This window comes from Triticum aestivum, chromosome 7B (assembly GCF_018294505.1).
Source record: "Triticum aestivum cultivar Chinese Spring chromosome 7B, IWGSC CS RefSeq v2.1, whole genome shotgun sequence".
In the NCBI taxonomy this organism is placed as follows: Eukaryota; Viridiplantae; Streptophyta; class Magnoliopsida; order Poales; family Poaceae; genus Triticum; species Triticum aestivum.
This window is the reverse complement of record NC_057813.1, coordinates 357,306,760-357,378,848: the sequence shown is the minus strand read 5'-3', so window position 1 is coordinate 357,378,848 and position 72,089 is coordinate 357,306,760.

Sequence of the window (72,089 nt, the reverse complement as noted above, 5' to 3'; positions counted from 1 at the left end):
GAGTTACAGAATAAAAGTTATGAATTTTTAAAGTTTAAATTATATTCTGGAATTTCCTATATTAGAATAATTCCAGAAAATCAATTATTGCGTCAGCCTGACGTCAGTGTGACGTCAGCAGGTCAACGGAACACGTCCGGGTCAAACCTGACAGTGGGTCCCGCATGTCAGGGTGATTAGATTAATTAAAGTTTAATTAAAACTAAACCTGTTTAATTAACAGGGCTGGGCCCCACCTGTCATTGACTCAGGGGAGTCAACCAGGGCCCACCCGTGGTCAAACCCGGGTCGGCTGCACCGGCGTTTAGCCGCCGGCGAGCCCGACGCGGCGGCGGAAGTGGTTTTGGCCGTTTCGGCCACCAAATGGGTCGCGGAGACCACCGGAGTGGAGCTGAGGACGGGCCGCAGCTCTTGGTGGAGTCCGTTGGGGTCGGGGTGGCCGGAGTTGGCGCCGGCGACGACTTTGGCGGCCACCGGGGTTCGGCCGAAGACGAACTTGACGCTAGAGGGGTCGGTGAGGCTCGGGGAGTGGCTAGCTAGGTGCTAAGTGACACGGTGAGCATGAAGGACACCGTGGAGTGGTCGGAGGGTAACCGGGAGCACGTCGGCGACGAGCTCCACGGCGGTGAGTGCGGTTGAGCTCCGGGAGGTCGCTACACAGCTCGGGAGCAAGAACGGAAGGGAGGGGAAGATGGCTAAGCTCACAGTGAGTGCGACGAAGCCCTTGGTGTGGCCGGAGATGGACCGGAGCGACGACGGCGTTGAAGGGGATCTCCGGCGACGGCGGTTCGGGCGAGGTCGTTGCGGTGGACTCGGGCGTTGCGAGCGCTCGGGGCTCGGCTTGCTCGATGGAGTGGACGGCGGCGGAGCTCCTGGACACGATGAGAGGACGCACGGGCGGCGGGGAGCACGGCTACGACGAAGGCACGGCGATGGTGGCGTCGGTCACGGCGGGGGAGCGCGAGGGGGAGGAGCTGGAGAGGAGAGGGGTGTCTGGGGGGTTCGGGGGAGCGAGGGAGGCTGATCCACGACGTCACCGGGCGAGGGGAGCGGCGAGGCGGCGAGCAGGTGCGTGGCGCGCGCTGCGGTCGCCGTCGGGCACCTGCCTGCCTGCCTGGCCGGCAAGCAGCTCGCTGGAGCGGCGCTGGGCTGGGCCGGCAGGTGGGCCGGGAGCAGGCGCCAGGTAAGCTTTTTCCATTTCTTTCTGTTTTCTGTTTTTTTAATACTTCTGCAACTTTGTTGAATTAAATAAAATACTTAGGCTACTCCTAAAATCACCAAACTACTCCTGGTCCATAGTTGGATTATTTCCAACATGAAACATTTTAGTTTGGAGATATTTGAGCATTTAAATATTTTATATAATTTTAAATGCCCAAATTCAAATATTTATGATTTAATTCAAAAACCCTAAGCTGGCCTAGGAAAATGTGCACCACTTTTGGCAGAGGTTCTGAACCAAGACAAAAATGATGGGCATTTTAGAAGGGCATTTCAGGTTCATTGAAAAAGTTTTTAGTAAACCCTAATTGGATTCAGAGGGGACTGGGGGTTCTGTCATCCCCATTTCAGGTTTCTGATGAAAGAGTAAACATGATGCAACACTCTAATGCATGGCTAACTAGGATGTGACAACTCACCCCCACTCAAAAGAATCTCGTCCCGAGATTTGGGTTCCTCCGGAAAGAAGGCGGGATACTCAAGTCGAAGACGATCCTCCCTTTCCCAAGTTGCTTCATCCTCAGAATGGTGCGACCATTGTACTTTGAGAAACTTGATATTATGACGTCGAGTGGTACGCTCGGCCTGATCGAGGATACGAATGGGGTACTCTCGATATGTAAGATTATCTTGGAGATCAAGCGTTTCGTAGTCCACTCCACGGATAGGATCCGAGAAGCAACGCCTGAGTTGAGAAACGTGGAAGACATCGTGGACTCTGGAGAGGTGCGGAGGTAGTTCCAACTGGTAGGCAACTTCTCCTCGTTTAGCGAGAATGCGAAAAGGTCCAATGTAACGAGGAGCCAATTTGCCTTTGATACCGAAACGATGGGTTCCCTTCAGAGGGGTAACCCGAAGATAAGCCTTCTCGTCAACCTCGAAAGTCATAGCCTTATGTTTTCGGTCATATTGACTCCTTTGACGAGATTGGGCTGTTTTCAACTTTTCACGAACGATGCGAACTTGTTCTTCTGCTTCCTGAATCATATCCGGGCCAAAGAATTGTCTTTCCCCGGTCTCTGACCAGTTAAGGGGTGTTCGACACCGTCGTCCATAGAGAACTTCAAAAGGGGCTTTACCCAAGCTAGATTGATAGCTGTTGTTGTAAGCGAATTCGGCAAATGGAAGGCACTTCTCCCAATCCATTCCGAATGAGATAACAGAGGCTCGAAGCATGTCTTCTAGAATCTGGTTGACGCGTTCCACTTGACCACTCGACTGAGGGTGGAAAGCGGTGCTAAAGGAGAGACGGGTTCCCATAGCATTTTGGAAACTTTCCCAAAATCGAGAGGTGAAAATACTTCCTCGATCCGAGTTAATTTCCAAAGGAACACCATGGAGAGACACTATTCGGGAGATGTATAAGTCTGCCAGCTGACTAGCGGTTATACTCTCACGAACAGGTAGGAAATGGGCTACTTTGGAAAGACGATCGACAACGACGAAAATAGCATTATTCCCTCTCTTGGTCCTGGGAAAACCGGTAATGAAATCCATACCAATTTTATCCCATTTCCATTCAGGAATAGCTAGGGCTGAAGGGTGCCAGCAGGCCGTTGATGCTCTGCTTTTACACGACGGCAGACGTCGCAATTAGCAATATACTGAGCAATTTCTCTCTTCATCCTAGTCCACCAGAACCTCTGGCGTAGGTCCTGATACATCTTGGTACTACCGGGATGAATGGTGAGAGGAGATTCATGAGCCTCCTTAAGGATCAACTGCCGTAGATGCTGGTTCTTGGGAACCACTAAACGGTTCTCAAAGTACACAACACCATGATCATTTATGGAGAAACAACTAGCACCTCCGCTAGCAATGTTCTCCTTGATCTTAGCTATTCCCTTATCTCGCTTCTGGGCAGCGATGATTTGATCCGTAAGAGTAGGTTTCGCCACCAAGGTGGAAAGAAATCCTTGAGGAACAATGTGAAGGTTAAGCTTCCGAAATTCCTCATGGAGAAGCGGTTGACTTTGTTGTAACATCAGGTTGTTACAATAAGATTTACGACTTAGTGCATCAGCCATGACGTTGGCTTTCCCTGGGGTGTAAGTTATTCCTAAGTCGAAATCTGTGATCAACTCAACCCAACGTCTTTGCCTGAGATTCAAATCCGGTTGGGTGAAAATGTACTTCAGACTTTGGTGATCAGTGAATATTTCGCAACGGTTACCGAGGAGGTAATGTCGCCAGGTCTTAAGTGCATAGACTACGGCTGCAAGCTCTAGATCATGAGTAGGATAATTCTCCTCATGTGGGTGCAATTGCCGTGAAGCGTAAGCAATTACGTGTCGATCTTGCATGAGGATGCAACCTAGTCCTTGTCGCGAGGCGTCGCAGTAGATAACAAAGTCCTTAGAGAAGTCTGGCGGTACCAGTACGGGAGCAGAAGTCAGGCGTCTTTTCAGTTCCTGAAAGCTGTGCTCACATTGTGAAGTCCATTCGAACTTCTTATCTTTCTTGAGGAGTTCGGTTAGAGGTTTCGCGACTTTGGAGAAGTTTTCGACAAAGCGACGGCAATAGCTCGCTAAGCCCAGAAAACTCCGAACTTGCTTGACCGATTCAGGTGGAGTCCAATTAAGGACGGCTTGAACTCGCTCAGGGTTAACAGCAATACCTTTACCAGATATTACATGACCCAGATAGGTCACTTCTGACAACCAAAATTCACATTTGGAAAACTTGGCATAAAGGCGGTGCTCTCGAAGTTTCTTCAACACTAGCCTTAGATGTTCGGCATGTTCTTCCTCGTTCTTGGAGTAGATGAGTATATCATCGAGGTAAACTACGACGAATTTATCCAAATACTCCATGAAGATTGAGTTCATTAACCGAGAAAAGGTGGCTGGAGCGTTGGTTAAACCGAAGGACATGACGGTGTACTCGTATTGGCCATAACGAGTAACAAAGGCCGTTTTAGGAATGTCCCCGTTTCTGATTTTGATTTGATGGTAGCCCAACCTCAAATCCATCTTGGAGAAGACTGAGGATCCAGCGAGCTGATCATACAGGTCGTTGATCCTAGGGAGCGGATATTTGTTCTTGATTGTGACCAAATTGACCGGTCGGTAATCTACAACCATCCGGTCCGTACCATCCTTCTTCTTGACGAAGAGGACGGGGCAAGCCCACGGAGATGAACTAGGTCGGATGAAACCCTTTTTCAAGGACTCATCGAGTTGTTTCTTAAGCTCGGCTAGTTCTAGTGGTGCCATCTTATAGGGTCTTCTAGCAATCGGAACGGTTCCTGGAATGAGGTCTATTACGAACTCAACATCCCTGTCAGGTGGAACACCTGGCAATTCCTCTGGGAAGACATCCGGGAAGTCACGGACTACCGGAACGTCCTCAAGGTCTGGCAAAGGGCTGGCGTTAAGAGAATATAATTGTCGCTCGGCTAATCGGGTCAAGACATTGACTATCTTCCCCGAAGGATGAGTGAGTTGAACAGTCCTAGAGAAGCAATCAATTTTGGCATGATGAGCTGACATCCAGTCCATACCCAAAATGATATTAATATCTGAAAATTTGAGAGCTATCAAAGATGCAAGGAAAACAAGTCTGTCGACTTGGATTTCATTTCCATAACTTACTCTGGAGGTCTGCCATCTAGAACCAGGAGTAGAAATTTCCATAGTGGATGGCATGTCACAGAATGCGGTGTTATGCAGACGAGCATAGTTCTCGGATATAAATGAATGAGAGGCTCCTGTATCGAAAAGAACAGATGCCGGGTGGCAATTAACAAGGAGCGTACCGAGAACGACGTTGGGATCCTCTTGAGCTTCTTCGGCAGAGATACAGTTGACATGGCCACGTGTAGCGGTGGCCGGCTTGGCGTGGAACACTTTCCCTGTCGGCTTGCCACGGCCAACAGCTTTAGCAGATTGGTTGGGGTTGGTCTGGGGACACTCACGCATATAGTGGCCAGATTCCCCACACTTGAAACAAGTCACGGAACTGGTACGTGGAGGAGCATTGTTGGTTGGACCCCCATAGGGCTTGGCTGGTGCAGACTGTTGAACGGGGCGAGGCGCCTGGAAAGATGGCCTCGGTGTGAACCTGGGTGGCAGGGCGGTGTTGGGCACCCACACGCGGCGCTTCTGAGGACCAGCACCGGATGAGGAACCCATGTCACGGCCATGCTTGCGTGTTGCATCATAATCAGTCTGACCAGTTTCAGCACTGATGGCCTTGTTAACAAGTTTCTGAAAAGATGTGCACTCATGCAGACGGAGGTCGCGGCGAAGCTCAGGACTAAGCCCCTTACGGAACCTTGCTTGCTTCTTGGCATCAGTAGAAACTTCCTCAGTTGCATATCGTGCGAGGTTACCGAACTCCCTGCTGTAAGCATCCACAGAGAGTCGGCCCTGAGTGAAACTGCAAAATTCCTCACGTTTACGGTCCATGAGACCCTCCGGAATGTGATGTTCACGGAAAGCCTCGCTGAATTCAGCCCAAGTAGTGACATGGCCCGCTGGGCGCATAGCTCCATAATTCTCCCACCATAGACTGGCGGGGCCTTCAAGATGATATGCAGCAAAGGTGACCTTGTCAGCCTCCGCTACCAGCGCGGAATGCAGTTTGTGAGAAATACTGCGAAGCCAATCATCAGCATCGAGAGGCTCGACGGAGTGGTGGAACGTGGGTGGATGTAACTTGATAAAATCACTGAGTGACACCACGTTAGTCCTCTGATGGCGTGCCGTGTTCTGTTCAATACGCTCTAACAAACGGTTGGTCTCCCGCTTGTTTCTTTCGGCTTCCATCATAACCTCGGCTAGGGAAGGAGGATGAGGCAGATTTGCATTCCTGACTTCACTGCCTTCGGCCTGCTCTTGAGGAGCAGGGTTAGTGCGCGTGTTGACCATCCTAGGTAAACAAGACAATGATTTAGTCAGGATGATAAAATTCCGACATAGGATACAGAATGTAAGGAATAACTCGGAATGCAAGATGATCATCCGTATGACATGGTAGATACAGAAACTGCTTCTTTATTCCATCGTCATACACACCATACAGGGTTTAGTACAAGACCAAACAAGGTACTATTATGGTGAAAAGAGGATTACATCTCATCGGAGGCATTCCAAGCTCCTATACATTATTTTTCTACACCTCCGGAAGGCGATACAAACTAGGTCATATCCCACGAGTCACGCAGGACGATAGACGACACAGCTAACACGAACTAGTGATACTACCACTAACTCAGACCGATCCGTAGTAGTCCTCGTAGAAGTCACCTCCATAGCCTGGAAGCTCAACATGATCATCCGGAAACAGACGATCTCGCGGAGCTTGTGGACCATAGGGGCTAGGATGAGGTCTTGGACCAACAGACGGTGGCCTGCGGGGACCGCGAGGTGGGGTGATGCCTCCTACATCACGCCAACCCATCACGTCTGGCAAAGCAGATCTCACAGGATAGAGATCGCGCATATCCGAATATCCAGCTTGCACCGCCGGTGCAAACCGAGTCAATGTGGCCCAGTGGTCAGCACGGGTATTGAAGAGCTCTAACCTCAAGGCCCGATTTTCACGGTCCTTATCCTCGAGCATCTCAGCAGTGGTGCGAGTCCGTGAATCCTCCTGGGTGGGGTCAGCATAGATAGCCTGGAGATACCCTTGTGCTCCCGGAAGTGATCCTGGCATATACCGGAAATCAGAGTCCCGAAATAGACCAGATCTGACTCGCATGATGGTCATCATAGAGTAGGCGGCGTCCTGCACAGCCATCTCAATAGTAACCCCGAGTCCATAGGAGCAGTGAAGGGGCTCGGTGGACCCAGGATAAGATGGAAATATCCTGACAGTGCAGAGATACTGGCTTTGATTAAAGTCTCGGAATTGCTCTTCGACCGTGTACTCAGGATACCAACGGTATCCAGCCTCAGTCATTACCCTGACCAACATGGCAGTATGGCCGGGTACATCTAGGCATCGAGTCAGGCGAACCACTTGATTAAGGTCGCGAGTGGCCATCTGAAAGCACAATCATAATGCAAGGGCATTAGAATTTCTAGCAAAATTTCGGCAGCATAACAGCTGTAAATGCTCAAGAAGGATTTTGAGACATTTGACAAAGGATTTCATACACACTCAACATCATCATATCAAAGTTCTGAATCCATCCTAACAACATAACGTGGTAGAAGAACTGAACTAGGCTTGTATCCATCAACCCTATAAGGTACTACTGATTAGTAACGCGTGATCCTGATAGAGAGAATAGATCCTAATTCCTTAACCCCCGGTGGAAGAATAGACTGACTCAGATCAGAATGTCATAAGATAAAGGAGTAAAAAGAGCCTTACGTTCCAACCCACAAACAATTCCCCTACATATAACTAAAGAATTTCTAGACTCAACATCGACCGGTTTGGCTTGGAGAACCTACAGGCAGTCCGGCTCTGATGCCAACGCTGTCAGGACCCCGACTCGATGTCACATCGATCTAGCTCGTAACACCTCATATCACTTTGCGGCCTCACGCACGGTATACCCACGGGTGTCGCCTTACCTTTGCCCGGGACCGTTTGCGCCTTTTGGCTCACGTATATGATAGTGTCGCTAGCATCCATATGATAAGGAGCCCGGGCTGACATGACTAGTCGTAAACCCAAAGTGGCACAGACTTACAGGGACAGGCATCCATGACCCAGCTTCGAACGTGTCGGTCATCAGCAAGTGGGTCCGGGCTGTAGCACTGGGCTAGCAGGACTCCGGTAAACCGGGCTGTAGCGGGCTAACAGGACTCCGGTACTCAATGCGTGACATTTCCCCGAAGGGACAGACACCGGAACGAAGAAGGACACATGCCGGCCAGCCTAAGTGTTCCAGAGCAGTAGCAAGCTACCATGGCTCAGCGGTAACACTAGGAGACATTTCCCGGTAAGAGAGGCTACCAAGGATAAACAACTAGATAGTCAGATCCCACACATACCAAGCATTTCAAACATACACACAATATGCTCGATATGTGCAAATACAACAAGGCATCACAACATGACTCTATGACACAAGTACTTTATTCAAGGCTCAGAGAGCCATACATAACATACACAAAGGTACGGGTCACACGACCCAGCATTCAAGTCATACAGTCATACAAACCAGCAGCGGAAGTAACTTGTCTGAGTACAGACAACTAGTAAAATAAAAGAGGCTTGGAAAGCCTAGCTATACTACGAGGTCCTTCACAAGCTCAGGATCACCACCTGGGCCTTAGCCTACTCATTGATGTCAACGTCTACGTAGAACCCATCAGAAGGGGTTGCAGCGTCTTCTGTAAAAAATGTAAATTATAGCAACATGAGTACAAAGGTACTCAGCAAGACTTACATCAGATCCTACATACATGCATATTATCAAGAAGGGTTGGTGGAGTTATTGCAGCAAGCCAGCTTTGACTCTTGGCTAGGCTAACCTACGAGACTCCAACTTGAAATGGTTTTGCGCACACGAGTCCACTACTCACCAATTCAATACACTACCGAGAATCCACCTCCGTCTTCCTACGGAAGAGCCATCCTCGGCACTCACACTTATCTTGAGGCTTTTAGTAGTTTCCATTTACTTGTCTATGAACTGTATAGGCAACCAAGTAGTCCTTTACCGCGGACGCGGCTATTCGAATAGATCATGATAACCCTGCAGGGGTGTACTTCTTCATACATGTTTCCACCACTTAGCGTCTGCACACGACATGTGCTCGGCAGACTTCAAGCGAAAGCCGACGTGGGTGTAGACCACGACCTACCTAAACACTTAAGCCTCTAGTCCAGGTTTATCGCCTATCCAGGTTCCATCCGCAGGGAGTCCGGCCGAGGTTTCCCATACGGCCCCGAACGATGTGAACAGGGTTCCCGAGATACCTAACGGGTATTCGGTACACCCGGCCACGTACCTACCGCATCACAGCCCACCCCTACGGTCAGCGCTGTCCACGGCCTCCAGTAGGCTACAAACACCAGAAACTACTTGCAACTCCTGGACAGAGAGCTAGGGTGAATAAGAAGTCGAGCGGGGTCATATTTCAGGGCCCAATGCATGGTAGTAGCTGTATCTTAAATCACACATACAGATCTCAGTGCTTACGGTCGGCTTCAATGAAACAACCCACCATGTACTCCTACATGGCCTCTCATCGATACCTTTACCAAATCGTGTTCACCACACCACTCTCATTACCGACATAATCATTTCACTCTAGCCCATCACCCAGATGAACCAGACCTGACACGACTCTAAGCATAGCAGGCATAGCAAGGTAGGAACAACACATACATATGGCTCAATCAACTCCTACACATGCTAGTGGGTTTCATCTAGTTACTGTGGCAATGACAGGTCATGCAGAGGAAGTGGGTTCAACTACCGTAGCACACAGCAGTTTGAAACGCGTTGTCTTAATGCAGTAAAAGAGAGCAGGAGCGAGAACATGGGATTGTATCGATATGATCAAATGGTTGGTTGCTTGCCTGATGGTTCGATGCACTGATACGGTTCTTCGTTAGGGTAATCACGATACTCCTCGGAGGCAGATCCTGCCGCAAAGAACACCGATACACAACCATCACCAAACAATGTGCAACAATATGATGTATGCATGAAACATAGCAATATGAGTGTGTTGGGCTAATGCAACTAAGACCAGAAGGGTTTGAACCAATTTTGAATCAAAGATTCAAATTTCAAACTCAAACATGGCCTTTTAAAGTGCTTTTCCTTGTTCTGCATTAAACATCAGGTTAACTTGTTTAATCATGCATGAAAATAGTACAGATGGATAGATTGGATTTTTCTGATCATTTTTCATATATAATTTGTCTGATTTGGAGTTACAGAATAAAAGTTATGAATTTTTAAAGTTTAAATTATATTCTGGAATTTCCTATATTAGAATAATTCCAGAAAATCAATTATTGCGTCAGCCTGACGTCAGTGTGACGTCAGCAGGTCAACGGAACACGTCCGGGTCAAACCTGACAGTGGGTCCCGCATGTCAGGGTGATTAGATTAATTAAAGTTTAATTAAAACTAAACCTGTTTAATTAACAGGGCTGGGCCCCACCTGTCATTGACTCAGGGGAGTCAACCAGGGCCCACCCGTGGTCAAACCCGGGTCGGCTGCACCGGCGTTTAGCCGCCGGCGAGCCCGACGCGGCGGCGGAAGTGGTTTTGGCCGTTTCGGCCACCAAATGGGTCGCGGAGACCACCGGAGTGGAGCTGAGGACGGGCCGCAGCTCTTGGTGGAGTCCGTTGGGGTCGGGGTGGCCGGAGTTGGCGCCGGCGACGACTTTGGCGGCCACCGGGGTTCGGCCGAAGACGAACTTGACGCTAGAGGGGTCGGTGAGGCTCGGGGAGTGGCTAGCTAGGTGCTAAGTGACACGGTGAGCATGAAGGACACCGTGGAGTGGTCGGAGGGTAACCGGGAGCACGTCGGCGACGAGCTCCACGGCGGTGAGTGCGGTTGAGCTCCGGGAGGTCGCTACACAGCTCGGGAGCAAGAACGGAAGGGAGGGGAAGATGGCTAAGCTCACAGTGAGTGCGACGAAGCCCTTGGTGTGGCCGGAGATGGACCGGAGCGACGACGGCGTTGAAGGGGATCTCCGGCGACGGCGGTTCGGGCGAGGTCGTTGCGGTGGACTCGGGCGTTGCGAGCGCTCGGGGCTCGGCTTGCTCGATGGAGTGGACGGCGGCGGAGCTCCTGGACACGATGAGAGGACGCACGGGCGGCGGGGAGCACGGCTACGACGAAGGCACGGCGATGGTGGCGTCGGTCACGGCGGGGGAGCGCGAGGGGGAGGAGCTGGAGAGGAGAGGGGTTGTCTGGGGGGTTCGGGGGAGCGAGGGAGGCTGATCCACGACGTCACCGGGCGAGGGGAGCGGCGAGGCGGCGAGCAGGTGCGTGGCGCGCGCTGCGGTCGCCGTCGGGCACCTGCCTGCCTGCCTGGCCGGCAAGCAGCTCGCTGGAGCGGCGCTGGGCTGGGCCGGCAGGTGGGCCGGGAGCAGGCGCCAGGTAAGCTTTTTCCATTTCTTTCTGTTTTCTGTTTTTTTAATACTTCTGCAACTTTGTTGAATTAAATAAAATACTTAGGCTACTCCTAAAATCACCAAACTACTCCTGGTCCATAGTTGGATTATTTCCAACATGAAACATTTTAGTTTGGAGATATTTGAGCATTTAAATATTTTATATAATTTTAAATGCCCAAATTCAAATATTTATGATTTAATTCAAAAACCCTAAGCTGGCCTAGGAAAATGTGCACCACTTTTGGCAGAGGTTCTGAACCAAGACAAAAATGATGGGCATTTTAGAAGGGCATTTCAGGTTCATTGAAAAAGTTTTTAGTAAACCCAAATTGGATTCAGAGGGGACTGGGGGTTCTGTCATCCCCATTTCAGGTTTCTGATGAAAGAGTAAACATGATGCAACACTCTAATGCATGGCTAACTAGGATGTGACAATAAGATTTACTTGATGTGACATGAGTGAATCCTTACCAGGAAATCACTATGTTGAAGTACTAAACAGAAGATTGATCGTCCAACTATGGGTGGCATGCAGGGGCCCCGCCTATTCCCACAAGCAGGACAGTCCAAAGGTCGTGACAAATCGTTTGGACCGAACATCTATGGGACTGGAAATCCTGGTGGGTATGATAAACCCTGTGATGCATACAAATATTGGAGTGTAACCATAATTGATAAACCGTCCTCACAAAAAAGATGATCTGGATACTTCAAAATATATAGACTGAATTGAGTGGACAGACATTAATGTAGACCGTTCTCAGGACTGACCACACACCAAAAGCGGCAGTACTAATAAACAATACAAGGTTCACAAACACAAATCAAGTACTGGACAATAGTATTGTCGGCGTTTTGGGAAAGGGGGTCCCCAGACTTGCCTGCCTACGGCCTGCGGCGTGGCTCGAGTGGTGGCCCAGTACGACCCATCTTCATTAGCGCAAGACTCAAGACCCTCGCGAGGGACCAAGCCTTGTGGGGCGGACGACACAAGACTTCCTCAGGAACGGCCTCGCCAGGCAGGCTCACGAGGAGGCAGAGAGATCAAGGCAGGGTACCTCGCGAGGTGCTCGTGACACAAGCCATGACAATTGAGACCAGGCGGGTGGTGGCCTGCGCAGTGTCCTTGTTACCTCTTTGGTGCAAAGGGGGAAAGCACAGGCGTGGAGTACCGAGGCATTAGGAAAAGGTTGCCATTTCAGTGCAACCAGACCAAGACCAGCAGAGCGGCAGGATGGAGGTCACCGTGGAGCCCAAGACGGCGTCATCGCCAGTGCCTTTGGCAGACGAAGACCAACTTTAGTCAGGATAACTTGTACTAGATGTTCCCCTTTGAAATGGCCGTTGTTGGCGCCCTTCCCGCTCAATATTTGGGAAGAGGACCAGGGCCACTGTAAATAGGGATAGCCACCACAGTAGAGAGGGCATCTGGATCCCATCTCATCATGTGCTCATTAAACCGAGAGGCAATCGAACTCATCCAAGCAGTTCATCGCACCAGCTCAAGAACACCTCTCGCGAGGCAGTTCTTCCCTGTACTGTTCATCATCAGCCCCTGAGGCAATCCACCACACCACACACTGGAGTAGGGTATTACACCACAACGGTGGCCCGAACAAGTATAAATCTTGTGTCGCTCGTGTTGTTCATCGTTTAACTTAGATTCTCGTGAGGTGATTGGACGTGGAGTGGTAGGGGGGAGATCTTCGCATGCACCCCAGAGTTTGAACCTTAAGGGTCTGCCGGAACCCAACATCCGACATTTGGTGCACCAGGTAGGGGTGCGCCGGAATCTTTCTTTCGTTGTTCCGCGTTCGATCTCCCGTCGTGGCCATGGCTGACGCTCGCCAGGCTCGCGCCGAGCGTCGGGCTGCTCTCGCCACCCGAGTCACCTAGACGGCTCCCGCACCGCCACCCCGTCGCTGCATCCTTCGGTGTGGCGGGAAGGCCGCACCGCCACCCCGTCGCTGACTCTAGGTGGTTCATCGTCCCACACCCGTCACGCCCCACGGACGCGCATGCTGTGTTGCTCCTAGCGCGTGAGCTCCCGCACTACCGTCCCGTCGACGACCTCTACGAGGAGTGGCTCGCACGCATCACCGAGCTCGTCAGCGCCGCAGGGGGCTCCCCTGCGCCGTCCCTCTCGTTGCCTCACCCTCTATCCTACGCTGGAGGCGCCGATCAGGAGGCGCCTCCTCCACCTCCTCCCCAGGACGGCGCCCTGGCTCCAAGGCGCGCGGCTCCAGGACGAGATCCACCGCGTCCAACACCTGCGCGACAAGAAAGGAGCTGCCAAGAAATCCCTCGTCCCCAAGAAGGTACACGCGTGCTCCCAGCACCGGTGCGCCATGATCGCATCCCTGCGCCAGCACGTCAAGACCCTGCACTGCTTCAGGCAGCGGCGTGCGGGAATCCCCAGGAGCAAGCCCTGCATCAACAGAGCGCTCAGGTGGCCACCGCAGGCTGTCGCGCCTTCACCATCGAGCTACGCAGTGTCGCCTGGCCAGGTAAGTTCAAACCTGACCTGCCTCCTCACTACGACGGCACTGCCGACCCCACGGAGTTCCTACAGCTTTATGAGCTGGGCATCGAAGCCGCCAACGGGGACGAAAAGGTCATGGCGAACTGGTTTCCCATGGCACTCAAGGACGATGCCCGCACCGGGCTCCTGAACCTGCCCCCTGGCAAGATCTCCTCCTGGAACGAGATGTGCACTCGCTTCATCGCCAACTTTCAGGGCACTTGCGACCGTCCGCCGGCTGTGGGTGACCTGCGCCGCATCAAGCAGCAGCCCGGAGATACCTTGTAGAAGTACATCCAGCGCTTCAACAACGCTCGCCTCAAGAATCCCAGGGTAACCGACAAGGCCATCATCTCGGCGTTCTCTGATGGCGTCCGCGACGTCAAGATGAAGGAGGAGCTGGCAATCCACGAAGATCTTTGCATGTATTTGGAGTTGTTCAACCTGGCGACCAAGTGCGCCAGGGCTGAGGAGGGACGCCTTTCCCTTCTCGAGCTCCCGGCTGTAGATCCATAAGAGAAGAAAACCAAGGCCAAGGACGCGAAGCGCAAGGGAGCAGCTGTGCTCGCAGCAGAGCCGGACATGAAGCGCGACAGGGATCAGCCGGAGTCGTCCAAGGGCAACAGGTACTGTGTGTACCATGATCTCCATACCCACAACAGCAACGAATGCCAAGAGCTCAGGGTCGTGTGAGAAGGCCGTGTCGATAGACGCCCCGAGCGCAACAATCGGGGCTACGACCGAGGCGGAGGAAGAGGTGGAGGACGATGGGACGACCGTGGCCCTCGCCAAGGGTGGCGTCACCGGCCTCGCGAGGACCGCTGGTAGGACCAGCCTCGCGAGGGGGCTTGGAGGGACCAGCCTCATGAGGATTGCCCACAAGGCAACGCAGGACTTCCCCCTCTACCACCGCCGCCAAGAAGGAATGACGACCATCACCAGGACGAGGGGGTTGGGGGCTTCCAGTAGGCGCGTGCAATCGCTTGAATCTTGGGCGGTGCCCAGGCCCCGGCCTCTTAGCGCATCTTCAAGCAGTTTGCTCGCGAAGTGAATGCAGTCCTCCCCAAGCTTGAGGCCACGCGCCCCCTCAGGTTGTATGCGTGCGCCATCACATTCAGCTCAGCGGATCAACTCAAGTGTGTGGCAACGGCCGGTGTCCTCCCGATGCTCTGCTCCCCAGTCACCAGCAATGTGCAAGTTACCAGGACCCTCATTGACAGCGGAGCAGGGCTCAACTTCCTGTCCGTCGAGACGTTCAACAATCTTCAAGTGCCATACGATCAGCTTCAACCAACCAAGCCCTTCTCAGGAGTCACTGATGGTTCCACTGTCCCGATAGGGCAGGTCCGCCTCCCTGTCAGCTTTGGGTAGCAGAAGAACTACCGTACCGAGCTCATCGACTTCGACCTCGCGCACATTCGCCTGCCATACAATGCCATCCTCGGGTACCCCGCTCTGGCCAAGTTCATGGCAGTGACTCACCATGGTTACAATGTCCTCAAGATGCCAGGAAGTGGCAGAGTCATCACGGTCCCCTATGAAGAGAGGGATGCAGTGTGCTCTCTCGAGCGCGCTTTCCAAGCTGCGTCAATCGACGACCCAGACAACAAGAGTGGAAACCTTCCTGAAGCAACCCCCAAGAAGAAGAAGACGTCACCTGGCTCAAGGCCTTAGGAGGCAGGCACCTCTGGAGGCGCTGCATCCGGACATGCGCCCATCCAAGGGGCGCCACCCTCCGACACATAGGGCGGCGTGCCCAACGCCCACCTCGGGCAAGGCTCGGGGGCTCTCTCCTATCGTGCCGGCCACATGTCAGGGCGGGGCTGTACACGCCCCGGGGGCTCCTCCCATGTACCAGTGGAAGCACCATGCTCCATGTTGGCTGACGACACTGCCGAGGAGCGGCTATGCCCATACACATACGGAAGCGCTGTGCTCCACGCTGGTGATAAACAACTGAGGGCAGCTCACGGCTGTATCAACCTCAGGGAGCCCAGAGCTCAGTGTCCGGACTCGTCGCAATGCCTTCCCTCGGGAGCGCCGTGCGAGGGGGCTGGGCATGGGGGCTGTGCCCGGGCCACGCCCGAGCACACGCCACCCAGCCAGGTCCCTCGGACCTGGTCATCGCACGCCCCTCCCCGAGAGGAGCCAAGGTATGAAGACCCGTTTGAGCGTCAAGCGGGACTCCTAAGCATGGCGACTCAGGAGCCTAACTGGTCACATAACCCCTCACTCCTTAGTTCCGAAAGGCTAACAGCGGTCGAGGTATGCGCGGGGTTGGGCCCTGCCAACGTAGAACGGCATATCCTCTCTTCCACCCCCTCCGTATTTGCTATTTGCGTGTCAAGGGGGACTCCTGAGCATCGCGACTCAGGAGCCTAACTTGCCACGTAGCCCCTCACTCCTTAGTCACGTCCTGGTGATCCTGTCGGGGCTAACGGCGGCTGAGGTATGCGCGGGGCCAGGCCCTGCTGACGTAGAACACAAGCAAATAGGAAGGAAACCTCAAAATCTAGAAAATCCAGAAGCAAATATTACAGACCATAGATTCTTCTCATAGTACCAGACACAAATTTAAATGCCTCCACGAGGCATGGTGCTTGTTGCAGGAATCAAAGCAGAAAAAAGGGCCACGAGAAGATCACCCCTGGGCCGCGCCACCGCTTGTGGTGGAGTCGCGCTTGTCAGCTCCATCCCCCAGGGCTGCGGAGCCGGCAGCGCCTCGCTTGGGCGCGGTGTTGAAGGCGCGGAACTTCGCCAGCAAGGCCTCCACTCTACCATTGACGGCCTCGGCGGCAGCGGCGGAGCGCTTGGCGTCTACGGGCTCCAACAGGTCATCAAGGTTGGCGTCAGGGTTGTGGAGGTAGACGTGGCTGAGGATCCGCGTCAGTGCTACGGAGGAAAGGACGCGAGCCTCGACTTCAGCCATGGGGCCAATGCCAATCACGACCTCCTCAAGCGCCTCGACGAGGAAGGGAACCTGCTTAGTGGGGCCTTCCTTGGCTCTGGCCAGCGGCTTCTCCAGGCCCCCGTCGTAAAGCGTCTTCAGCGCCGTACGAGCCCTCTCCTCATAGTGCGCGAAGGCCGCACAGTCCTCGGCCAAGACCTCCGCCTTGGCATCCATCTCATCCCTCTCCGTATTCAGCGCCTACTCCAGCATCTTCAGCCGGTCACGGTCGGCTGAGAGTTCGGTGGCGCAGTCCTTGACAGCAGCCTCCTGGGCCTTCATCTCCTTCTCCTTCACCTGGCGGTCGCGAATCTCCTTGGCGAGCTCATCGAGCAGCCCTTGCAACTCGCCCTCCAGCGTCTTGCAGTGGACCTTGACAGTGGAAGCGTCCTTCAACACCGTGTCGCAAGCGGATAAGGCCTGGGAGGTGGCTTGCTTCTCCTCCTTGGAAGCTGACACAGCCTAGCTCAGCGCCGCTCGGATGGAGGCATCAGAGCGAACCCAGCTGGAGACCAACTCCAGGCGCCCGGCCACCAGGCGGGGGTCCGTGCTCCGGAGATCCTCCTGCAGCTGACTTAGCTCGTCGGCGGCACGGTCCAAGGCGACGGAGGAAGCAGAGGAGCCGGGAGCCGGTGGAGTAGGAGGAGAAGATGGCAGCGTGATCACAACTTGGGAGGCAGGGATCTCCTGAGCCTTGGCAACTTCAGCGACAACATCAAGCATGGGCGCCTCCAGAGTCAACAGGGCCACGGGGGCTCACTCCTCGCTGGAGCATCCCTGCCGGCCTCACGAGGACGCTCGGGCAGGGGACATGCGGGCCCCGCTGACTCCCTTCCTTGCGAGTGAAGACGTGGCCACGACTGATGAGCCCATTCTAGGTGGGGTTGCCGTGTCTCCCTTCAGCCTCTTCGCCGCAGGTAGCATCCTACCCAATGAAAGATGTCAGGCATCGACGGCAAAAGACAGGAGCAAGGCGGAGTTCGAATACTTACTGGTTGACTGCCGCGGGATCCCACGGACCCCGGCCAAGCTTGAAGCCCGAAAGCCTCTTGTGGGGCTCAGCCTCGGCAGGCCCAGCCACGGAAGAAGGCGCACCTGAAGGGCTAGAGCTGACTTCGGCTGACGCGAGGGCTGGGGTAGACCCTCGGGAGATCAGCCCAGACCTGTCCTTCCTCGGCACCAAGGGCGGGTCCTCCCCCCCCTCGCCTGGCGCCGGCCTCGTCATCATCAGGCATGGAGCGGAGGGCGCTGGACCTGCCCCAGGGGGAAGTCTCCCCCGTGCCCTCGAAGGTCGCCTCTGAGTCACGCTCCTCATCCTCTTCGTCGTCTTCCTCCTCTCCCCCGCCGGAGTCGTCAGAGGACAAGTTCACAATCGCTGTCATCGCCTGGCCCTTAGGGTCCTGCGCTAGCAACAGAACGACCCCGTCGAAGGTGGGCATGCTGCCCACCACCCGTTCCCAGTCGTCACGAAGGAACAAGGGGACCAGAGCATCCACCGGGCCTGTCACGTCCTCTCCGACCAAGAAGCGGAGAGCTGCGGACAGATCCTCGTCATTTAGGGCATCCAAACTCAGGTGGAGGACGACGTCCGCATCCTCAAGCCTCCACAGCGGGCGCGAGGGCGCCTGAAGATGGGCCACCCGGTGCGACAGGAACTCCCTCAGGAGCGAGGCCCCAGTCAGCTTCGTCGCCCTAAGATTTCTTGGCCTCAGGTTGGCGTTCATCTTCTCTAGCACCTGCTTCGCCCGCCAGTCGTCAAGCTTCGCGCGGGACCACGCCTCAATAGCCTCAGGCTGCTCTGTGGGCACCTCTAGCTGGGGGTTGTGGCACCTGGCGTCCACCATGACCCACTTGCTCCGGAAGCTGTCGGCCCTCTTCCCGGCCTTAGAGATGGCATTGGACTTGGAGTAAGAGATAAAGCTCGTGCACACCGAGATATTGCCGCCGGTGACCCGGAGCGGGAAGAAGTGATGCAGCAAGGCCACGAAGGGCATCACCCCGACGTGCGCCTCACATTAGTAGGTGAAGATCGACAAAGAAGAATGGAGTTGGGATGGATATGCAAAGCGTGCAACTGATATTGTCGAAGGACGGCAAGGAAGAAATCAGAGAAGGGAGGAACCAGACCAGCGTTAACGACGCTCATAAAGAGGGGGGAGAAGGTGCTCCCCTTGTCCTCCGGCCGGGCGGAGCCAAGCCGGAGCGTAGTCTCCCCCATCTCGTTGCTCTGCGCCGCCGCCATCTGGCGTGTGAGGGCGAGATTCTTCTCCGTCACATTGGGGGAGACTAGAGCCGGCGAGTAGCAGGCTGATGTGGCTCCAGCAGGGGTCTTGCGAGGTGCCATTGCTCGCCGGAGGGGAAAGGCTGCGGCGAATCTGGAGATTTCGGAAGCAGGAGGGCGAAGAGCAAGAAGGGGATCTGAAGCAAGGAGAATGAGAGTAATGAAAGTAAGGCTAACCCCAGGCCAGCCTTTTGTCAGTCGAGCAGTTGCCGAGGCAGCATGGGGAAGCGGAGGCGCCCACGTCCAATAAACCGCCACGCGGTGCCCAAGGCTGCAGGCTAATGGGCCCCGTGGCGCTCCGCACTTGCCCTTTCGCTTCTCCGCTAAGCCAAGCCTGAGCGTGCCTTGGGCCCGGGGGCTACTGTCGGCATTCTGGGAACGGGGGTCCCTAGACTTGCCTGCCTGCGGTGTGGCTCGAGTGGTGGCCCAGTACGGCCCATCTTCATCAGCGCAAGACTCAAGACCCTCGCAAGGGGCCAAGCCTCGCGGGGCGGACGACACAAGACTTCCTCAGGAACGGCCTCACCAGGCAGGCTCACGAGGAGGCAGAGAGATCAAGGCAGGGTACCTCGCAAGGTGCTCGGGACTCAAGCCGTGACGATCAAGACCAGGCGGGTGCTAGGCGGGCACCGGCCTGCGCAGTGTCCTTGTTTCCTCTTTGGTGCAAAGGGGGAAAGCATAGGCGTGGAGTACCGAGGCATCAGGCAAAGGTTGCCATTTCAGTGTAACGAGACCAAGACCAGCAGAGCGGCAGGATGGAGGTCACTATGGAGCCCAAGACGGCGTCATCGCCAGTGCCTTTGGTAGCCGAAGACCAACTTTAGTCAGGATAACTTGTACTAGATGTTCCCCTTTGAAATGGCCGTTGTTGGCGCCCTTCCCGCTCAATATTTGGGAAGAGGACTAGGGCCTCTATAAATAGGGATAGCCACTATAGTAGAGAGGGCATCTGGATCCCATCTCATCAAGTGCTCATTAGACCGAGAGGTGATCGAACTCATCCAAGCAGTTCATCGCACCAGCTCAAGAACACCTCTCGCGAGCCAGTTCTTCACTGTACTGTTCATCATCATCCCCTGAGGCAATCCAGCACACCACACACTGGAGTAGGGTATTACACCAGAACAATGGCCCGAACAGGTATAAATCTTGTGTCCCTCATGTTGTTCATCGTTTAGCTTAGATTCTCGTGAGGCGATTGGACGTGGAGTGGTAGGGGGAAGATCTTCGCGCGCACCCCAGAGTTCGAACCTTAAGGGTCTGCCGGAACCCAACATCCGACAAGTACTTACTACGGACAAGCAAAGTTGCACTAATTAAACTCTGCAGACTATTTCTTCCCACCGACCTATGGGATGAACCCCGCATAACAGACTAGGCCATGGACTTCGTGAGAGATGTCTACATGCACCATCACCATCTCATCAACCTTGGAGAACCTAACAGAGTGGTCTTTCCAATCATAAGCATGATGATGAAGACATGCCACATCAGATTTGTTGGGAAGCTTCACAAGAACCACACCCTTCGTAATCGAAGGCACAACCAGGAAATTGTTGTGATCAAGTACAACCTCGAGAACACGCCTGACAAGAATGCTACAGGAGAACACTAGTTCAGGACACGTGGCGACAAGGACACAACATCTGGATAGTTTAGCAGTAGAACTCATCCTTAGGTCTTCCAGTTCACATGACATGACTTTGAGAACTTCATCTCCACCGTGGACCTGGTTCTAATTCAAATAGAAACCATATTTTATTACTACCTCCATTAAGAAATATAAGATGATTTTCGATATTATACTCCATATATGACTACATATACGCACAGAAATAAGTGAAAAAAGACACTAGAACATGTCTTCAAAGGCATGAGAGTAGAGGGATTACTTGCAATATCCATAACTCAAGTTACTGAGGCAAATATACCCTCTTCAAAGGTAGCATTGATTTCATAAAGTACTCCCTCCGTCCCAAAATTCTTGTCTTAGATTTGTCTAGATACAGATGTATCAAGTCACATTTTAGTATTAGATACATCCATATCTAGACAAATCTCAAACAAGAAATTTGGGACAGAGGGAGTAGTTGAAAGTAATCTATAAGAAATCAATGTCAACCTCTAGCATGTTTTGGTCAAAAGAGGAATTTAGAACCATCATTTGGCACACAAAAATCACATGCAAGATCACCCATAAAGTTGTACTACTAGTACTAGTACTGCATGTTAGATGAAAAAACACGATCAAGATCGAGAAAAAGATCATCAAGAAGAGATATTACCTGGACTTGCTTAATGAGGGATCCCGGAGAGGGGGGCCTGGACAGGGCGATGGCTTTGAGCTTGTCTACGGTAGTCTCGGTGGGGTGCTTGCGCTTCTTCGTACCATGAGCCTCGATGGTTTTGGCCAGAGCCATAGACATCACGTCGGCCGGTGCTCCAGCGTCCATCCAAGAGAGGAAGCTGAGAGAGAAAAGTGAAATAAGGAACGAGATGAGGGAGAAGCGAAGCGAGTGGGGGTTTTCTTTAAGAGAGGGAGCTGAGAGAGAAGAGTGAAATGATGGTTGCTTCGTCCGTCCAACTTACTGCTGGAAAGGAGGGGGTTTTGTGATTTGACGGCACATTGGGCATTATTGTGGTGCTTCAATCAGGGTAGTATACCGTCACTCTACTACGGAGTAATTTAGTGCATGGCTGGTGGACCCAGATGCTGGTTGTCCCACACGTCAGCGAAAGTGACAAATTTAGTGCATGGCTGGAGGAGGATCCGCACGGTAGAGCGTGTCCACTATTTTTCTGAAGAAAAAATGATTACAACAAGCGTTTCCACTCTTACGATGGAGGAGTGCAAAAGATGGCAGCCACTTGAACATACACAGTGCTCCTACTACTAGGCATGTGTAGTGGTTCATACGTCAGTACTACATAATCTTGTTGCTAGTGTAGTAAGATATGATGATAACAAATGATGTTGTGCGCATGTCAACTATATGAACAGTAATGTAGTAACATAGTACCGCTTTTTCGACTGTCCGGTCGAGAATGAACGGTGAGATCAATGTTAACAGAACTAGGTCTACAACGCACGGGGAGTACGGTGCTATAGTACTCCACGGAACATTAACCATATGAAGCACGAATAGTGTTAGGCAGGGTGTATGAAGGGTGCATGGGATGGGAGCAAAAGTTCCCTTCTTGACCCACTTTTGGGTGTTTGGCAGAGTGCATGAAGGGTGCATGAGTCCACACTAGTAGGTTAACACAAATACACAAAGAGGAAACAACTATATTGAGATGAGAATGCAACCAAACACACCCACACGCTTTGTGCTATAGTGACTGATCTACACCATCTGAGTTTGATCCAACGGAGCCGCCCACAGAGCCCGCTCCCGGTCGACGGGATCCAGCTCGTCAAAGACGGCGTCCAATGGCACGAATGGATTTCAGTGATGGAGCCCTGAAAGGATTCGCCCGGCAACGGCGATGGCAGCCTGCAACCCCTCCTTGTCCACCTCCTCCCCCACCATCGTGCGGAGACGGCTCAACTCCTTGGAGATATAGGTGAAGAAGCAGACCAGGTCAGGAATCCGCAGCTCATTGAAGTCGACCGGGTGGTTGAACGGGTCTAGCCCGACGGCTGACATGGTCGTGCTGGCATGAAAGTAGGCATCGCGCAGCCGCAACACGTGCGTGGCAACTTGGTTCACCAAGTGCCTGAGGCGCTCCTGGACGTCGTCACGATCGACCTGCTCGCGCTCCAGTTGGCTCCCCTAACGGCCTATCGTATCTCCCGCTTTCTGCAGCAACGCCACCGACGCCTCGAGTATCTTTGTGGTGGACGCCTACCGCTTTTGAAGCTCTATGAACTCCCGCACATAAAGGAGGAGCATGGCACTCCTCTCCTCCTTGAGCCCACGAAGCTCCACGTCCTTGGCACTGAGCTTCGCATCCTTGGCCTGGAGCTCCTGTGTCAGGCGCCTCACCTCAGACTCCGTGATCTGCTGCGCCGCCATGACACCAGGTAGAAGCAATGGGGAGAGGAAGCAAAAGGAGCGAAATGGCTGAAACGCAATGCAATCTAAGGGAAGGCGGAGGAAGCCAGCCGAGGAGCGGGGAATCTTTTGGTTTTCACCATGGTAAAACACCAGTCAATGACTTGTCACATCAGGGAGCAGTTGGTTTTATAGGCAGAGTCATCGTGACTAATTGCTGCCGCTACTGCTCCCGTTAATCAAAAAAATAAAAATCCTACCGCGCCTGCTCCCGTCAATCAAAAAATTAAAAATCCTGCCGCGCCCAAACACCAGAGTAACGCCGCGGTGGATATTTAAATTTACCTGCTGAGAAGTAGATAAAAAAAGGGGTGAAAAAACAAATGTGGCGGCGGCCTAGCTAATCGGTCGAACTAGCCCAACTAGCTAGCCATCCTACTTCACTGATGTACTCGGCGGGAAAGGTGGTCTTTCGTGATTTGACGACTCATTTACTTGCTTCGGCGCTACGACCGAGGAGGACCCAGAAAACATGCGCTAGGGTGTCCCACTTCAGGAAGAATATATGCGTGCACCACCCGGGAGGACCCCAAAACCGCGCGGTAGGGTGTGCCATGTCTCAACACGGAGGAAAAGTGTGCATGTAAAAATATACTGTACCAGACGTAGTACCTATGGTTCGACCTCAGGACCCAGTCAATAGGTCGAAAACACCCCACTAGCCACATAGCTTCATCATGCTAACGTGGCACGGAGGATATGTGTGGTTAGCTCCGTCTCGACCAGCCACAACATCTCTTATTCTAGGTGATTCTTCTATTTTCCAAGCTTTTTTTAGTTGTAATAACACCATGGCAAGCTAGCGCCGCTCTTCGTGTGTGCCTATGCAAAGGTTAGACGATGAAGAGAAGAGAGAGATAGTAGACCTGGGACCCACCAGTAAGTGAGTCAACGGTCATGCACGTGTTGACGAGGCACTCCCTCTACTCTACTCAACGTAATACTGTATAAAATCAATTTATGGGACAAAGCCAACAACCGTTGTTGTTTCAGGCTATTGACTTACGATTTGTAGTCCAGGTTGCCAGTTCGAATCTCATCTTTCAGATTTGTTAGTTTTAGGTCCAAATTTTATTAATGACAAGTGGGACCCCCGTGTGGTGTTCTGATATTTTAGTGTAGGATGGTTTTTTTGAACAAACACTTTGCGCGGTTAGACAAGTAACATCACGAGTTACACGTATTTTGCAAGCTTACAAACAAAAATGACAGTGGCATAGAATATCACATCCACCCCGCAACTTAGATGCTATGGTGATACGAGTTTTTACACCGTTGGAAGTGAGATCCAATGGCTTGGGAGTAGTCTTTGTAATTATGCGCAATTTCCAAACTCTCCAAAGGTTTTTTGCAAATAAAACATTCAGGCCTCGTGTGTGCCGCTGCATCTTGGATCCAACAGCTCCCTGTTGCTCATATTAGGTGCTCCACGTAGCTTAATTACCCACTACGATGATATGAGAATCTAGGTCGTATGATCAGTGATCAAATGGTACACGCGTAGTACTTGTACTTTCTGCGCACTTCCCAAGCTCTCTCAGCCATATATTGTAAAAAAAATTCAAACCTCCTACTATGGGTCGTTAGATCTCCGTGAACTCATATCACCATAGAATCTACGATGCGGGAGCACCTCATATTCTCCCATGCAAGAAAACATAAGGTGCTCCCGCAGCTTGGATGATACGGTGATACGAGCTTCGAGGTTGTTTGATCTGAGATCCAATGGCATCTGAGTAGTCTTTGTGCTTGTAAGCAGTGGCCGAACTCTTTTGGGGCTTTTCTGCAAAAAACCATTCGAACCACCGAGGAGGTGTTGGGTCACAAATCCAACGGCTCCGAAGAGCTTGTATCCCCAAAGCATCTAAGGTGTGGTAGCACATGATATTCTCACATACAGGAGAATATGATGTCCTCCTTCATCTTAGATGCTACGGTGATGTCACATCCCTAGTTCTGGCCTGTCTTATGCTTGCTTCCATCTGAGCATCATGTTTAAATTTTTGAAACCTGAACTGAGGAAGTCAGAAGCCTCAAAACCCTAAATAAAAGAAGGGCAAAAACCCTAAAATCTCATTCATTGTTCCAAAATGTTCTTCTTAGATGTTTACTATTTTTGGCAAGGGTTTTGATCTAAACCAAAAATAATGAACATTTTAAAAGGATTTATTTGGGATTTTGATTTTTAAATCAATACTATTTTTGAATTTGAACTTATATCCAAATATTACTGAATATATGTTCAAATAACTGAAACATTTTTATGTGCTTTGGTATAATTCCATTGTGCTAAATAAAATGTTCAGGGGAATTTTGTCACTGTTTTTGAATTTGTTTTATTTCAAAACAGTGGCAAAATAAATTAAATAAAACAAAACAGAAGAAAAAAAATAAAAAAAAAGAGAAGCCCAGCCACTTACCTGACTTACCTGCCTGGCCCAGCTTCTCCCGCGGCCCAGCCCAGCCCATCTACCTCGCCGCTCGTCGTCTTCCTCTGCCAGTAGGCAGAGGCGAGGCGTGGCGCGCGCCCGAGAGCCCCGGCCACCTCCTGCTTCGCGCTGGAGGCCGCCCTTCGTCCTAATTCGCGCCACGACGACGCCCCGTGTCCCCTCTCTCTTTTCCCTCACTCGCTGCATCCCCTCTCCCTCCTCTGTCTCTCTCCCTCGCTCATCCCCGGACGCACCGAGACCGCCGACGAGCACCACCGGAGCCACCAGCATCCCCACGCCCAGCCAGTTAGGCCACGAGCTCCGCCTTGGATCCGGGAAGCTCTACCACGACGCACGCGACGCCGGGTGCCCTGAAGCCACGCCATCACCGCCATCTTCATCGCCACGGCCGGCGATCGCCGCCGTTCGATTCGCAGCATCGAAGACGCCCCCGAGCTCGCTGACCACCTCATCGGTCTCCCTGTGAGCTCCTGCTGCCTCCTCTTTGCTCGCCCCCTCCGTTCTCGCCCCCTAGCCCCATCTCCCACCGCGGCCGAGAGCTTCTCGCCGCCGGCCATGGCGTGACCGTGGCCACAGCCACCGCAGCTCGTTCCCGAGCCCACCATCGTGCTCAGCACGATCGCATGAACCCGTAGACACACACAACGCCTCCTCCCGTGCTCTGTAACGCCACCCCGAGATTGCCCGAGCTCCGGCAGCCGCAAAAGAGCTCGCCGCCGGCAGCTCCGGCCACCCCAGCCTCCGCCACCGCCACCGTTGGATGCGCCACTCCACCCTCTCCCCGTAGCTGCTCCCTGCGCGCCAAAAGAGCCCCTGTAGTTGGTTTCCGACGCGCACCACCGCGTCTGGCCTCGCCGGCGTCAAGCCACCGGTGGGTCTGACCCACGTTGACCACGGCGGGACCCCCCCCCTCTCTGGGTCGATGACAGGTGGGGCCAGCCCCCCCTTGTTAATTGGTTTAGTTATTTTATTTTAACTACCCCCTCTGCTGACACTGACAGGTGGGCCCCCGCCATCAGGTGATTAGCTTAAGCTACTCACCACCTAATCTAACCCAGAGCCACTGACATGTGGGCCCTAGTGCCCTAATCTTTAATTAAATTAAACTAACCCCCCCTGTCTAACCTGTGTCACTGACGTGTGGCCCCCACACGTCAGGTTTGACCCTGACCGACCCCTGTTGACTTGCTGACGTCATGCCAACGTCATGCTGACGCAATATTCATTTACTGGAATTTAGTTTATTTTATAAATAATCAGGAAATTCCAGAAAATGTTCAAAACTTCAAAAATTCATAGTAATTCAACCGTAACTCCAAATTAAATAATTTATATATGAAAAATTATCAGAAAAATTCAAGGAATCCATCTGTACCATTTTCATGCATGTTAGAACAACTTATCACTACTGTTTAGGACAAATGAATTAAATGGCATTTAAATAATCACATATGGAGTTTGAATTTGAATCTTGTATTCAAACCAACTTCATTTAATCTGTTGCTAGTTGCATTAGCCCAAAACACATTCATTTTGCCATGTCATGATCATGCATCATATTGTGCATTGCATTGATTGTGTTCCTTTCTGTGTTGCCGGTAATTGTCCCCTCTCGATAGACGCGACACCGATGATGTGATCGTTGACACTGATGAAGACTCAATGTTATCTTCAGAAGTGCCAGGCAAGCAAAACCCCCTTGTTCATTCCGATAAAATCCCACTCTCTCGCTCCTGCTCTCTTTTACTGCATTAGGACAACATCGATTCATCTGTTACATGCTGCGGTAGTTGAACCCCTTTATCCTCTGCATGACCTGTCATTGCCACAGTAAATAGATGAAACCCACTAGCATGAGTAGGAGTTGTTTGAGCCCTGTTGTGCCTACTCATTCATGTTTGTTTGTCATGCCTGCTACTGCTTAGAGTTGTGTCTGGTCTGATTCACCGGGGATGAATCAGAGGCGTGTGAACCTGTCCTACTGTGTGTGAGCTAAGTGTGTGAACACGATTTGGTAAAGGTAGCGGTGAGAGGCCATGTAGGAGTACATGGTGGGTTGTCTCATTGCAGCCGTCCTCAGGAACTGAGTTCTGTGTTTGTGATCCATGATTCAGCTACTACCATACATTGGGCCCTGAAATATGACCCCGCTCGACTTCTTATTCACCCTTGTCCTCTGTCCAGGAGTTGCAAGTAGTTTCTGGTGTTTGTAGTATGCTGGAGGCCGTGGATAGCGCTGACCGTAGGGGTGGGCTGTGATGCGGTAGGCACGTGGCCGGGTATACCGGGCGCCCGTTTGGTGTCACGGAACCCTGTTCACATCGTTTGGGGCTGTGAGCGAAACTCCGGCCGGATCTCCTCATGGATGGAACCCGAATAGGCGATAAACCTGGACTAGAGACTTGAGTGTTTAGGTAGGTCGTGGTCTACACCCACGTTGGCTTTCGCTTCAAGTCTGCCGAGCACATGTCGTGTGCAGACGCTAAGTGGTGGAAACATGTATGAAGAAGTACACCCCTGCAGGGTTAACATCATCTATTCGAATAGTCGTGTCCACGGTAAAGGACTTCTGGGTTGCTTATATCAGTTCATAGACAAGTGAAAGTGGATACTTTAAAATGCGCAAGATAAGCGTGAGTGCTATGGATGGCGTTCTCGTAGGGAGACGGGAGCGGATCCATAGTGGTGTATTGATATGGTGAATATGTGGACTCGTGTGCGCCACCTCAAAAGAGTTACTTGCAGTCGTAGTTCAGGATAGCCACCGAGTCAAAGCTGGCTTGCTGCAGTTAAACCCCACCACCCCTTTGTTGATAATGATGCATATGTAGATAGTTCTGATGTAAGTCTTGCTGGGTACATTTGTACTCACGTTTGCCTATTTTATGTTTTTGCAGAGAGACTTCGGTCTCACTAGTAGTTCCGCGTGGACTTCGACGTTTAGCTTGTTACCTCAGCTACGATCTTGTGCCCTCGGCAGGATCTGATAGATAGTCAGGCTTCTCAGCCTTTTTCATTTATAGATGTCTGTACTCAGACATGATAGCTTCCGCTTGTGCTTTGACTTGTATGCTCTGATGTTGGGTCATGAGACCCATGTTTGTAATATCTCGCTCCTCGGAGCCTATTGAATAAATTACTTGAGTCGTAGAGTCATGTTGTGATGCCATGTTGTAGTTGCACATATCGAGCATATTGTGTGTATGTTATTGAAATGCTTGGTATGTGTGGGATCTGACCATCTAGTTGTTTATCTTTAGTAGCCTCTCTTACGGGGAAATGTCTCCTAGTGTTTCCACCGAGCCATGGTAGCTTGCTACTGCTCCGGAACACTTAGGCTGGCCGGCATGTGTCCTTCTTCGTTCCTGTGTCTGTCCCTTCGGGGAAATGTCACGCGATGAATACCGAAGTCCTGTTAGCCCGCTACAGCCCGGTTCACCGGAGTCCTGCTAGCCCAGTGCTACAGCCTGGATTCACTCGCTGATGACCGACACGTTCGATGCTGGGTCATGGATGCCTGTCCCTGTAAGTCTGTGCCACTTTGGGTTTACGACTAGCCATGTCAGCCCGGGCTCCTTATCATATGGATGCTAGCGACACTGTCATATACGTGTGCCAAAAGGCGCAAACGGTCCTGGGCAAAGGTAAGGCGACACCCGTGGGAATACCGTGCGTGAGGCCGCAAAGTGATATGAGGTGTTACATGCTAGATCGATGTGGCATTGAGTCGGGGTCCTGCCAGCGTTGGTATCAGAGCTTGACTGCCTATAGGATTACCAAGCCAAACTGGTCGAAGTTGAGTCTAGAAATTCTTTAGTTATATAAGGGAATTGATTGTGGGATGGAACGTAAGGCTCTTTTTACTCCTTATACCTTATGCCTTCTGATCTGAGTCATCTTATCTTTCCTGCGGGGATTAAGAACTAGGCTATCTCTTCTTTCCATCAGGATCATGTGTTACTAATCAGTGGACTTATAAGATTGTTGGATTTAAGTCTCAGTTCAGTTCCTATTACTTTCGTATGTTAATTATTGATCTCGAAACCTTGATATTGTGCTTCTGAGTGGTTATGCCACCATTTTTTGTGATTGTCTCAAATCTTTTTGAGCAGTTACAGCCGTTATGCTGTCTGAGTCATTCCAGGTTTCTAAATAGTCTGATGCATTTGCAAGATCCTTTCCCTCTGGTTTCGATGTTCCTTTATGCCAGCTCAATCACACTAATTGTTAAGTTGAGGTATTCTATTGCCTTGACATTTATGTTGGAGTTACTATTATGGCCCTAGGTGTTTAGGGAGTCACCTAGTAATCTAGCAATGTTTTGTGATCCCAGTGTGATGATTCTGGCTTTTATTCTCGAAAGCATCCCGTGATGCCACTTAGTAATAGGTATTCTGTTCCTGGGTTCTTGAACCCGAGATTCACTCTACCTACTTCATGTTGATAGTAATTGCTAGTGCCTTTAGGATATTAGTAACCTTTACGATAGTCCTTGAAGTCCGTGGTATCTTCTTCTTCCAAATACCATGAACTACTTATGTCAGAAGTTCCTCGTTGAACTGAACGATCACAGCCAGAGTGCTCTTGATGAGTTCTCCATTATATGTTATGGCTCTGCCAGTTCTACTTTTCTACATGGGTTATCCGGAAGAATTATGTTGAACTTGGATCGACATACTAATCTATGCATCCACAACTCAGAAAGTTATATGTTCCTTTGAGTTGTCCCTCTTTAGTTGTCTACTGACCCTCGTCTATCAGTTGATAGTCAAGAGTATGTGTGCGTTCGTTTATCGATGCCTATTACTCTTGTGGTCCGTCAAGCCATTCTATCGCGGAATGACTAGGAGAAACAAACTCCAGTACCTCTTCCATATCTAGGATTGGGTCAAAGCAATTGTGCTCCGCAGATCAAAATGCCAGCCCAGCTTTTGATTCTGTTCTACCCTGAAGTATTACCGTCTTTATGTCAGGATTTTCATGAGAATTGCACCGGCTCTTGTGAATTCTTGATGTAGTGATACTTCTCGCCATCATTATTCATCCCTCGGTTCCGTGTTGTCGCAACCGGAATGCCGACAAGTGAATCAGGATGTGTGAACTCAATACTCCTAGCAACCCCATTGCTTGGTAGTTAATGGACAATAATCTTATTCCTAGTATGTTGGTTATTGAATCATCATTCTAAGACTGATCGTGCTATCTAGTCCTTATTTCCGGTGCACCCTTCGATCAATGAGTTAGGATTGTGTCAAGTCCTCACTCATTTGATCATATCATCTTGCCCTGAAAAGCAAGATTGTTCTCGATCTTAGTAACATATCGGTGGTTCGTGATTTTCCGAATATCTTCTCGAAAGTATCACCAGGTTGTCACCTGACTGTTATGTTAAGCTCGTGATCAAGTTGGTTTATCTTGTAAACCACCCTTTCTCCAAGAATCCGTGTTGGATACCCCTGAGCTAGTTGGTTAAGCTATGCATCAACTTGGAGAGTTGGAAGATAGAAGCTTGTCCGATTTAGTTCATCTTAAGGGATATCCTGTGTGTGTGTGTGTGTGTGTGTTGAAGAAAGATGATATCTTCATCGATTGGTCCCTATGATCAGTTGCTGGACCTATTGTCTTATCAATCCTTTGATTTGAGTGTGGGCTATCGTCAAATCAAATCAGAACCAACGATATTCGTAATGTTGTCTTACTCGTGGTTTTTCCTCGAGCATACACCATAACATCTTTGGCCTGACCAATGCTATCACTTGTTCACTTAACTATGGAATTCCTTTTAAAAGGAAACCCAGATGAATTGTTGTTGAGCCCATTGACAACATCCTTATCTCCTCCATGATTTTGTTGAACATTAAGCTAGTGTTGGAAACTCTTGAAAGCATTTTCTTCATGCTAGCTCATGAAGTATTTGTTTGATGAAAGGAGTGACTTCCTCTTGTACACGTGCATTTGGTGAAAGTTGCCGCCGTGGATTTGAGAAAGTTAGTTTTGCTTCCTCTGGAATCATCCCAAGTCAGTCATGCATACGTGCGAAGTATTCTGTGGTCTGGAGACTTGCAACCTTCATTCCATATGTGTTCCGAGCACACCAAGCCACTGATTGATTTGTTCAAGGAGAAGAAGTTCCTTCTTAAGAGCATGCCTTATGCAAGGATTTTATATCCTCGTCGATGGTTCCCCCTCCTGAACTCGGTAGTGTTTTATTATAAGACTACTTTGTGGTCATGCTTGTCTTGGACAACGTGTTCACATGTTTGTAGCAGAACCAGCTCATGTTTTGGAGCTTACTATCGTAGTTCATTCCCCGAGAATCTCGCAACGTTATCTCGTCGAATTGTGTTGCAAACTTTCATTATCTTCCTAGGTTCGATGAGTCTGGAATATCCTGACACCAACCAGATCTGAATCTCAGGCAGATATGATGGTTGGAACATTTCCCCAAGAACTATAATATTGGTTCCTCGATAACTGGTAAAGTGGATGTCGTGGCCAGCACCACCCAGCCGAAAGACCTATTATTGTAGTATCTTGATTGAAGAAGTTGGCCACCTCCCCATAAGGATTTCGTAGGATTTACCTCCGTAACTGTTCCTTATGGATTCTATTGCTCCCGAAGTCCGACCTTTACTTGATGTTCTAGATACCAGACCATTTCTATGAATGGGTTACACTAGCACATCAAGGAGAACATTAGAAGCGGAGTGCTAAATGTCTCTCGGTCGATCATCCAGATTTTGTTCCTTGGCCTCGCTAAGGTGAAATCTGAGAAGTGTTATCTTCCTTTGCATCTGCATCATCCATCATCATTCATCATGGTAGCAAGTTGTGTTGCCAGGATCCTTGACACGGATGTTGGTAAAACCTTGATGAATATGAAAATGCTCAAGTTCTTGAGAGCACGCACAAGCGCTACGTGTTATCATCGGCACTAGCTGGGTTTGCTCTCAGTTCCCTCGGCAATGCTATGACCTATTCAAATAGTGAATTCACTCTCTAGTGTTGGGTTCTTCCCCAGTTACCAGAATCATTCCCAGCATTTGCATTTTGTTCCCAGCTTGCACCGCCAATATGCCATTCTACCATGGGTCTCCTCCATTTCTGGTGATAAGCAAGTTCATCCATTACGTTGTCTTCAACAAGGTAATCCACATCATCCAAGTTCGAGTATGCCATTCTACCGAACCCCTCTAAAATGATCGCTTGTGATTGCCTTAGGCTGGTATAAAGAGTTTCAATGATCTTTGAATCAAAAGTAATTCTTTTTGCCACTTAAGGTAATAATCTATGAATCACCCTCCTCCATGATGTTTCTTCGTGGTATCATGGCAACTCAACTCCTCGCTACATTGACAATCGTTTACCACCTTCTTAGGTGTGGAATTGTTGTCTACCTGGTGAACCTTCGTCATCCGTTTCTTTCCACCCCTCTTGATGTGAATCTCGTGTCTCAACCGAGAGATGGTTCTATGTCTCATTCCGTGAGTTAATCTTGAGTTGTTCGATCTTCGAGAAGATCGACCCTTCTAGAGTCTCCTTATCTCCAAGTCTTGTTGGCAGGATTTCTCAGAGCAAGACTTCAAGACAATGATGGTGACTGAATCAACGTTCATTTGAAGTGCAACCTGGATCGTGAAGATTATACTAGTTTGCGTTACCCCTTCACCTTACCCTACACTTGAATCTCGAGATGAGATTCTTGTTTAGTGGGGGTGAGTTGTCACATCCCTAGTTCTGGCCTGTCTTATGCTTGCTTCCATCTGAGCATCATGTTTAAATTTTTGAAACCTGAACTGAGGAAGTCAGAAGCCTCAAAACCCTAAATAAAAGAAGGGCAAAAACCCTAAAATCTCATTCATTGTTCCAAAATGTTCTTCTTAGATGTTTACTATTTTTGCCAAGGGTTTTGATCTAAACCAAAAATAATGAACATTTTAAAAGGATTTATTTGGGATTTTGATTTTTAAATCAATACTATTTTTGAATTTGAACTTATATCCAAATATTACTGAATATATGTTCAAATAACTGAAACATTTTTATGTGCTTTGGTATAATTCCATTGTGCTAAATAAAATGTTCAGGGGAATTTTGTCACTGTTTTTGAATTTGTTTTATTTCAAAACAGTGGCAAAATAAATTAAATAAAACAAAACAGAAGAAAAAAATTAAAAAAAAAGAGAAGCCCAGCCACTTACCTGACTTACCTGCCTGGCCCAGCTTCTCCCGCGGCCCAGCCCAGCCCATCTACCTCGCCGCTCGTCGTCTTCCTCTGCCAGTAGGCAGAGGCGAGGCGTGGCGCGCGCCCGAGAGCCCCGGCCACCTCCTGCTTCGCGCTGGAGGCCGCCCTTCGTCCTAATTCGCGCCACGACGACGCCCCGTGTCCCCTCTCTCTTTTCCCTCACTCGCTGCATCCCCTCTCCCTCCTCTGTCTCTCTCCCTCGCTCATCCCCGGACGCACCGAGACCGCCGACGAGCACCACCGGAGCCACCAGCATCCCCACGCCCAGCCAGTTAGGCCACGAGCTCCGCCTTGGATCCGGGAAGCTCTACCACGACGCACGCGACGCCGGGTGCCCTGAAGCCACGCCATCACCGCCATCTTCATCGCCACGGCCGGCGATCGCCGCCGTTCGATTCGCAGCACCGAAGACGCCCCCGAGCTCGCTGACCACCTCATCGGTCTCCCTGTGAGCTCCTGCTGCCTCCTCTTTGCTCGCCCCCTCCGTTCTCGCCCCCTAGCCCCATCTCCCACCGCGGCCGAGAGCTTCTCGCCGCCGGCCATGGCGTGACCGTGGCCACAGCCACCGCAGCTCGTTCCCGAGCCCACCATCGTGCTCAGCACGATCGCATGAACCCGTAGACACACACAACGCCTCCTCCCGTGCTCTGTAACGCCACCCCGAGATTGCCCAAGCTCCGGCAGCCGCAAAAGAGCTCGCCGCCGGCAGCTCCGGCCACCCCAGCCTCCGCCACCGCCACCGTTGGATGCGCCACTCCACCCTCTCCCCGTAGCTGCTCCCTGCACGCCAAAAGAGCCCCTGTAGTTGGTTTCCGACGCGCACCACCGCGTCTGGCCTCGCCGGCGTCAAGCCGCCGGTGGGTCTGACCCACGTTGACCACGGCGGGACCCCCCCCCCTCTCTGGGTCGATGACAGGTGGGGCCAGCCCCCCCCTGTTAATTAGTTTAGTTATTTTATTTTAACTACCCCCTCTGCTGACACTGACAGGTGGGCCCCCGCCATCAGGTGATTAGCTTAAGCTAATCACCACCTAATCTAACCCCAGAGCCACTGACATGTGGGCCCTAGTGCCCTAATCTTTAATTAAATTAAACTAACCCCCCCTGTCTAACCTGTGTCACTGACGTGTGGCCCCCACACGTCAGGTTTGACCCTGACCGACCCCTGTTGACTTGCTGACGTCATGCCAACGTCATGCTGACGCAATATTCATTTACTGGAATTTAGTTTATTTTATAAATAATCAGGAAATTCCAGAAAATGTTCAAAACTTCAAAAATTCATAGTAATTCAACCGTAACTCCAAATTAAATAATTTATATATGAAAAATTATCAGAAAAATTCAAGGAATCCATCTGTACCATTTTCATGCATGTTAGAACAACTTATCACTACTGTTTAGGACAAATGAATTAAATGGCATTTAAATAATCACATATGGAGTTTGAATTTGAATCTTGTATTCGAACCAACTTCATTTAATCTGTTGCTAGTTGCATTAGCCCAAAACACATTCATTTTGGCCATGTCATGATCATGCATCATATTGTGCATTGCATTGATTGTGTTCCTTTCTGTGTTGCCGGTAATTGTCCCCTCTCGATAGACGCGATACCGATGATGTGATCGTTGACACTGATGAAGACTCAATGTTATCTTCAGAAGTGCCAGGCAAGCAAAACCCCCTTGTTCATTCCGATAAAATCCCACTCTCTCGCTCCTGCTCTCTTTTACTGCATTAGGACAACATCGATTCATCTGTTACATGCTGCGGTAGTTGAACCCCTTTATCCTCTGCATGACCTGTCATTGCCACAGTAAATAGATGAAACCCACTAGCATGAGTAGGAGTTGTTTGAGCCCTGTTGTGCCTACTCATTCATGTTTGTTTGTCATGCCTGCTACTGCTTAGAGTTGTGTCCGGTCTGATTCACCGGGGATGAATCAGAGGCGTGTGAACCTGTCCTACTGTGTGTGAGCTAAGTGTGTGAACACGATTTGGTAAAGGTAGCGGTGAGAGGCCATGTAGGAGTACATGGTGGGTTGTCTCATTGCAGCCGTCCTCAGGAACTGAGTTCTGTGTTTGTGATCCATGATTCAGCTACTACCATACATTGGGCCCTGAAATATGACCCCGCTCGACTTCTTATTCACCCTTGTCCTCTGTCCAGGAGTTGCAAGTAGTTTCTGGTGTTTGTAGTATGCTGGAGGCCGTGGACAGCGCTGACCGTAGGGGTGGGCTGTGATGCGGTAGGCACGTGGCCGGGTAAACCGGGCACCCGTTTGGTGTCACGGAACCCTGTTCACATCGTTTGGGGCTGTGAGCGAAACTCCGGCCGGATCTCCTCATGGATGGAACCCGAATAGGCGATAAACCTGGACTAGAGACTTGAGTGTTTAGGTAGGTCGTGGTCTACACCCACGTCGGCTTTCGCTTCAAGTCTGCCGAGCACATGTCGTGTGCAGACGCTAAGTGGTGGAAACATGTATGAAGAAGTACACCCCTGCAGGGTTAACATCATCTATTCGAATAGCCGTGTCCGCGGAAAGGACTTCTGGGTTGCTTATATCAGTTCATAGACAAGTGAAAGTGGATACTCTAAAATACGCAAGATAAGCGTGAGTGCTATGGATGGCGTTCTCGTAGGGAGACGGGAGCGGATCCATAGTGGTGTATTGATATGGTGAATAGGTGGACTCGTGTGCGCCACCTCAAAAGAGTTACTTGCAGTCGTAGTTCAGGATAGCCACCGAGTCAAAGCTGGCTTGCTGCAGTTAAACCCCACCACCCCTTTGTTGATAATGATGCATATGTAGATAGTTCTGATGTAAGTCTTGCTGGGTACATTTGTACTCACGTTTGCCTATTTTATGTTTTTGCAGAGAGACTTCGGTCTCGCTAGTAGTTCCGCGTGGACTTCGACGTTTAGCTTGTTACCTCAGCTACGATCTTGTGCCCTCGGCAGGATCTGATAGATAGTCAGGCTTCTCAGCCTTTTTCATTTATAGATGTCTGTACTCAGACATGATAGCTTCCGCTTGTGCTTTGACTTGTATGCTCTGAGTGTTGGGTCATGAGACCCATGTTTGTAATATCTCGCTCCTCGGAGCCTATTGAATAAATTACTTGAGTCGTAGAGTCATGTTGTGATGCCATGTTGTATTTGCACATATCGAGCATATTGTGTGTATGTTATTGAAATGCTTGGTATGTGTGGGATCTGACCATCTAGTTGTTTATCTTTAGTAGCCTCTCTTACGGGGAAATGTCTCCTAGTGTTTCACTGAGCCATGGTAGCTTGCTACTGCTCCGGAACACTTAGGCTGGCCGGCATGTGTCCTTCTTCGTTCCTGTGTCTGTCCCTTCGGGGAAATGTCACGCGATGAATACCGGAGTCCTGTTAGCCCGCTACAGCCCGGTTCACTGGAGTCCTGCTAGCCCAGTGCTACAGCCTGGATTCACTCGCTGATGACCGACACGTTCGATGCTGGGTCATGGATGCCTGTCCCTGTAAGTCTATGCCACTTTGGGTTTACGACTAGCCATGTCAGCCCGGGCTCCTTATCATATGGATGCTAGCGACACTGTCATATACGTGTGCCAAAAGGCGCAAACGGTCCCGGGCAAAGGCAAGGCGACACCCGTGGGAATACCGTGCGTGAGGCCGCAAAGTGACATGAGGTGTTACATGCTAGATCGATGTGGCATTGAGTCGGGGTCGTGACAGGTGATACGAGCTTCGAGGTCATTGGATATGGGATCCAAGGGCATCTGAGTAGTTTTTGTACAAATTGTGTGCAATTCTCAAACTCATCAAGGTTTCCTTAAAAATATTAGGACATCATGTGAGATGCTATATCTCAGATCTACAAGCTCCAAGCAACTCGTATCAGCATATAGCATCTAAGGTATGGGGGCACATGATATTCTCCCGGGGAGGAGGGTTGGGGGTGCACAACCAATCGGTGGTTGGGAGGGTGGGGACAAATATAATCTAAATAACCCTAAACAGAGCTTCACAATATTATCTAAGGTCGAGGGGTTGACCCCCAACAATCATATCTCCACCTAAACACAACATTTGCATGTACTATAGTACTATACTTAATATTCATGTTTCAATTTCATGTTCATTTTAAATATTGAACTGAGGACCATGCATGTCTTACATTTTACTCCCTTCGTTCCTAAATATTAGTCTATTTCGAGATTTCAAATGGACTGGCACATACAGATGTATATAGACATATTTTAGAGTGTAGATTCACTCATTTTGCTCCGTATGTAGTCACCTGTTGAAATCTCTAAAATACTAATATTTAGGAATAGGAGGAGTATTTTTGAATTCATGTCATACATGCAAGGTTTGGAAAAATAGATGCACTATACTTATTGGGTTGTTGTTGTGTTCGTGTGCGTGTGTCTGTGTGTGTGTGTGTGGTCATATGCTTAATACATACAAGTTTTCTCACCTCCATATTGTTCATCTTTTAAATTTGAATTTGCATTGAAAAACTTACTAGGGATACCATGAAATGTGAAATCCACGTTGAGATCACTATATCACAAACTCATTCTAATTCAACAACTCGTCATAAATCAATTACCACGTTGAGATTAGTATTTGCAAGGAAAATACGGGCATTGTAATACACATAGATTCGTTCGGAAATTTAAAAGGTTCCTTTCGTATTCTCGAATGGTAGGACGCAACGACGTACCAGCCAGACATTGGCTCATGTTGATCCTAAAAAAATAAAAAAAAAACCGGGCTCGTGTCCTTCTGGTGACATGCGTGGTACGCACATTCGGCAACCCCAACCAGTCAAGCCTGAGCGTTTCATGTCCCCGGTCCATAATGACTACCGATGAACAACGGAAGGATGCCCTAGTAACTAGACAACGTTACCTACCATGCCGAGCACGGTTCAATTCCCTCGGTCGCCGCTCGCTAAGGTCACCCATCAACTACATTGCCTAGTATTACTACTACTACACCAGGATGAGCACAGAATTGAGCCTGTTTGTTCGTGCCTAGTACCTGAGTTAATATATCAGGCAATGCACTGGTGCGGAGGGATTATCCTTTTACTCTGCATATATAACTTGTCTAAAGTCTAACTAAGCAAAATGTTTGACCAAATCCTTTCTTAAAAAATACAACATGATAGATGTATGGCTTGAACATTTATTGCATGATGCAGGTTATGATATTGTTTCGAATCCTGGATCTTAAATTTAAGAAAATCCAAAACTGACCATAAATTCTTGAAACTGAGCATGTTCACGTGATATGGCACAAATATTACTTCGTAAATTTTTTCTTCAATTTGGGACAAGCTGCTTATGACAAGTTGCACAAATGAAGAGCCAAGGTATTTTGGAACAAAGACCTATCATGTTAAGGTGAACGCTTTCACTATTGAAACCGTGGGCATTTACGTGCCGCCACAAGTCTCGCTTCTCATCGGCAGGTGCTGTCCGAGCAAGCGTGTGAGTCGACGGGAGGCGTGCGAGCAGACCGCTGCACCGGCTGACAGGGAGGCGTGCGAGCAGACCGCTGTGCAGGCTCACCGGGAGGCGGGGACTTTGACCAGGCTTCGCCGCCCACCTTCGTCCCAACTGCTCCCACTTTTAATGTCGAAGGTGCCGCAGTTTAAAATCAACCCCGCACTACCCGATATCGCTACAATCTTCTCTCTTCCTCTCTGATTCTCCTGTTGTCTACCTCCAACTAGCCTGACCTAAATCTATGCCATGCCGCATCACGATGGTCTGCCCCTTAGTCTTCTAATTTCCTGAGCAAGACACCCAGCCGGAGTCTCAAGAACATAAGGCGCTTTGGGACGAGCTTGAAATGGCCTTGCGGGAAGACGTCGCGCTTGTCCCCGCTCCCATTCCGGCTCCCGTCGCCCCGACTGCGCCAGCGCCTATCCCCGTGGCATTGATGGGCTGGGAGCCACACATTGTCGCCGAGCATGATGTCACGGGGATCCACGAGGGCCCCGCCGACTTTCACGCGCCTGTGCACCTGCCAGCACATGCGCCTACGCGTGCACTGACGCGCACACCCGTGCCGGTGCCCATGCACCTGCCAGCACATGCGCCTGCACATGCACTGACATGCATGCCCGTGCCGGTGCCCATGCACACGAATGTCTCTATTGCGCCGTTGAGAGCGCATGTCCCCGTGCGGGTGCCAATGCCCCCTCAGCGGCATAGATGGCCGCCGTCGACCGCTTCCTTGCACAAACGCCCATCGCCTCCTCCTGCCAGTTGACTCGCTCCGAAGTCCAGAACATTTTGGCCTTCCTTGAAGCTAGGCCAACGTCCAGGAGTACGCCAACAACGGCGCAAGACGCCGCCATCGCCGTCGGTCAGTGGCCCGACGACACACAGAGCATAGCAGAGGAGCCACTTCCCACCGAAAGACGCCGCCGCCGCCGCCGCGTAATCTAAATTTGACATGAAAAACATTCGGATTGCCATGCTTAAAATCCAAATGTTTTTTATTTCCGTTTATTTTATATCGATCGTCGTATAATTTAAAGTCGGAGTCAGACTGAACGAAATCTATGGTTTGATCGATTGAATGTTCTGCTAGAGCCGTATCAAATTAAATATAAAACATCATCAAGCCACATGTATTCCTTGTCATCCAACGACCTAGACTCCTTCAATGTCGAGCGCTGAACACGTTTAGCTTGCAGTTAATTTCAGGCCAAAAATAGTGCTAATCACATAATAACACGCAAATTGTTGGAGTAATGGGCCATGAGTAGCCTAACCTGAGTCCCTAAGCCTTTCAAGACTTTGGGCCGGCTTCGCCCCAAAGGACTCCAGAGTGAAGCGCCGCCTTCCGGCGGCCGGCTGGCTCAACGGCCGGCTGGCCGAACACGGCCGATCACCAGCAGACGGCACCAAGACAGGCCGACTCCTAGCAGATGACATCCGTAGAGGCCGGCTTCTAGCAGGCGGCCACCCGGCGCCCTCAGAGTCTGTGCCCCTCATCAAGAGGACAAGACAGGGTGAGGCTATAGTGTAGCCCCTCACCCTCGAATCCTGGGCTTGGCGTGGCTACAGTGCCCCATACCGATGGAGATCTTCGCACGACGCGTCACTGTTGCCACTTCCCCCTTGACGTCATTCCTGATAGGCGGAGCCCTGTTCCCACGATGGCCTATCGGTACGGCATGCAGGCGGCATGCCCTACCAGGCAGTGAGAGCTCGGAAGACGGATGAAGCCAGACCAGCCGGACCTAAGGGAGGCCGACTTCCAGCAGGCGGCCAGTCCTCCCTCGAGGCCCGTGCACCATTGTCCAGATGGGTCGTCGTGTGGCTACAGTGATCTCCCACCAGGCGGCGGGACTGTAGCCACGCTCCCCTGACCAAACCTGCATTATTAGCATCATGGCTACAGTGATCACCCACCAACCAGACCCGCCAGTGGCAGGGGCGGCCTGCTGGCTCCGTTCCAGACCAGTCGGTGGCGCCCACCAGGCAGCGGGCCCCAGCTGCCGTTGGAGAAGCTGGCGACCAGAGACAATGACAGCCGGGTCCAGCACCTGGCCAGATTACCAATGTACCCCTGGGGGTAGGCATATATAAACCCCCAGGGCACCCATGCAAAGGGTTCCCAGCCTATTAGAACTAGACTCACATCTAGAGGAAGAAGAGGGCTAGCCCTGCCTCCTTCTATCTCTACATACAGCTCAAGGAGCACATCTGTACTCACTAGTGCCTTAGTTATCATGCGGAGACCCCGCAGAGCAGGACTAGGGTTGTTATCTCCTAGGAGAGCCCCGAACCTGGGTAAAGTGTGCCGGCATTCGTGTCTACGCCTCATCCCGCTTCCAAGCACCGGTGATGTTCTACTCGCTCCCACCATGATAAGCCATCCTTTGGCATATGTCGCTCCCAGCCCCCGACATTTGGAGCCCACCATGGGGCGAGGTGCATCGTCATCCGGAGACCTGTTCTGGACGGGAACCTTGTTCCTTCCTGCCGAGCGCAGCCAGCCCAGCACGCCCGACGGTGTCAGCCACGATGCGCTGCACGGCACAGAGATCGCCTGCGCGGCGAGATGCCTTGCTGAACTTGTTGGTGATATCCGCCTCTCCGACGAGCCTGCATCCGACGTGGGCACCGACTGCCCCAAGAGCCGCCTCGTCAGCCTCCTCGACCAGCTCCATGTCACCAGCGGGCCAGCTGTGGACTTAGAGTCTGTTGGCTCCACCGACCCAATGATCGTTGACTCCGACAAGGCGTCGCTTCATGTGTTCCCTACCAACGTGGTGCTCTACGACGAGCCGCCTCCTCACGAGCACAGCAGCGGGAGCACCATCAGGGAGGTGCTTGTCATCAAAAGTGGCAAGCATTCGGACGGAGGTGTTCGAGACCCACTCGATGTGGCACTGTGGGACTTGTCAACGCCCATCCCAGAAGACGCAGACGGTGAGACGCTGGAGGCACGCCGCAACCAGCTCATCGAAAGCGCCAACCGACTGGCCAGCATGCGACGCCTCTCGGAAGCCTACCGATGCGAGATGGACCAAGCTGTCGGCGGCACGCCGGCTCCCGAGGGGCCTAGCCGCATCGACTCGATCTGGCAGCATGGCGTGACCATCGCCAGCACATTCAGGATGGATCGCCCCGTCTACACCACGCCTACGGAGAACATCCGAGCTGCCCGGGCAGCGACAAATGAGCTGGAAAAGTACGAGGGAGATGAGCGTTGCCACATGACGGAGCGCGTCCAGCAGCTCCTTGATGCGGTCACCGAGCAGCATGAAGCCAGCTGCTGCGCTGAAGCGCCCGTCCGGCGGAATGACGAACCGCCCTATCGCCAGGATCATGGCGCGACATCCTGGACGCCGACCGGTGGCATCCGTGGTAGAAGAGGCAATGAGCCGGCTACCAGCCGCAGTCAGACTCACCTCTCCATCGAGTGTGACGCAGACGGCCGCCCCTGAGCTGTGGAGTGACAAGGCGACCCGCCTCCTCCTCCGCCGCGTGGAGAAAGGCATCCCACTCCGCCGCCTGTCACGCACCCAACGCTCAGTGACCGCCTTGGCCGCTGAGAAGAAGTCGGAGAGAAGGACGCCCGCCATCGGACTGACCACCTCACCCAATCCTTGGCGCTAGAGGAAGAAGACGTATTGGGCCCGCCCTATTTCGGCCCGTGAATCCAAGATGAGCCTTTCCCTTGAGGGTTCACGCTCCCAAGAGATAAGCCCAAGTACATCGGCTCCCTGAAGTCGGAGGACTGGCTGGTCGACTACTCCACGGCCGTCAGGATAGCGAACGGCAACAAGCGCGTTGCCATGAAGTACGTCCCACTCATGCTTCAAGGCACAGACCGGACGTGGCTTAATAGCCTGAAACCCCGCAGCATCAACAGCTGGGTTTATTTCACCGAAGCCTTCATCTGCAACTTCACCAGCACGTACAAGCGGCCTCCCAAGCCCCGTCAGCTCTCCTTGTGGTCCAAGGGCCTAGCAAATCGACTCGCGACTATCTCACGCGCTGGGCTGAGCTCCGCAACTCCTGCAAAGACGTGCACGAGGTGCAGGCCATCGAATACTTCACCGTCGGGTGCCGAGAGGGCACCCTCCTCAAGCACCGACTTCTCTGCGATGAGCCTGCGACTCTCGATGAACTGCTAATCATCGTTGACAAACACGCCACGGCCGACTCCTCCATGAAGGCGGAGATCCTAGTCGATGCATTCGGCAAGGTAGCCCCTCAGGCTCCACGGACTCTGGCTGGCGACACCAGTCGGCGACAGCAACCAAGCGACCACAAGCGCAAGGCCACACAGCCGGCTTCGACTAGCCGGTAGGTGGCGACAGTCCAGGACCAGCAGCCAGAAGGGCAGCCTCCGCCCAAGCGTTAGAAAGGCGGCAAGCCCAATTGGTTGCCCACCTTCTCATATGAGCAAACTCTTGACGCCCCCTGCAAGTTCCACAGTGGTGCGAAGCCGTCCAAGCACACCACTCGGAAGTGCCATTGGCTCACCAGAATCGCCAAGGGAGATGGATTCCTGCCTCCTACGCCTACCGGCCCGCCGCCTCCTCCACCCCAGCAGCCGGCGGCTCGGCCAGTCGGTGCCATACAAGATGAGTATCCAGAGGAGCACGGAGCCTACATGGTGTTCACCAGTGTGGCCGACGACAGGCGCAGTAGACGGCAGCAGTAGTAAGAAGTACATGCGATGGCGTCGGACACCCCAGAGTTCATGCACTGGTCTGAGAAGCCCATCAGTTGGAGCAGGTCTGACCACCCAGAGGTGATGCCCTCTCCTGGTTCTTATGCCCTGGTTTTAGATACCACCTTCGCGACCGAGAGGTGGGCATCACGTTTCTCTTGAGTCCTAATAGATGGCGGCAGCAGCATCAATATCCTATATCGTGACACGATGGAGAAGTTGGGAATCAAGCAGAAGCAGCTTCACCCCAGTCGGACTGTATTCCACGGCATAGTCCCTGGCCTTTCCTGCTCACCAATCGGCAAGACCCAGATCGATGTTCTCTTCGGAGACAAAAATCACTTCCGCCGAGAGCCAGTCTGGTTGGAGGTGGTGGACCTTGAGAGCCTCTACCATGCGCTAATTGGTCGGCCTGCTATGGCCAAGTTCATGGCGGTCCCCCACTATGCTTACCTCAAGATGAAGATGCCGACTACCAAGGGAATCCTGACCATAGTCGGAGACTACAAGAAGTCATTCGCCTATGCTGCAGACAGCAGCCGGCTAGCCGAGTCCCTTGTGATTGCAGCTGAAAAGCAGCTCCTTGACCGGGTTGTGGGAATGGCAGGCAAGCAGCCGAAAATGTCACCCAATCCCAAGGAGTCGGAAGTTGAGGGCTCGTTCAAGTCGGCAAAGGAAATGAAGAAGATACCCTTGGACCCGGAGCACCCTCAGAGGCACGCTGTCATAGGTGCAAACCTTGACAACAAATAGGAAAGCGAGCTCATCGATATCCTCCGTGAGAATTGGGACATCTTTGCATGGTATCCCAAAGACATGTCGGGTGTTCCGACGGATTTCGCCGAGCACAAGTTACATGTCCGACCTAACGCCAAGCCGGTCAGGCAGCCCTTGCGCCGCCTGTCAGAAGAAAAGAGAAGAGTTGTTGGGGAAGAGATAGCCCGGCTTCTAGCAGCCGGCTTTATCATGGAAGTATTCTTCCTAGAATGGTTGGCCAACCCAGTTCTTGTGCTGAAGAAGAATAAGCAGTGGCACATGTGTATTGATTATACCAGCATCAACAAAGCTTTCCCCAAACATCCCTTTGCTTTGCCAAGAATTGATCAAATGATACACTCCACAGTCGGATCCGAGGTATTGAATTTTCTGGATGCATACTCAGGGTACCATCAGATCAAGCTGAACCCGGCCGACAGGCTGAAGACCGCCTTCATCACACCATTCGGAGCCTTCTGCTACCTGACCATGACGTTCCGCTTGAGGAATGCCGGTGCCACGTTTCAGCGTTACATGGACGATGTGGTGGTGAAGACGGAGAAGCGTGGCATGCAGCTGGAAGACCTCAAGGAGACATTTGAGAACCTGCACTGATTTCGGATCAAGCTCAACCCAGAGAAATGCGTCTTTGGAGTACCAGTCGGCCAGTTTCTTGGCTTTCTGGTCTCAAAGCGCGGCATAGAGTGCAACCATGTGAAGATCAAGGTCATCGAGAAGATGGAAGTGCCCATCCGACTGCAGGATGTGCAGAAGTTCACCGGCTGCCTGGCATCCATCAGCTGTTTCATCAGTCGGCTGGGCGAGAAGGCTCTTACCCTGTACTAGCTCATGAAGAAAACCACTTTTTTCGAGTGGAACGACAAGGCGGACGAAGCTTTTCTCCAGCTCAAGAAGATGATGACCGCCCTGCCTATCCTAGCGGCTCCGACTGATAAAGAGCCCATGCTCCTCTACATCGTCGCCACCAGTCGGGTGGTAAGCACGGTCATAGTGGTGGCACGCAAGGAGGAGGGCAGAGCACTGCCGGTCCAGAGGCCGGTGTATTACCTGAGTGAAGTGATGTCCGCCTCCAAGCAGAACTACCCCCACTATCAGAAGATGTGCTATGGTGTGCACCTTTGCTGCCAAGAAGCTTAATCCTTACTTTCAAGAGCACCCAATTACTGTTGTCTGCACTACTCCGCTTGCTGAGATCATTGGAAGCCGAGACACTTCAGGCCGAGTGGCCAAATGGGCCATAGAGCTGGCCCCCTACACCATCTAGTACCAGCCTCGCACTGCCATCAAATCACAAGCGTTGGCCGACTTCCTTGTCGACTGGGCCGAGTCCCAGTACCTGCCGCCAGCGCCAGACTCCACCCATTGGCGGATGCACTTTGATGGTTCAAAGATGCGTACCGGTCTGGGAGTCGGCATCGTCCTCACCTCTCCCAAAGGCGATAAGCTCAGATATGTGCTGCAAATCCATTTTGCCGCCTCCAACAACGTAGCTGAATACGAAGCACTCATACACAGGCTCCGGCTTGTCAAGGAACTTGGTATTCACCGGATCTTGTGCTATGGTGACTCCGACTTGGTGGTCCAGCAGTCGTCAGGCGACTGGGACGCCAAGGATGCAAATATGGCAAGCTACCGCTTCCTCATGCAGCAACTCAGTGGATACTTTGATGGGTGTGAGTTCTTCCATGTGTCATTAAATGACAACGAGCAAGCAGATGGCCTGGCATGGATCGGCTCCATCGGGCAAGCAATACCAGCCGATGTTGCTCTACAACGCCTCCTCAAGCCGTCTGTCAAGCCGTCGCCAGAATCAGACTCCATCTTCGTGCCGGCCCTGCCTGAAGCAGTCAGATCTGACTTGAGGGTCCCAGAAGCCGGCACGGGGACTTCGGCAGGTGGCCCGGGGACTACAGCAGTCGCACCCGACCCGGGGACTTCAAAGCCCGGCCTGGGGACTGCAGCAGTCGGCTCGGGGACTTCTCCAACTCAACAAGCAGTAGCCAACTCCAACCCTCCGCCTCCCAGCCCAAACGCCCTTGTGCATATTGCAGTCGTGGCAATCGAAGAAATAGCAGCACCATCATGGGCTCAACCCAACCTCAACTTTCTGGTGAACAAAGAGCTGCAGACTGACGAGATCCTAGCCCGACATGTACAACGGCAGGAAGCAGCGTATACCATCGTCAATAGAGAACTGGTGCGGTGCAGTGTCACAGGTGTGTACCAGCGCTGCATGGAGCCGGACCAGGGCCAAGCAATCCTCAAGGATATCCACCAAGGCGAATGTGGTCACCACGCGACTTCAAGATCACTTGTTACCAAAGCTTTCCACCATGGTTTCTTCTGGCTGACTGCTCTAGAAGACGCCAAAGAGTTGGTCCAAAAGTGAAAAGGGTGCCAGAAGTTCCGCTCCAAGCCAAACTTGCCGGCTTCTATGCTCAAGAAAATTCCCATTGCCTGTCCCTTTGCCGTCTGGGAGCTGGACATGGTGGGGCCATTCAAGACGGCTCGAGGCGGCATGACTCATTTGCTTGTCATCATGGACAAGTTCACCAAGTGGATAGAAGCAAAGCCGATCAAGAAGCTGAATGGGCCGACTGCCATGACTTTCATCACCGACATCACCACTCGGTACGGCATACCACACAGCATCATTAGCGACAACGGCACAAACTTCGCCAAAGGAGCCTTGGCTCGTTTCTGCGCGACGCAGGGCATCCGACTGGACTTAGCATTCGTTGCCCATCCACAGTCAGATGGCCAAGTGGAGCAAGCAAACGGCCTCATTCTGTCCGGCATCAAGCCCTGACTGGTCGAGCCTCTAGAGCGTTCGGCCGGCTGCTGGTTCGAGGAGCTGCTGGCCGTCCTCTAGAGCCTGCGCACAACTCTGAACAAATCAACCGGCATCACGCCCTTCTTCCTCATCTACGGTGCCGAAGCCGTCATCCAAACAGACATAGAGTTTGACTCCCCACGAGTCACCATGTACACCAAGGCGGAGGCCAAAGAAGCACGAGAAGACGGCGTCGATCTGCTGGAAGAGAGCCGGCTGTTGGCACTCAGCCGGTCCGCCATCTACCAGCAGAGTATGCGCCGATACTACAATCGCAAGGTCAAGCCGAGATCCTTCCAAGAGGGAGACCTTGTGCTCCGGCTGATACAGCAAACAGCCGGCCAACACAAGCTCTCGGCACCTTGGGAAGACCCTTTCATCGTCAGCAAAGTGCTGGGCAATGGTTCCTACTACCTGATCGACGCTCAGAAGCCCAGAGCACGCAAGAGAGATGACTTAGGCAAGGAGACGGAGAGGCCATGGAATGCAAACCTCCTCTGAAGATTTTACAGTTAAAAGCAGTATGTATCACACTACCTTTTGTATTAAGTACAAAGACTCCGGGTCCCCCGAGAAGAGCTCGGGGACTACCATCTTTTATCTATATGATAAGTGTTATGCCTATGAATGTGTTGTTTTATTATTCCGCCTGGCACTGGGTTCGACCAGTCGACCCAGAGGCTCGCTGCCTTCCACTATGTGTTGTTTCCTGCAGTCAGACAAGTAGTGTATCGGCACCAAAAAACTTCTCCTGTCAGAAGCCGCAGCTCACAGAGCGACTGTACAATGGAGAGGGGTTGCAAAGTGGTGCCCACACGAAAATTGACTAAGGAAAAATGCGCACATAGCCGGGGCCGGCATCCCACCTCTTCAACCGGTTGCCGAGCAGCCGGCCAGCCGGCTTCTTCTCACCTTGCCAACACTCCAAACGGCTAAGTACTTGCCCTCCTGCAAATGGCTAAGTACTCGACCCAGCCGCAGTCTGCAGAGCGGCTGTTTGGCTGACAAGAGGCTAGCCAAGGGAGGCTAGACAAGGGAGGCTAGCCAAGAGGCCAGCATTCAACAGAGTTTAAAATACACCCCACGGGTGGAATTGTGCAAATTTAAACAAAGTTTGTCGAGACTGATAAACAGGGAAAATAAAGGCAACAACCTAAGGTGCAGCAGAGGGTTCAGGCTGGACGGTGGAGTCGGTGGCGCCAGTTGGAGCGGAGGATTCCGGCTGGACAGCGGGGTCGGCGGCACCGGTTGGAGTAGCGGACGGCTAGACGGCAGAGTCAGCAGCGCCGGTTGGTGGAATGGACGGCTGGTCGGTCTCTGCCTGATCGCCTCCAGCAGCAGTCGGCGCACTTGAGCACGGATCATTGCTCGAGGCGCGGTCAGGATGAGGCTGGCTGTCCGATTCGACCTCCGGCGCGTCCTCCTCGCTTTCCTCGTCCTCCGTGTCTTCCCCTTCATCGCTGGAGTCAATCACCTCGGCCGAGTCCTTGCTGTCCTCCGGATTCAGCCCGAACCACTGAGGTGGCGCCTCGGCGCGGTCATCAACCGGCTCCGAGACGAAGACGCTGGTGTCGATGTAGTCGGCGATCGTTGCCGCCGTCCTGACAAGGTCGCCCTCCACCACCACCAGTTCCTCATGCGCCTCCAACCGAAACGTGGTTAGTTGGGCTAGATCTAGCCCAGAGTACCACGCCTTGATGAATTCCAGAGCCCGGCACGCTCCAGCCCGGGCCGAGGAGCCCTTCCAGGCCTCTAGGCGACCGGCCGCCACCTCCAGCTAGTCGGCAGTCCGACTGGGAGTGCGCGGAGCCGGCACGCCTGGCCAAAGGGAGGAGATTGCCTGGGCCCCGATGCGTTGAAGACGGCGCAACATCTGGTGAGTCGGCCAAAGGCGGGCCTGGATGCTGAGGAGCTGCTCATTGAGGGTCCAGGGTGCGTCGGCGGCAATCTGCACGCCTTCTGCCCTCTGCTCCTGGCGATAAGCCTCAATGGCCTGGCTCACGGCGACGGAGTGGCCTGGGAAGATGTCTATTGGGTGAAGGGCAAGGAAGCTAGAGGTTAGAAGCATGCAGTCGGCCTGAATAGAGGCCGGCGGCTCGAAGAAAGAAAAAAAAAGAAGCTTACCGTCGACCATGTCCTCGACGCTACCGAAGCCGGCAGTCAGCTGCGCCTCCTTGTCGGCCTAGGTGGAGTGTTCGGTCTCAAACTCAGCGAGGAGGTCGGTCTCCTTCGTCTCCGCCTCCTTCTGAGATGTCTTGAGATGCTCCATCTGCTCCGCCAGCTGTGTGACCAGTCGGTCATGCTCCTCGGCCAACTTGCCGCACTCTGCATCATTGGCACGTAGCGCGGTGTTGGCTTGACCCAGTTGCTACTGCAACGCGGCATTCGCCTCTGCAAAGAGAGAAGAAGAAAGGACGTCAACATTCAACAAGGAAGGGATGCAGTTGTCGGGGAGATCCGGCCCGATTGCTCAACAGTCGGCCCGAATCTCGGGGACTACAGCCCGCGGGTGCGCTATCGCGCCCCCGCAGAGAAAGAACTTATCAATGATCAACCAAAGATATACAGTGGCCGGGGAGATCAGGCCTGACTGCTCGGCAGTTGGCCCGAATCTCGGGGACTACAGCCCGTGGGTGCGCGAGCGCGCCCCCGTGGAGAAAGAAAACCAAGACTTACTCCGGCTCTCCGACAAGTTGGCGGTCTGCTTCCCCAGCTCCTGGACTCCAGAGTTGAAGGTGGCCGTGCGGAGGTTGTGGTAATCCTGCAATAGGTATGTCAGACGGAGTCAACACTTAGCACTCGCAAGTTAAAATTCCGAACCGCCTGCTTAGCGCCCCCACCAAGAAATAAAAGATCAAAAATAAAGAAGAGAGAAGCATACTCGAATGGCTACTCGCGAGTTCAGGAACGCCTCGTTGCAGCACTTGAGGGCGTCGGCTCAGCCCGGAGCTTGGCCTGGACGTCTAGGGCCGCCTGGTTCAAGGCTCCTATCCTGCCTCCGCGCACCCAGCCGGAGGGCGCGACGCGGGTGGCCTTAGTGTCTGGGACCGACGAGCTCGCGACGCCAGCCTCCAGCGGCCGCGGTGCCGAGACCGCCTTCGCAAGACGACGGTGCACGGGTGTGCGGGCCTCAGGAGTTGAGACCGTCAACACCTCGTTCCCGGCTGGTGGCACCGGCGGGGCCGCCGGCTGCCTGACTTGCGCTTCGCTGGTCGGCGGTGGCGGAGGCACGACAACGTCCGGCATGGCAATGTCGCCACCCTCCCTCTCCATGACCGGCTGCTCGGCACCGGCTCCCCAAGTCGTCACCACGAACTGTGGCAGAGGTGGCGCGGAATTCAGGGGAGCCACAAGCAGTAGCTCCCGGCGGCCGCGGCTTTCGCGAGCCGCTCCTTCGCCGTGGAATCAGCTTCCGCCTCCGCCAACTTCTTCAATGCGGACGCCTATGCCCTGTCAGCCTTCGCCTTCTCCAGGCAGGCGGCTTCCTGCTCCTCGCGCACCTCCTACGTTTCTCTCCTGTGCCTCCTGGAGGTCGGCAGCCGGATCGATTCACCGGGTGGTGGTGGAGGTCTTCGTAGACCTGATGACTGAGGCGGCGGCCGATTTGTTGAGAGTAAGCGGGGCCCTGAGATAAGAAAGCAAGGAAAAGAAATTTTTAGTCCGGATTGGCAAGAAAGAGAAAGCATAAGAGAAAATACTTACGCCGACACCATGGGCGGAGCCTTCAGCTGCCTCTGGAACTTGGCCACCTTCACCGCGGCCTCTTTCCGCCTAGTCACGGTGGCCGGATTCTTGGGCTTCTTTGGCAAGCTACTGAACAGGGCGGCGCCCTTTTTCCGCTTGCGCTTGCCGCCTCGAGCAGACGGCCCAGTGGAGGGGCCCGCGCCTGTGTTAGCAGCGCCCCGGGCGGGGCGCGGCTCGTCTTCTTCATCGTCGTCGTCGGGCCAGGTCTCCATGCCGCCCCTTCCTCAGAGCCGCCTGCTCCATCACCGCCGCCTACGACGTCGTCCTCCAAGGCAGTCGCCCCCAAGTCGGGGTCGTCCTCGTCGCTCACCTCCCGGTCCATCTGGTAGTCACCACCCGGCCCCATGATGGCGGCCGTCGTCTAAGACATGTAGATGTGTGCTCCAAAGAAGGACCACTTCATACCAAGACCCAGGAAAGAGCTAAATGGGGGAAGCTAAGAGACTTACGGCAGGCGGCGGTTTGTCGCGGGAGTATGGCCGCTTCCCGAACCGCCAGGACCCCTCCGACACCTTGAGGTCGGAGATCTCGTTCAGCATCCAGGCCACCTCGGCAGTCGGCATCTCCTTTGTGCACATCCGGCTCGGGTCGCGGTGCCCGCTCATCCGACAGATCAGATGAGGACGGCCTTGGAGCGGGAGAACCCGGCGCTCGATAAAGGCAATCAGCAGGTCGGACGCCATGAGATCTCCTCCCGCGGCGGCACCCGCACCTTGATGAAGGCTGCGTTGGGCATCCAGTGCGTGGCCCGGAGGAAGGTGAGGTGGTCCTCGATCACCACCGAGGCGTCCCAATAGTCTCCTCTCTTCTCGCGTGCCATGGCGCCCGAGCGGAGTTGCGTGGGGAGGAGAGGCTCGTCGACGGCGAGCTGCAGCGACGCTACAGCGGGCACAGAGCAGCAGCAGGAGAGAGAGGAAGAAGCAAGAGTGGGGAGGAGGGCGCGCGTGCTCCGCCGCTCCACTGCCTCCCGCTACTTATAGCCCTCGGGCTGCGAAGCCGAGGGGGCGGGACGTGGGATCGTGGGATTAACTGCGCCCATGACCCCACGACCCCCCGATTACTACGAAGAGTAACTGAGCAGTAACTTCCACAGGGATCGCAACCGCCCGCCTCAGCCGCAGCGGATCCGCCCACGTGCCGAGGCCCGGTGGTGGCGGGCCCGGCCCACTGTCACATCCCATCAAGAGCGTGGGGTGGCAGGCTGGCCAGGCTGACGTGCGCCATGTGGCATGCTCGTGGCGGCCGGCAGGCCTAGGGAAGCTTAGCAGGCACGCCATCTACTTCCCGCCTTGGCGTTCGAAATCGGCGGGCGAGCCCACCTTGTCAAATTGGCTCCGGCAGCCGGCACGTCACAAGGCGGACCAAGGGTTTGATCGGAGCGCGGCGAGGGAGGAAACTGTTGAGGCTTCATGGCCTGTCAGCCGTGACATCTCACCAGCTTCGGGGACTACTGTCGAAGTAATGGGCCACGGGTAGACTAACCCGGGTCCCTGTGCCTTTTAAGACTTTGGGCCGGCTTTGCCCGAAAGGACTCCAGAGTGTGGCGCCGGCATCCGATGGCCGGATGGCTCAACTACCGGCTGCCTGAAGACGGCCGAGCACTATCAGACGGCACCAAGACAGGCCGACTCCTAGCAGACGGCCTCCATAGAGGCCGGCTTCTAGCAGGCGGCCACCCGGCACCCTCAGAGTCTGCGCCCCTCATCAAGAGGACAAGATAGGTCCTCACCCCCGAATCCTGGGCTTGGCATGGCTACAATGCCCGGTATTGGCGGAGATCTTCGCACGACACGACACTGTTGCCACTTCCCCCTTGACGTCATTCCTGATAGGCAGAGCCCTGTTCCCACGACGGCCTATCGGTATGGCAAGCAGGCGGCGGGCCTTACCAGGCAGTAAGAGCCTGAAAGACGGCAGAAGCCAAACCAGCCGGACCCAAGGGAGGCCGGCTTCCAGTAGGTGGCCAGTTCCTCCCTCGAGGCCCGTGCACGATTAACCAGATGGGGCATGGTGTGGCTACAGTGATCTCCCACCAGGCGGAGGGACCATAGCCACGCTCCCCTGACCAAACCTGTGTCATTAGCATCACGGCTACAGTGAACAGCCTCCAACCAGACCCGCCAGCGGCGGGGGCAGCCTGTCGGCTCCATACCAGACTAGTCGGCGGGGCCCACCAGGCGGCGGGCCCCAGCTGTCGGCGGAGAAGTCGGTGACCAGAGACACTGACAGCTGGGTCCAGCATCCAGCCAGATTACCAATGTACACCTGGGGGGTAGGCCTATATAAACCCCCCAGGGCACCCATGCAAAGGGTTCCCAACCTGTTAGAACGAGACTCACATCTAGAGAAAGAAGAGAGCTAGCCCTGCCTCCTTCTACCTCTAGCATACAGCTCAAGGAGAACATCTGTACTCACTAGTGCCTTAGTGATCATGCGGAGACCCCGCAGAGCAGGACTAGGGGTGTTATCTCCTAGGAGAGCCCCGAACCTGGGTAAAGTGCGCCGGCGTTCATGTCTACGCCTCATCCCGCTTCCAAGCACTGGTGACGTTCTACTCGCTCCCACCATGATAAGCCATCCTTTGGCATATGTCGCTCCCAACACCTGACACAAATAATGTCCTACTTAACCGCATGCACTTAATATACTCCCTCTGTTCCTAAATATAAGTCTTTCTAGATATTTTAACTAGTGACCACATACAGAGTAAAATGAGTGAACCTACATTTTAAAATATGTCTATGTACATCCGTTTGTGGAAGTCCATTGGAAATCTCTAACAAGACTTACATTTAGGAACGGAGGGAGTACTTCCAAATTAACATGCATTGCACGTACACACTAACTAGTGCTGCTAGTACGTGAAACTGGTGCCGTAACTTGTGAACGTGTCCAGATATGGTCAACGACAACATTGCCAGCGAGTTCTTCGTGTTTGCCTGTGCGTCTAAATGCAGAAGGGGAGGAGAGAGAGAGAGAGAGAGAGAGCACACATGGAACCCACCAGTAAGTGAAGGCGAATAGCACTAAAAATAATATTACATGTTATCCATTAAATAGGCTGTGGTAATATAAAAACATTATGTGAACAAAGGGGGGCACAACAAACATTGATGTTCTACGTATGTTGCCTATTGACGTGCGGCTTGAAGGCCCTGGTCGCATGTTCGATCCTCATCCTTTATTTTTTAATTTTTATATGGCTGCAAATTTGTCTCATGACATGTGGGCCCTTCGTTGTGTAGTTTGTAACACTTTAATTTGTGGGTCGAAATTTGTTCCATTCCAAGTGGACTATCAGTGCGTAGTTTTGTAGCTTATTTATAATAATTAAAGAGAACAACAGAGTTTTTTGCAATAATACCATGGTGCAACGTTGAAGGCGAGAAAGGACGTGCGAGAGAGCAATGACCGAGCCACAGGGAAATCAACTAGGGGAGTTGCGGGGGTTGCAACGGTGTTTGGAGTAGTTGTGGGCCGAATGCTACGAAAATATAATCTAAACCGACCGGAATAAATGCCTATACAAATTAATCCAAGGTTGGAGTGCCCCTCGCAATGTAAATAGCTCTGGCTTTGCGAGGGATGGAGAGATAACTTCAATGCGTGGAAGATACGGCGTGAGAAAGCGAGGTCAATTGAGAGACATATAGATAGAGAGACAAAGTGAGTGTGGTCCGACATTCATTGAACAGATATATATGCTCTGGAGAGATATTGTCTGATTGAGCTTTTGGCAAGGGTGAGGGATGTAAGATAGAGCTTGAGAGATGGTCCAGTCACAGACGTGTAGATATATTTTGTGCGTGGGAGGAAGAAAGGTCAATCAATCACATAGGGTCGTCGTGCGATCGAAAGAGTGAGATGGGTTGGAGAGAGTGACCTAGATAGACAATGTGCGTGAGAGACTATACAATGTGAATAGGTCCAATTGGGCTCAAACATGGTGATATATCGTTTTCGTCCGAGAAAGAGCAAGGTCAATCGAGACATACAAAGAGAGAGAGAGGGATATATATATATATATATATAGAGAGAGATTGAGTGAGCGTGGCCCTCCATGAGGTCGAAAGAGTGGGGGCGGCTTGGATGGACTGACATAGATAGAGAATCTGCGTGAGAGAGTATAGAGTGTGTTGATCGAGGCCCGAATAGGGAGATATATCATTTGTGTGTGAAAGAAAACGAGGTTAAATGAGACTCAGATAAAGAGAGCGAGATTGAGCGAGTGTGGACCGCCGTGTGAAAGAAAGAGTGAGACAGTCTCGAGGGAGTGACCTAGATAGACAACTTGCGTGCGTGCGCACGAGGTGTTGGAGGGGTAGTGTCACATCCTAGTTAGCCATGCATTAGAGTGTTGCATCATGTTTACTCTTTCATCAGAAACTTGAAATGGGGATCTGTGAAACCCTCAGAATCATTTTGGAAATGACCCAAATAAAAATTTCTCCAAAAGGGTCCAAGAAAATGCTCATGTTGCTCTCTAAAAATATTGGACAGAGATAAAAATCAAACCAATATTTTTAAGAGCTCATAGGTATTTATTTTGGGCATTTGGAATTAATGCATAAATATTTGCATTGGAAATATATTAATTATATATATTAATATATGTCCAAATATTATGCCAAATATAAAGGAGCTCTGGAATAATATATATAGCTCCTGCAAAAATTGGCATAAGTTAAATAAATGATTTAATATATTATTTAAATCAAAACAAATGTCAGAAATTAGAAAACAGAAAAAAATAAAAGGGAGAAGCTTACCTGGGCTCCTCCCTGTGCAGCCCAGCCAGCTGGCCGGCCCAGCCAGCAGGCGGCCCAGCCCGTCTCCCTCCTCTGTCGTCTTCGTCCCGACAGAGGGAGGGGAGTGTGGCCGGCGCGCGCGCGCGCCACCGCGCCACGCCACCTCTCTCCCTGCCTGCCTGCCCTCCCCTCCTCGCCTCGATGTCCCTGGACGACGCCACGCCTCCCCCCTGCTCTCTCTCACTCTCCCCCGGCTCTTCCCTCCTCTCCCTCGCTCTCTCTCTCACACGGCCGAACACCACCCTCGCCGCCGTTCGCCACAGCAGCCGTCTCCGGCCACCCCTCGCTCCCCCGACTAGCTCAGGAGCTCCGCCTCGACCCTCTCTTCCCTCTCCACCGACCCACAGCTCCCCGGAAGCCCTGCATCGCCGCCACGTCGCTGTTCCCCTCTTCGGGCTCCGACCATCGTCGCCGTCAAATTTGCCGTCTCCAGCGCGTCCCCGAGCCAGCTAACCATCCCTGCAGCTCCGCGGTGAGCCCCCGAGTCGTTTCCCCCTTCTCCCCTGGTCTCGTTCGATCTCTAGGCCCTAGCCCCACCTTGGCCGAGAGCTCCACGCCGCCGGCGATGTCGCCGTCGTGGCCACGGTCACCGTAGCACCCAACCGAGCACACTATCGTGCTCCACACCTCACTAGGAGCATGCAGCACGCACTAACGCCTCCCCAAACACCCTGTAACGCCGATTCCAACCGCACCCGAACTCCGGCAGCCGCAGCCGAGCTCGCCGCCGTCGATTCCGGCCACCCCAGGCCCAGCCACAGCCACCGTCCGACGCGCCGTCGAGCTAGCTATCCAACGCACCTGGCCGCACGCCGTTTGGAGCACCACAGAGGAAACCCGAGGCCCCTGTACGCCGCGGACCTCGCCGGCGTCACGTCGCCGGTGGGTTTGACCCACTTTGACCACGGCAGGACCCCCCCTGAGTCCCTGACAGGTGGGCCCAGCCCTGTAGCTAATTAGGATTAGTGCTAACCACTAATGGTTAACCCCCTGACACTGACAGTGGGCCCCCAGCGCCACTAACCCCTAATTAGGATTAAACTAACCCTGTTTAACCCCCCTGTCACTGACGTGTGGACCCCACACGTCAGGTTTGACCCCAGACAGCCGCAGTTGACCACTGACGTCATGCTGACGTCATGCTGGCGCAATAATTATAATTTCTGGATTTAAATTTAATCAGGAAATTCCAGAATATTATTTAAACTTCAAAAATTCATAACTTTTATTCTGTAACTCCAAATTGGACAAATTATATATGAAAAATGATCAGAAAAATCCAATCTATCCATCTGTACTATTTTCATGCATGATCAAACAAGTTAAATTGATGTTTTAAGCAGAACAAGGAAAAGCACTTTAAAAGGCCATGCTTGAGTTTGAAATTTGAATCTTTGATTCAAATTTGTTCAAACCCTTCTGGTTTTAGTTGCATTAGCCCAACACACTCATATTGCCATGTTTCATGCATGCATCATATTGTCGCATATTGTTTGGTGATGTTTGTGCATCGCTGTCCTTTACGACAGGTTCTGCCTCTGAGGAGTACCGTGATTACCCTAACGAAGAACCGTATCAGTGCATCGAACCATCAGGCAAGCAACCAACCATTTGATCATATCGATACAATCCCATGTTCTCGCTCCTGCTCTCTTTTACTGCATTAAGACAACGCGTTTCAAACTGCTGTGTGCTATGGTAGTTGAACCCTTTTCCTCTGCATGACCTGTCATTGCCACGGTAACTAGATGAAACCCACTAGCATGTGTAGGAGTTGATTGAGCCATATGTATGTGTTGTTCCTACCTTGCTATGCCTGCTATGCTTAGAGTCGTGTCAGGTCTGGTTCATCTGGGTGATGGGCTAGAGTGAAATGATTATGTCGGTAATGAGAGTGGTGTGGTGAACACGATTTGGTAAAGGTATCGATGAGAGGCCATGTAGGAGTACATGGTGGGTTGTTTCATTGAAGCCGACCTTAAGCACTGAGATCTGTATGTGTGATTTAAGAATCAGCTACTACCATGCATTGCGCCCGAAACCAATGGACCCTCTCGGCTTCTTATTCACCCTAGTTCTTCGTCCAGGAGTTGCAAGTAGTTTCTGGTGTTTGTAGCCTACTGGAGGCCGTGGACAGCGCTGACCGTAGGGGTGGGCTGTGATGCGGTAGGTACGTGGCCGGGTGTACCGAATACCCGTTAGGTATCTCGGGAACCCTGTTCACATCGTTCGGGGCCGTATGGGAAACCTCGGCCGGACTCCCTACGGATGGAACCTGAATAGGCGATAAACCTGGACTGGAGGCTTAGGTGATTAGGTAGGTCGTGGCCGACACCCACGTTGGGCTTCCGCTTGAAGGTTGCCGAGTACATGTCATGTAAACGACGGTAAGTGGTGAGAGCATGTATGAAGAAGTACACCCCTGCAGGGTTAACATGATCTATTCGAATAGCCGCGTCCGCGGTAAAGGACTACTTGGTTGCCGATACAGTTCATAGACAAGTAAATGGAAACTACTAAAAGCCTCAAGATAAGTGTGAGTGCCAAGGATGGCCCTTCCGTAGGAAGACGGAGGTGGATCCTCGGTAGTGTATTGAAGTGGTGAGTAGTGGACTCGTGTGCGCAAAACCATTTCAAGTTGGAGTATCGTAGGATAGTCTAGCCAAGAGTCAAAGCTGGCTTGCTGCAATAACTCCACCAACCCTTCTTGATAATATGCATGTATGTAGGATCTGATGTAAGTCTTGCTGAGTACCTTTGTACTCATGTTGCTATAATCTACATTTTTACAGAAGATGCTGCAACCCCTTCTGATGGGTTCTATGTAGACGTTGACATCAACGAGTAGGCTAAGGACCCAGGTGGTGACCCTGAGATTGTGATGGACCACGTAGTATAGCTAGGCTTTCCAAGCCTCTTTTATTTTACTAGTTGTCTGTACTCAGACAATGTACTTCCGCTGCTGGTTTGTATGACTGTATGACTTGTATGTTGGGTCGTGAGACCCGTACCTTTGTGTATGTTATGTATGGCTCCCTGAGCCTTAAATAAAGTACTTGTATCGTAGAGTCATGTTGTGATGCTTCGTTGTATTTGCACATATCGGGCATATTGTGTGTATGATTGAAATGCTTGGTATGTGTGGGATCTGACTATCTAGTTGTTTATCTTTAGTAGCCTCTCTTACCGGGAAATGTCTCCTAGTGTTACCGCTGAGCCATGGTAGCTTGCTACTGCTGTGGAACACTTAGGCTGGCCGGCATGTGTCCTTCTTCGTTCCTGTGTCTGTCCCTTCGGGGAAATGTCACGCTTTGAGTACCGGAGTCCTGTTAGCCCGCTACAGCCCGGTTTACCGGAGTCCTGCTAGCCCAGTGCTACAGCCCGGACCCACTTGCTGATGACCGACACGTTCGAAGCTGGGTCATGGATGCCTGTCCCTGTAAGTCTGTGCCACTTTGGGTTTACGACTAGTCATGTCAGCCCGGGCTCCTTATCATATGGATGCTAGCGACACTATCATATACGTGAGCCAAAAGGCGCAAACGGTCCCGGGCAAAGGTAAGGCGACACCCGTGGGGATACCGTGCGTGAGGCCGCAAAGTGATATGAGGTGTTACCGGCTAGATCGATGTGACATCGAGTCGGGGTCCTGATAGGTAGATAGGCAATGCATGTATTTAGCGCGAGAGGGTGAGAGGGAGAGGGAGAGAGAGAGAGAGAGCTCGTCATGGGGTGCAATGGCGGGTGTGTGAGGTAAATACATTTGGTAACAGAGTGGAAAAGGGGGTTGTGTAGTTGAGAGAGTTGGATATCGAAGCATGGAAAGAAAAAATGAACATGTGTTGGAAACCGATAGCTTCCTAAGGTGGTTAGGAGAGGAAGATTGACCGATACAGGAAGTATGTAGAATGTGTGCGGAGGGGGGGGGCTAAAAACAACCTATGAATGTAGATATACGAGACTTAATATCGATGTTTCAATTCGGTGCACATTGTAAGATTTGAACTGAGGACCATGCATATGGGTAATTATTTCGAATTCGTGCCATACTAGGTTTCGAGAAGTTGACATTGACTCGATTTGTTGTGCTATTTTGTAGGTCATATGTTTGAATCTATCCAAAAGTTTTCTCAGTACCTTGGTGTTCATCATATACATATGAATTTGTATTAAAAAAGTAGCATGGATATAGTGAAATGCGAAATCCATGTTAGAATTGAAGATCACTACGTGACCCACACTCTAATTCAAATAACTAATTATGTTACACACACTAATCCACGTTAGCGTGGATATCGTTTCAATTTTTTTCAAATAACTCCTCATAAATTAATTTATAGTACTCCCTCTGTTCACTTTTATAAGACCTTGAAGACACTTCAGACAATGTGCAAAACAGGTCATTCTAAGTTGTCTGAAAGGACTTACAAAAGTGTATGGAGGGAGTATCTCATTTCGAATGACTAACTATTGCAAGGAAAACACGGGCATGGTAATACATACAGATTCGTTTGCAAATGAAAGAAGATTCGTTTGATTTCTCAAATGTAGGCGCACCAGGAAGACTAGGGTCGAGTCGTGGTGGTCACGTGTGTCGGACGGACGCGTAGCACCCAGCCACCCACCTCCTCCCTCCTCCCCCCAAAAAAGGACGATGACAAAATAAGTTCGCGCTTCCACATTTTGAATTGAAATATCTGGCGGCCCCAACTCCAGCCCTGCAAAATCTCCCTTCTCCACCGTCCCCTTCCGCGCCCAGATTGCTCAAATCCCTAATTTGCCGCCAACCCAAGCGAAGCTCGAATCGCCCCTCGTCTCGTCTCTTTCCCCACCTCTGTGCCAGACGACGATGACGAAGACGAAGGTCGCTCTTCACCACCACACCGGAGCTAGCTCATCTATGCCCTCATCCACCGAACCGGGTGGTCCACCAACAACGTCGGCCGCCGCAACCGACGTGCCTCATAGACACCGACTTCCACCACATCAGGTGTGCTTCACTGATGCCGTCTCCTAGCTCACCGGGGCTACTTCACCGAGCACATCATCACACGTCCGCCCCCCGAGGCCGTCGGGGCTTCACCAACGGTCTCGTCCACCGCATCATAGTGCTCCGCTGCCACTCAAGATCTGCATCGTGTGCGGCCAACCAACGCTAGCGCATCACCCTCAACAGCTCTGAAGTGACCCGCACTCTAGCTAGGCGAGCATGCCCAAACGCCGGCCCGAACTAGGTATCCACACATCACTCCCTTGTGCACTGTTTCGATGATTTTTGGATATCCTTTCACTGCTCTCTTAGCTTACACGCCAATGCAACTCTAACTTTAACTCTTATTTCTTCTGGAGATATCATCTGAAACAAGCAAATCCATTTTTAACGAAGCATGATGGTGCTACGGGATCTGGTACACATCCTGCACACCCGTATAACCTTGTAAGTATCTGTCCTCCGATACAACATCAAGGTCGATTCCTCTTATTTGATCAACCGTCGTTTCAAAAATGCAGAGGGGGATGCAAGGAGAACAATGCCCAGCACATCCAAGCAAGTGGTAACATGGACTTGTACATGGAACATCCCAAGCGCAAGCAAAGCTGCAGTGTGCCTGTACAACGAGCTAGCGTAAGTCCCTGCATTTCATTTAATTCGTACTGGCATTCGTGTATGATTTGTGTGCAGTGGCGGATCCACGAATTCAAGTTACGAGGGGCGAACATTTAACTTAAAAAATACGAAGGCACTTGCACTCCAGATATCAACATAACTTGAGAAATGTGAAGCTACATGCACTTTGAAAACCAGCTAATGATCCAAAGTACTTCAGATTATAAACACTAAATGATGCAAGCACCAAAAACACAAAATGCAACATGGTGTACAAGGACTACAAACATGGTCTATACCTGCTTGAATTATTCGTTCTCTGGCTGAAAATATCGAAGTGTAATTGCACCTATAACCAGTGCGCAAACTGAAAAGTATTTATGCTATGTTGTCATGATACGGGGACTTTCTGGTAGATGGCCTCGACGTTTCCTCAAGCTATGAAAATGCACTATAATTTGCTAGTCATCAATGCCTGCAAATCTCTATGTCTCTCTCAACATAGCAGATCATCATTAGACACTAAATCCTTCAATGGGAGCTTGCAAAATGCTTGCATTAGATCCCTCATTAGACACTATATGTTCATCATCAGGAGCATGTAAAATGTTTGCATCAAATCCTTCATTAGTAGTCTGTTCTATAGACACTTCAGGCTCAAGAACAACATGAGCTTGTACGTTTGCACTGGAAACTTGATTAGATACATCAGATTCAGTCAGTTCAGTATTGATTGAGGGAGTTATAAAATAAGTAGAAATTGGTTTCATTTTCTCATAGATTCCCTACATACAAGCAGTTTTACAACACCGTCAGGTTTAACTATTGGCCAGAAATTGAAGAGTTGAATTAGATATAATCAGGGATGTGGTGTACCTGCTTGTTGCGCATGCTACTCTTGCAAGCTGCGATTGTCCGTTTGCGCAAGCTCGATGCCATGCCCGTGCTGCCGCCGCTGCCTCCCACGCAGGCTACACCCAGGGTTGGATCTTCATCTTCTTGTCCTTCCGTTCGCCTGAAGCTCGGCGACCGCCCTCCAACGAGGGCGCGAGGAAGTGCTGCATCCGTCTGTCCAGCGGCGGCTAGGTTAGGAGCGAACCAGACTGGAGGCTGGAGCGAATGAATTGGGATTTTTCCTGCTGTCGATCGATATGGGAGGAGCTCGTTTGGGCCGCGAGCCTGCTATAGGGCCTGCCTTGCACTTATGTTATTGGCCCATCCAAATTGAAAAAAATTTCTTCATTTTTTTACATTGCCTGCTCGTGCGTTGGGACGAACAAAACTAGCCTGGGCCAACCTAGATGACTCAAACTACATGCACACTTTCCAGCCACCCGAGGTGGCCGCCAATACCAGCCCCTATGGTGGCATCACCCCTTTTTGCGTGTATGATTGGGGTAGTGAAAAATATTCCAGTGGCGCTTTTGATTTACCCACATAATGGTTGAATTTCTTGTTTCTATGAACTGAGTTCGCCAATAATGTGAAGGATGCCAGTCTTTTCATCCTATTGTAGATTGCTTAGACCTCGATATGCCAAAAGTAATCGCATGAAATATACAGTAAAAGCCAGTGTGATGTGTGTGGCTACAATCTGACTACATGTCCTCATATAACATATCAAGGACGCACCATCTTACCAGATTAACCATTCGACTTAACAATGTAGTGTGGGAAGAAAGAAGTATGGGGACTGCGTATCCAAGCAAATGATGCCATGGAATCCTTCGTACAACCTCGTAAGCGAAAAAGAAGTTGCAGTGTGCCTGTACAAAGAACTAGCGTAAGTTCAGTTACCTGCTTCTCGGAATTTTAGTTATACACTTATTGCAAAATTGTTCAATTATGTTGCTTGGCTTAATTTGGTTTGCTACTGATTACATAATGCCACAGCCTGTTAATCCTATTATAGACCGCACCTATCTATGTGTTTGATACTTACTGTTAAGAATTACCTGTTTGCCTGAACTTAAATAGCTACTTGTTTGTTTAACTGCTTTGATGCTGCAACAACGGGTTAGAACGATGTTAATAACTACTTTTCTGCATCCAATTGAAACTCTTTAATTCCTTGTTTGTTTAACTGGTTTACTGTTATAACTCCCAGTTGAGATGTTTTGCTAACTTCAACTTTTCTGAATCCAATCAGAACTTTAATGGCAAAACAGGTTAGCCCGAGATCAAAGAGTGAGGTCCCCATGGATGGTGTATCATCACACAGTAGTGGCACCGGCCCAATCGTGCATTATGAATTGCCAACTGTTGATGCTCTAGAGGCTAAACTAGTGGTAGAAAGAGATTCTGCTTTTGCACTTAGAGATGAAGTTGACATGTTGAGGAAGCAAACAACACAACCACAAGCAGTACTCAAGAGAACCATTAAATATTTGGTGGATTTCAAAACGAAGCAAGCTGAGACTGACCACATTGTTAAGGTCCTGAAGGAAAAAAGGAAATTAAATTCCCACTTACTAAATCATAGGTGAAATGTTCTTTCCATCGTTGAATAACCTTTGTGTTGTTTGTTCATGTAATCAATCAAACTATTTGTTTCAGAGATCATGTAATATTTTTTTTGTTTTTCGGTTTATAATTTTATTTGAGCACAAGTCTATATTAATTGATAAGACTCGAAGACATTTCATTTTGATTGCTGTGCCAGACCTACAAATATGCCAATCGGGCTGAATGTGCATTCAGCAATAATAGTAGTATAGATGGACCATAAGTGGCACGCATCGGAAAGGGCCAAGATGCTGTAGTAGCTTGGCTAAAAAAAGAATGCTGTTGTAGAAAAAAAAGTATAGCGGCCTGGCTTATTATGTTAGTTGATATTATTGATCCATATACTCTATAAGTGTTTATATGTCTGTTAGTTCTGTACATTCTTCGTTGATTGACTCGGTATTTGAATCTTGATACATCGCTTGTGTACATATCTAAATGGGAATACACATTATGCTGCGTGTGACATTTGAGTTGGACATGAAGCATTCCAAATATTCGAATTCACCTTAAACTGGATTCTAGCTTCTGAATTTGACTATTGGCATTTGTAAACCATATTCATATATGATAGTGGGATACATCTTTGTCGTCCTTTTGAACATATATAGAAACACATAGAATGGTTTATAAAGATTCGTATATGAATACAAAATGGATTCGAATTTAGTTGCCAGGGTAAACGTGGATGCTTATTGTCCCAAAATTAGAAAGAAGCGGCAAAATGTCCACTCCCACGTCGGCTGCCTGAAGCCAAGTGTTTGGTAGATGGAAATTCCTGTCTACCCATTACACGAACAATCCATCGGCCCGATTTCCACAGCTCTAAATAGGGGTAGGTTAGTAACTTCAATTAGACGTGACACAACCGCCTCTGAGCCCATTCCGACACGGTGTGCGCCAAACATGGGCGGCAAAACACATTTGATTCAAGATCATCCGAAAGACCTCTGTTTCTCCCTCCATTTCCCCATTCATACACGGTGGGCGGTAAAACAAACACAACTCGGCCGAAATCGATGTAGGCAAATATTTTCAATAGGGTTAGGTTTGTAACTTCACTCAGAGGTGACACAACCGCCCTACCTATCAGCCCCGTACATACACCGTGGGTGCCAACCATGGGCACCAACCACCCTCTCCTCGCCCGAAATCGCTCTGGGCAAATATTGGCGAGATGCGAGATTACCGTCCTATCCCCAACCGACGAGACGTCCAAATTTTAAATGGGGGCTAAGTTCGTAACTTTCCCATATTTCAGAGAGGCGCATCCCAAAAACGTTGTTCCCTATACCTCTCCCTCCATTTTCCCATTCATACACTGTCCGCGCAAGAACACCATCCCCACACCAGCCTCCGTCGGCCACCCCATCCATCATCGTCGTCCTCCACCCCATCCATCGCCGCCGTCCTCCACCACATCCAACGCCACCATCCTCCACCATGCCGGAGCGCCTACCAAGACCGCTTCGTCCACTGCTAGAGATGGACGTTTCTCATCCACGGCGACAGACTAATAGCCTTGCATCGCGTCCTCTTGCTTCATCGGTGCCGTTGTCCTCTTTGTCGGGGCCGCTCACATGACCTTCTCTACTACTGCAACGGGACTTATCCGCCGATGCACCCGTCTACCGTCGTAGATCTGCTTCAACGCCACAGAAAGCCATCGCACCCTCAATGCCTACACGACGCTGCAAGAGAGGTGGTACTTCCTATCTCCTCAACTTTTTGATCTCAACCAGAAAATAGATCTTAACTGGGTTACTCTACTTTCTTTTCAGATCTTAGAATTTAGTTCTTAGTTTGAAGCAAACAATGGATACTAAATATCATTTCTCCGGTTTGCAGCTTCAAATCTGCCATGGCACAGTCATAATACGGTTTAATTGATCATGCTTAGGGTTTAATTGATCATGTTGGTTCTGGTGGTTTCTTTAATACAAAACGGAGGGGAAACCCTCTTTTGCTAAAAAAATATGCTTAGAGTTTCCCCCTTTTATGATCACTATACGATCAGAATATGTGCTTCATGTCATAATAGCACTGCTCCACCCATCAAGCTAAACAAGCTTAGTTGTTCAAATACGAATATGATATTATTAAAACAGAGTCGTTTAATTGGTCAGCTAAATGTTCCTAAATTAGTTTCGAAAATGCATGTTCACCGCTCGGGTGTGTATCTCTTAAGGGCGCCGATGGTGGGCCGGCCCACCTTGGGATATTGGGTCGTCCCAGGCCCCGATTCCCCTCTGTTCTGCTGCGCGCTTCCGATCTCTACTCGCCCCAGCCACCTGCCTCGCCGGCGACTTGCCATCCCGGACGGCATGACTCTAGGAGGAGATGCCGGACTAACAGGAGGTCAAGAGCCGCTCACCCAACAGCGTCACCGCTGCCCGGGCGTTCCACCGTGCCTACCTTCCCAGTCCTTTCAGGGCTCAAGCGTGCAACACCCACTAATCCAACCCGATTTATCCTGAGATACGTCCTCAACACTCAGCAGCCACTCCTCATCACCCATTTTCTAATTGATTCATTACTCATTAGGCAGGACTATCATTAGGGTTTGTTGTGTGCTCAGTGTTACCAAAACTTAATGGTTCAAATGTATTTCAGTAATCTTTTGTACCTGTAAAGTTCACAGGGTTTTCAAAATTCCGGCCCTCGGAACAGACACTAGTCATTTTGGAATGTTGGTCGTAGTGACATTGTCCCAGATTACTACTGCAAGCCAGGTTATTGACAATTTTATTTGTCTTTCTTAATCATTTGATATAATATCGAATTATTCACGTCGATTAGTTGCAAACAATAAGTGCTAGTGTCGGTGTCAAAACCGGCGGATCTCGGGTAGGGGGTCTCGAACTGTGTGTCTAGGCGGATGGTAACAGGAGACAAGGGACACGATGTTTTACCCAGGTTCGGCCCTCTTGATGGAGGTAAAACCCTACGTCCTGCTTGATTAATATTGATGATGTGTGTTACGAGAGTAGATCTACCACGAGATCAAGGAGGCTAAACCCTAGAAGCTAGCCTATGGTATGATTGTTATTCGTCCTACGGACTAAACCCATCCGGTTTATATAGACACCGAGGGCTAAGGTTGCACAGAGTCGGTTACAATGGTAGGAAATCTACATATCCGTATCGCCAAGCTTGCCTTCCACGCCAAGGAAAGTCCCATCCGGACACGGGACGAAGTCTTCAATCTTGTATCTTCATAGTCTAGGAGTTCGGCCGATGATGATAGTTCGGCTATCCGGACAACCCCTAGTCCAGGACTCCCTCTGTAGCCCCTGAACCAGGCTTCAATGACGATGAGTCCGGCGCGCATAATGTCTTCGGCATTGCAAGGCGGGTTCCCCCTCCGAATAATTTATAGAAGATTGTGAACACCAGGATAGTGTCCGGCTCTGCAAAACAAATTCCACGTACCACCGTAGAGAGAATAATATTACACAAGTTCAATCTGCTGACGTATTTTGTGGCGTGATGTCACACCACTACCAAGCCTTTACTAGAATTGTTTTTATTGTACCACCTTAGCGCTTTTAGCGAAGCAGTTTCCTCGGCACGTCTTGTTGAAGCAGAGATCGTGTTCCCCTTATTCTGGGATTCCCATCAATACGGACGTGGGTAACCCAACCACGCCATTGATTGCGGCGCTTGGGAGATAAGAGTGTTTTATCAGGCCAGTGGGGACACATGTTTTTGTCCGCCCATATAAGGGGATAAAGATCCAACCCTTTTACCTGCGCCTTCTTCCTCCTTGGCTTATCCATCTCCGCGAACTCGAGCTCCAGCGCCCAAGTCCGCACATCTCACCTCAACCTTCTCCAACTATGTCCGGAGCGGGAGGCAAGCGGATGGCCTCCTCTGTCATGGAGGGGCACATCCAGAAGCTGCGCAGCACCGGATATTTGTCCAGCAACATTGCGCACCAGCTCCCCAACGAGGGAGAGCTCATCCCCACCCCCAGGCCCCATGAGAGGGTAGTATTTCTTCCCCATTTCCTCCGCGGACTGGGCTTCCCACTCCATCCGTTTGTTCGAGGGCTCATGTTCTACTACGGCCTGGGTTTCCATGATCTGGCCCCGAATTTCATCCTCAACATCTCAGCATTCATCGTCGTGTGTGAGGCCTTCCTCTACATCCAGCCCCACTTCGGCTTGTGGCTCAAGACCTTCAGTATCAAGCTGAAGGTTGTGAAGGGCAGTCAAGCGGAGTGCGGAGGCGCCATGGTGGGCAGGATGTCCCACGTTACTTGGCTTGAGGGCACTTTCGTGGAAACCATTAAGGGGTGGCAATCGGGGTGGTTCTACATCATCGAGCCGCGTGACCCTGAATGGGCAGCGGCCCCCGAATTCAGATCTGGCATCCCCACACGGCTCACCTCCTGGAAAGAGAGCGGCCGGACATGGGGTGATTCGGAGGAGCTGACCGGACTCCAAGCCTGCATCCAAAAGCTAGTGGACAAGAAGCTCAAGCTTGTCAACGTAGTCCAGGTCATGCTCATCCGCCGGATTCTCCCGTGCCAACGACGGGGCTTCAATATGTGGGAGTTCGATCCGGCGCAGCACCAGACTTTGAGCGGGCTCTTCGACACTACATACGAAGATGTCTGGAGGGTGCTGTTTAAGGGTGCCGAGGCCCCCGCATCCGCTACCGAAGATCGCAGATTCAGCTCGCAGCGTCCAGCTGACGAGGTAAGCGATTTTGCCCTTTATGGGACGCTTGTTTTCCATAGTTTGACTCTATGCGGGATCTAAACTCCCTCTCCTTTGACAGGACTGGCTGGAGAAGGCCGAACAGACTATCTGTCCGGCCCCATTACCAGAGGACCCAGCGGACGCCCGCTTAAAGGGGCTGCTGGCTCCGGCACCCCATGTGGTGCCGGAGAAGAAGGCCAAGAAGAAGGCCACAGGCACTCGAAAGAGTTCCCGTTTTCAGGTGTTACCGGATGATGACTCCGAGGCAGACTCCTCCCACAAAGGCGAGGAGGAGAAGAAGAAAGCCTCTCCCCCAGCGGGGGGAGGGAAGAAAAGGAAGGCCTCCCCAACGAGGGAGGCCGAAGGGTCCAAGAAGGGAAGGACTCTTCCCCCGGACTGCTCTACGAACGCCGGCGATGACGACGAGGATTGGCCCCCAAGGGCCAAGCCCCTGGCGAGATCTTAAGTATCCGGACTCCTGAATAACTTCATGATTTTTCTTTTCGCCACATGGTGTCTTTCTAATGCCGCATACAACCCTGCAGTCCGCCCAAGGATGATCTTCCCGCTTCGTCGAGCGGGTCCTTGGGTGCATCGGATATGGATTCCCTTCCGACCGCCTCCACCCCCCGTGATGCGGACGATGCCGAGGTGGGATCCCGGGAAGGGACCTACCAGGAGGAGGAGGCCCCGGAGGTGTCGCAGAACAACCTCCCGGACTTTGCACCGGACTCGGCCCCGGAACCCATAGTGGCTCCGGAGTCCGGCGGGCGGCCCCTTCGTAAGAAGGGCAAGACCGTGACGCGCAGCCTCCGTCCAACCGGAGGCGCCGGATAGCTTGCTGGAGGCGCTCAATGGCGCCTCCATCGAAGAGGAACACCGCACTGTTATGAGTGCGGTGATTCAGAAGGTTCAGCTCGCCAAGAGCGGGCTTACCGAAGCCTGCAGCAGCCTTCTAACAGGCTTTGAGGTAAGAATTTCGATATATGTAAAATAGTACCGCATAGACAGTAGCCCCTGATGCTCGGTTCGGTGTTCGGAAAGAAAAGCCGGACTGAGGATCTAAAAAGATATACGCAGGAGTCATAAAAAATATGTCAATATGGGATTACAGGCTGTGCTGCTGACCTCTGCCGCACTGACTGCGGAGGTCAATACTTTGAAGCAAAGCCTCGAGTGGTCCGAGAATGAGCTCGACCGTGCCAAGAAGCAGCTCGAGGACAATGAAGGTGAGTAACACCTTATTAAAAATGTACCTTGCAGAAAAGGATTTTGGTTGCAAGAAGAATGACAAGGATAACGTGGGTATTGCAGGGGCCACAAGCGAGGTGGCGACCCTGAAGGAGGCGGTGTCCACGGCCGAACGTAATGCGGCTGCGGAATGCACCGAGCGAGAGAGGCAGGAGGCGCGGGTGGCGGAGGTACGGCAAGAGCTCCAGGCTCTCGTGGAAAAACACGAGAGTTTGGAGCGTGACTCGAAGACTCGAGAGTCCGAGCTTGCAACGACTCTTGAGAGTGCCAAAGCCGCTAAGGCAGAAGCCTATAAGGCCCTCCAAGAAGTCGAGGCGTTGAAGAAAATAGCGGCGGGTAAGGCATTTTTCATGCAAAGTAAGCATGTGAGTGTGAATTACCTATCACTTACCCGAATTCGAAGCTCTCCAGGAGCGTTCGCAGATCTGCCCCGCAGCGTGTCCGATGCTGCCGCTTTCTACAGGGCTGAGGAGGGGAGCTCGACGGAGAAGGTCTGCTGGTCTCAGTATGCTGAGGCCGGACATCCGGTGCCCCTTAGCGACCAGCTGAAGTAGCTGGTCGAGCTCCACAAGGTGGCTGAACAGGCCATGAAGGGCCTCATAGTTCGGCTATGGCCTAAGGAGGCCATGCCTGGGAGCTACTTCGGCCTAGTGCGGCGGCTGGTGGATGTCCATGGGTTGATGTCATCAAGCACTCCGCCTATATTGAAGGTGCCCGTCGGGCCCTTGCCCGCGCAAAGGTGCACTGGGGCAGGATGGATGCTCAGAAGCTTGTGACGGACGGGCCACCGTAGGGCAAGGAGCATCGCACGCCCGAGATGTATTATAAGAGTGTCCTGAAGGGTGCCCGCATTATTGCGGGTGAGTGCTCCAAAGATGTAATATTTGAGTAGACTCGCATTTTGTTATCCTGTGCGCTAAAAACTTAGTTCATATGCGCTAAGCAACGCTTGTTAATTTAAAATATTACCTTCTGTGCGGCTATTTATCAAATCTGAGAGATGGCAAGTCGTCGGCTGCAGCCCCCATGCCACGAGTGTTGGGGTGTTCGGGATAAATTTGAGCACTCTTGTTCCCATTTTTGGTTCCATCTAGGGAGGCGCTCAACACAACGAACAAGGCAACTGGACTTATAATGCTTGAACACTCTCACTTAGCCATAGAATTCTATAATTTTAAATTTCAGCGAAGCCCCTAGTATTCAGAAGGCCGAATTTGGGGCGCTATCCATGCCTGGGCCGGACAAAGCCGGCTCCTCGCTCTAAGCGGCATAAGTCTTTAGGGACTCGCAAAAAACCTCTCGAACAGCGACTAGCTCTCGCCTCATCATGACGGTCAGTTTTAGCTTTCTCCACTGAGGCGCTCGCCCAGCTCAACTGGGGCGCAATCGCAGTGGTTCTCCCAGTGCTACCTTAGCCGATACAACGGAACGTAAGGTACCAAAACATGGGAGCCGGGCAAACCCAACTATTGACCCAAGACATGATTCGGAGCCGATGCATATAATGCTATAAGTTCGGGGTGCCGCACTTGTGAAAGTGTTCGGACTTATCACACCATGATGCGGGAAACATAAGCCCCTGGTGTATTTAGCCGTACCAAAATGTACGGATGCAAAATGTCATAAATGAACATATGTATAAGAAAGAAATGCAATTGGAAGCAAAAAGGTGCTGCATTACTTATTCAAGAAAAACTGCTGTGAATGCAGAACGATACAAATGGTGCGATAAGCAAGGGATGGGACTATTAAACATGCCCCCCTCCAGGGGTAGGCTGCGGAATGGTGTATAAAACAGATTTAATGCTCGTAATGGAGACCACCTGGATATTCGTTGTAGCCTTTCTCCTTCCCTGGCTGTTGCATCGTGAGTTCGGCA